Source organism: Carcharhinus amblyrhynchos, unplaced genomic scaffold, assembly GCF_965287045.1.
Source record: "Carcharhinus amblyrhynchos unplaced genomic scaffold, sCarAmb.v2.hapA scaffold_38, whole genome shotgun sequence".
Classification (NCBI taxonomy): Eukaryota; Metazoa; Chordata; class Chondrichthyes; order Carcharhiniformes; family Carcharhinidae; genus Carcharhinus; species Carcharhinus amblyrhynchos.
The window spans coordinates 7,778,807-7,850,895 of NW_027649779.1; the positions used below are offsets into that span (position 1 = coordinate 7,778,807).

At 41.9% G+C, this 72,089-nt stretch overlaps 15 non-coding genes and 1 pseudogene across 15 annotated transcripts; 7 read left to right on the top strand and 9 right to left on the bottom strand.

The window, feature by feature from the left end:
- Window positions 1–1,891: 1,891 nt before the first annotated feature.
- trnae-cuc (transfer RNA glutamic acid (anticodon CUC)) lies at window positions 1,892–1,963 on the bottom strand. The gene has a single exon. It is a non-coding gene; the product is annotated as a tRNA-Glu (tRNA).
- A 970-nt stretch (window positions 1,964–2,933) lies between these two features.
- Window positions 2,934–3,006, bottom strand: trnak-cuu (transfer RNA lysine (anticodon CUU)). Its single transcript has one exon. It is a non-coding gene; the product is annotated as a tRNA-Lys (tRNA).
- A 7,645-nt stretch (window positions 3,007–10,651) lies between these two features.
- On the top strand, window positions 10,652–10,722 carry trnag-acc (transfer RNA glycine (anticodon ACC)). Its single transcript has one exon. It is a non-coding gene; the product is annotated as a tRNA-Gly (tRNA).
- Window positions 10,723–11,153: 431 nt separating this feature from the next.
- trnan-guu (transfer RNA asparagine (anticodon GUU)) lies at window positions 11,154–11,227 on the top strand. Its single transcript has one exon. It is a non-coding gene; the product is annotated as a tRNA-Asn (tRNA).
- A 3,322-nt stretch (window positions 11,228–14,549) lies between these two features.
- On the bottom strand, window positions 14,550–14,622 carry trnak-uuu (transfer RNA lysine (anticodon UUU)). Its single transcript has one exon. It is a non-coding gene; the product is annotated as a tRNA-Lys (tRNA).
- An 8,099-nt stretch (window positions 14,623–22,721) lies between these two features.
- On the top strand, window positions 22,722–22,792 carry trnag-gcc (transfer RNA glycine (anticodon GCC)). The gene has a single exon. It is a non-coding gene; the product is annotated as a tRNA-Gly (tRNA).
- Window positions 22,793–23,222: 430 nt separating this feature from the next.
- On the top strand, window positions 23,223–23,296 carry trnan-guu (transfer RNA asparagine (anticodon GUU)). Its single transcript has one exon. It is a non-coding gene; the product is annotated as a tRNA-Asn (tRNA).
- Window positions 23,297–23,947: 651 nt separating this feature from the next.
- Window positions 23,948–24,021, top strand: trnan-guu (transfer RNA asparagine (anticodon GUU)). The gene has a single exon. It is a non-coding gene; the product is annotated as a tRNA-Asn (tRNA).
- A 2,211-nt stretch (window positions 24,022–26,232) lies between these two features.
- trnae-cuc (transfer RNA glutamic acid (anticodon CUC)) lies at window positions 26,233–26,304 on the bottom strand. The gene has a single exon. It is a non-coding gene; the product is annotated as a tRNA-Glu (tRNA).
- A 1,413-nt stretch (window positions 26,305–27,717) lies between these two features.
- Window positions 27,718–27,790, bottom strand: trnak-cuu (transfer RNA lysine (anticodon CUU)). Its single transcript has one exon. It is a non-coding gene; the product is annotated as a tRNA-Lys (tRNA).
- Window positions 27,791–32,068: 4,278 nt separating this feature from the next.
- Window positions 32,069–32,141, bottom strand: trnav-cac (transfer RNA valine (anticodon CAC)). Its single transcript has one exon. It is a non-coding gene; the product is annotated as a tRNA-Val (tRNA).
- Window positions 32,142–32,561: 420 nt separating this feature from the next.
- On the bottom strand, window positions 32,562–32,633 carry trnae-uuc (transfer RNA glutamic acid (anticodon UUC)). The gene has a single exon. It is a non-coding gene; the product is annotated as a tRNA-Glu (tRNA).
- Window positions 32,634–33,199: 566 nt separating this feature from the next.
- Window positions 33,200–33,273, bottom strand: trnan-auu (transfer RNA asparagine (anticodon AUU)). Its single transcript has one exon. It is a non-coding gene; the product is annotated as a tRNA-Asn (tRNA).
- Window positions 33,274–35,596: 2,323 nt separating this feature from the next.
- trnag-ccc (transfer RNA glycine (anticodon CCC)) lies at window positions 35,597–35,667 on the bottom strand. Its single transcript has one exon. It is a non-coding gene; the product is annotated as a tRNA-Gly (tRNA).
- A 3,783-nt stretch (window positions 35,668–39,450) lies between these two features.
- Window positions 39,451–39,523, top strand: trnav-aac (transfer RNA valine (anticodon AAC)). The gene has a single exon. It is a non-coding gene; the product is annotated as a tRNA-Val (tRNA).
- Window positions 39,524–54,068: 14,545 nt separating this feature from the next.
- LOC145362448 (Ig heavy chain V region pseudogene) lies at window positions 54,069–54,623 on the top strand (annotated as a pseudogene).
- The last annotated feature ends 17,466 nt before the right edge of the window (window positions 54,624–72,089 follow it).

The following is a 72,089-nucleotide window of genomic DNA, read 5'->3' on the forward strand; positions in this document are numbered from 1 at the left end:
GACAAACGAATTGCAGAGGGCAGCAATGTTTACCCAGTAAGATTCTGAGTTTGATTAACGTCTGGTAACTGCATCGAATGTACAATTTGAAGTTTCAAATAATCCCAACTTCAATCTCCAGACATTATCTCCCAATGGGAAATAAAGAACACGATTTATCTGAGGTGCCTGGTTATAAAAAGGGCGAATTCGCCAGCCGAGATCCTTCTACAAACCCCAATCTCGGACAACATCGTTCAATATTCATATTTCAGTAACCGGTTCGCAGACTCAGAAGTCCGAGCTCCTGCAGTCGCTTTGGTCCGCCAGCAGAAGGTGGTGTTGTATCACTTTAATCGCAAGGTTAGTGCAGCAGGTTTGAGGAGATATTTGAAGAAAATTGATTTCACTGTTTCCATGGAAAGGGAACAATCAGTAAAGCAATGGCATTAATATCTCTGTCAGTAAGATTCACAGGGAAATTTGGCCGAAGGATAGTGAATTTAATACTTGCATTCATATTTACCTTCCGGCTAGTGAACATGTCGATTACCAGCTAATTATTGTATAACCTTACATTTTAGTGATTTAAAAATTTGTCTATTTTCTCATCCAGACATTATCAAATAATATTTCATTATAATTGGACACATATCTCTTTTTCGCTGGATTTTCCATTCCTCGGTGCTCATTTTTTCCCCTTAGTCCGTTTAGAAATCCAGCCGAACCCTGGCTCTATGTTATGTTCTGTGTCTATTTAAAATGTAGTTGCTTGTTATAATTTTTGACTTCAGCGCAATTCGAGCTCTAACTCACTCTGATCTATAATAAACACGGCAAATTGCATGAGCGCCTCAAAATGACTAACTGTGCACTGATTTGAGTTATTAGCTCATTGTACCAATCTCACTGTCGAATGCTGACGCGGGATTTTATTAAGTGCAATCGCAGACAATCCAATTTTCTGTTCCGAGCTGCAATCTGACTCTGAATGTAACTCAACGGGAGTTTGGGGCTAGTATTTCATGGACATTATCATCTCAGTATCCATCAGAATTTCCCATGCCCTCCGCACCCCACTCCCTCCACACCCCCAGCCCCTCCCTCCCCCCACCTCCATCCCCTCCCCCACAAACCACAACCCGTCGCCACCCCCCCCCCCAACCCCACACCCCCCACCCCCCTCGCCCCGGCCCCAGACCAACACCATTTATTAATCTCGATTCCACGTCTTCAATTCGCCATCATTAGTTTTAATATTTATCGATGAGTTGGAGCGATGGAGGCTGAGAGGGCGGGGCTAAATACGCGGGGGTTCAGTGAGGTTTCAGAACTGGTGGAGTCACCAACTCCCACCCACTTTGACACGGTGCTACTCCATTCTGGAACGGGATTGATGATAAACTGTCAGCTAAACAGAACATTATACTCACCATGTAATCAGTTTCTGGAGGTGAATGTATTTGAAAGCAAAGGAAGGGAATATCATTTGCTGCAGATGATAGAATGACTGTGTGACTATATCTGTAGTGACAGTGACCTGGGATGAAGCAATGGAGACAGTAATGATGATCAATGAGATACAAATCTCAGATATCACAGCAGAACTGTGAAAAGCTCATGTTGTTCAGCAGATTTCCCACAAGAAGCTATAGAAGAGGCAGAGGCTAGGAGTGATCTTTGAGTGTGGTGAACTGTAGTGAAATGTAGTGGAGTAGAATGTATTATTATTCATTTTGACAGGAGGAAGCAGCAAGGGGAATGTAAATATAAATTACCGGGATTGGGCCAATGGGTTTATTTTGTTTCTCCAGGTAGTTCAAATTGACACAATGATCGCTCCTGTTTTCCATCAGGAAGGAATTTCAGACGCTGCTAAATCTTGGGCTGATCGGCAGCAATAAAATCTACATTCCCTGACCGGGAATCGAACCCGGGCCGCGGCGGTGAGAGCGCCGAATCCTAACCACTAGACCACCAGCGAACATATAAGCAGCTGCCTTAATCCGACCGATACATTGCAACGTTTTTCAAATTCTCAAGAAAGGCTTGTCGAGGAAAAGGAAACTCATGTTCAGATAGAACAGGAATGACTCGTTCAGCCAACAGCAGATTACTGCAAATGCTGGAACTTAAAAAAAAACTTAAAATTCTGGAAAATCTCAACAGGCGGAACAGCATCTCTGGAGAAAGAATGTAAGACAATGTAATTGAGTCTAAACTGCCCTCTGAAATGGCCCAACAAAATAGTTAGTTCAGTGGGAAATAGGGATGGACAACAAATACTGACAATGAAATCTATACTGTGTTAGCAGCATTTTATGAAATAATTAATAATTTTCATTTTGTTTCATTTCATGTCAGACAGGGTGACATATTCGGGGCTCTTATTTAAAACCTCAGCCCTTTAACTATTGAGACAGTTATGGTTCAGTCAGAGAAAAGTGATCCACTGTGATCCAAAACAAGGAGTTGTAGTTGCTGCAAATTCCACCTCAAAACGGAAAATGTTGGAAAATTCATCAGTTTCAACAGTTTCTGTGGAGAGGGAAAGGGAGTGAATGATACAGGTTGCTGACCTTTGAAGCTAACCGGAAGAAATTAATGATTTAATGGTTTACAAACAATTACAGAGTCAAGGAAAATAGAGAGAGAGAGAGGAGGGAAGAACAAATAGTCTTCTTATCGGATGGAAGGCTGGAGTGATTGAATTACAATGGAGATGATTGTTGTTTCCACTGACACAATCTCGCAGATCTGGGTTTAAACCTCAAAATAAATGAGAACAAAATCTCTCGCTGAGTTCAGCGCTAAACTCACCGTTTTCTTTCATTCACAACTGTGAGATGAACAACGTAGAAAGGAGAGAGAGACTCAGTTTGAGCCGTGACACTTCTGGGGGAACGGAGAGCTGGAATTCACCCAGGAATGAGGCAAAGTCTAAAAAATATTAACACCCAACGTGGGGCTCGAAGCCACAACCCTGAGATTAAGAATCTCATGCTCTACCGACTGAGCTAGCCAGGCACACACCCTACAGTCCTTTTCTTAACCTGAAATGCTTGGAGAAAATATGACTTTTCCGTTTGGTGTCTCAGTTTGTTCAGATTTCAATGAATCATAAGAACATAAGAAATAGGAGCAGGAGTAGGCCATCTAGCCCCTTGAGCCTGCCCCGCAATTCAATAAGATCATGGCTGATCTGAAGTGGATCAGTTCCACTTTCCCGCTTTCTCCACATAACCCTTAATCCCCTTGCCTACCAAAAAACTATCTACCCGTGACTTAAATATATTTCGCGAGGTAGCCTCCACCACTTCAACGGGCAGAGAATTCCAGAGATTCACCACCCTTTGAGTGAAGAAGTTACTCCTCAACTCCGTTCTATACTGCACCCCCCCCCGCCACACTTATTTTGAGGCTGTGCCCTCTAGTCCTGCTGCCCTTTCTGAGACAGAATCCCCAAAGTTTCTATCCATCCCTCTCAATCATCAATTAAATCATTTGCATCTTTCAATTCTGAGCTTCACCTTTCCCAAACATTCCAACCTCCTCTGACATCATTCACCTTTTTTTTTGTTCGTAATAATTTAGCCAGGGGAGGGGCCGGGGGAAAAACCTTCTCAAGATTTTCATGTCACACTGTTTGCCAGTTTCAGATTTTTCAATAAGATCATCTCTGATTATTCTAACCTCCAGAGCGAACAGACTCATCCCACTGAATCTCTCCTCTCAGGAGAAACACAGAAATCAATCGCCTCACAGCGTCTGTGAAGGGAACAACATCTAAATCTTCTGGCTGGATGAACTGGCAGCGGAGCTGGAGAAGTCAGAGATGTAACACTAACGATAAACTCTGAAGAACATACATGTCAGATACACAACATACATGTCAGATACACACACAGCACACATGTCAAATCATGTCACTTTCAAGTTGCGTCTTTTAACTTCCTGCTCTCCACCTCAGACATTTCCCCATTCATCAAAAATCTCCGACCTCAAACCCCATCCTGCTCCTCAACCCACTGATAATGTTACTAGTACCGCAAACAGCTGGCAGCATTTGACTCCATAGCTCAATTGTGAGAGCACTGGTCTTGGAAACCAGGAGGCGTGATTTCAATTCTTCCTGGAACCTCCACGCAAAGTTTAGCTAATATAAGCTGCAGGAAAAAGCAGTGGACTTGTATGATAACTGAAATGAGGCAGTAATACTCCAGATTTTAAGAAAGTTCCCCGTTCGAAAAAGTGAGAGGAGGACAAACGGAAGATCTCTCTTAACGCCCCAACTGCGATGGACCTTCAGAAGGTTATAGGTTTCAAGGAGATCACCAAGGCACGAGGGCCAGCGCATCCTTTGAAACAATTCTCATGGAAATATAAACAACGTTGAGTTAGGTCCATTATGTGAAATTAAAAGTGATAATCTGTGACAGGTGAATGACAGAGTTCAGGAAATTTCAGCCACTCCCACTCAAAATTGGATTTGCGTTTCATAACGCCACCTAATGTACAAATACACGTGTTAAATATACATCTACAATCTCAAGTCACGACCTCCCATGGAAAAGAGAAATAGAGTTCCTGCACAGTGACTGCTGATAAAGTGGCAAACTGACCAGCCGAGCTCCTGTTGGAAACTTCAATCCCAGACAATTTTGTCCAATATCCACACTTGAGCAAATGGTTCCCAAGTGCAGGCATCCAGCGACTGAATGCGGACACATGAGACCAGCGCTGTGAGTCGCCAGCAGATGGTGAAACTGTATCACTATAATCATGTTTGCAGTGAAAAAGGTTTTCAGAGTTTTTTTTTAAGGGTAGGAAAAAGTGAATAAAAAGTCGTTTACATATTTTCCAGTAACTTACGGCGTGGAATGGTTATGAATAGAATACTTACTTTGTTATTCCTGCTAATAAAGATGTCTGTTTTCGGCTAATCAATCCATTACATTCTATTTTATTATTTTAAATACTTGTTCAAAATTCATTAAAAAAATCATAACTGAAGATAAATCTATTTTTGTCCGAATTTTTCAACAATTATCTACTTTTCAGACCCTTCACAAACAAAGACCAACCTTGCTTATATTCTGTTCTATGGGGAAGATTTGCAACCACCTTTGCCAAATAATCCATTCATCCATAAATCTCTACTCCAATCTGTTCAATTCACCATTGCTAAATCCGGTAATGAACACTGTGCAAAGGGGGTGGGACTGTTTGGGCTGAGGGTCGAGCTGAGCGGGAGGGTGGGGGTGTGGTGAGGTGGGGTGGAATTGAGAAGAGAGTTCACGGGGGTTGAGTTTTGAGATACATTTCATTGAGGGAGTTGTGTTGCAGCTGAAGTGAAATGCAAACATCCGCGCAAGCTAACAGAATGGTACAAAACTGGAGGTCAACATGATGTCCAGGCTGGTTCATTAGTATTAGCTGATTTGAATCTGGATTTTTTCTGGACTCAATTCATTTTTTTATTTGTTTTTACAATTTCAATACACGTTTTAATCAGAAATGGTGACACAAAATATGTCTACACTGTGTATGTTTCACTGAGATATTGTTTTGTGCAGAACACGAGATAATCACCCTGTTCTAACGAAAAATATGTTTATTCTGCAAGTAATTTCACAATTGCAGTAAATGGAGATCTGATCACATTCTTCAGATCCTCTCTGAATTGTGTCTGGGTCACTGCGTAAATGTATGTATTGGTGCAGCAACTCAGAAGTTGGAGCATAAATCCTAATTCCCGCACAAATGCAGGAATATAGAAATGAATTAAGTTTACATTATATAATCGTTTGCAAAAGGAGTGGATAAGTAACACTGACCATAGTAGGATAAAATTTCCTGATAGAGCAAACAGTAAGATAATGGATTTTCTTCTCTTCACTGTCTCTGGGTCCTTTGAACTATCCATACGCTTGTGGCTCTGAAGTCTCCTGCGGAATTTGGTCGACCCTAGAATGTGTTTAATGGTGAAAACATTCAGCAACAGAATCAACAAAAAAGGAATGCACGGTGTTAAAATATAATGCAGATTTTCAACGGCTCCCCATGCTGCAGAAGAGAGGGCATCAAAGTCTACATTACAAAAATGGGGAATATTCTGAAACACATACCTATCACCATACATGAAATACCAGAAAATGTTCTTTACACTGAATAGCACACTCACAGTTCCGAGAACTACTGTTGCAGTTTTCTCAGTGCAGTATTTTATTTTCAGCTTCTGACAAGTAATAGCCACAAATCGATCAAAGGTGAAAGAGACAGTGAACCAGACAGAGCAATCAGTGACTGCATAAAGCAGCACAGCATGGATATTACATATTTTAATGTGGTAAATGATTAAAAATTCAAACTTAATCGGAATTTGCCTCAGTATGAGATCGATGATAACGACCAGTAGATCCGCTGCTGACATGGAAATGAGGTAACGTATCACACTTTTGGAAAGACCACACTTCCCTCGCGACAGGATAAGAATCGTCAATACATTCACTGTAAGGAAGAGAAACACAATTTACTCGTATTTTAGACTGAGCACAAGAGAAGCAATCTCTCAGGATCCTCGGGAACAGCTGAAACATTTTTATTAAATCCACCTCAGAATAGACTGAGTTCACCTATTCTGCTCGAGACAAAGTTCACAGCAGAAAAGCCCCGCAATGATGTAGCAAGAAGCCACATTCATCAGTTAATAAAGTCTCCAATTTGCTGCCTTCTTCAGATTTGTATATGGGGGTCACAATGGTGCCAGTAGGTTTGGAGCAAATATTTCTGGTCTGGATGACTCTGCTTTGATTGTGCTGAAGGCTGTGTAGTTGAAGATGTTGAATCAGCTGATTTGGAATTGGCTGTGGATCATAATACTGGAAATCATGTTACATAACGACAACCGTAAAGTGGAAAGATTGAAAGTGAATGTCAGGCAGTGTGAGGATATCTGTGTGGCAACGAGAAATGTTTCCAGTGCATTCACAGCTACAAACCATGAAGGTTACACAGAATGATATCAATAACTGGGTAACATGGACAAGGACAATGAACACAGAGAAATATGACTTACCAGTGACACCAACTACGGCAAGGACCGGGTAGTAAATCCTTTGGATATCGTAAAATACCCAAAGAATACGATGCTCAAGTGGTATAATCCAGAACATGACTCTGAAATTCAATGATCGCTGACTGTACTAGAGACCACTCCCAGTTAAACAATATTGCACACACAGTGAAAATTCCTATTTATAAATGTTGTAATGTCCCCATTGAAACAATTAAACCGTGTGCTGAGGGACATGAATCACAGTCTCTGAACAAACAAGATGACTTCATCTTTTCTTGCAAATTACATGGTTATTGTCCTTTTTTACGCATGTTAAAAAATCCGAATGAAGGCAAACATTTTGGTTCATGCACCTTGGCAAAAAAAAAGGAACATTGATTAACAATGTGTTGCTGAACTGAAGAGAGTTGAAACCGTTGTGAATATTGTTGTCACACATTGTCAGCCTATCCGTTTTCCAACAGATCTCTAAAGACAGATAAGTCAACGCCAGGAACAAAATAGTGAGGCTGAAATCATTTTGTATGCAAGAACACACAACAGAATGGTTGTCAATAAATACTTACATATTAAATGTTCTTCAGTTGAAACACATGAACTGTTTGGTGTTTCCATGCATTCGTGGAAGGCAGAGATGGGCTGAAGGTTATCACTGGGAAAACTGAAGGGGAATTGCTAAAAGAGATCATTTCTCCAAAGAGGGTTATTAGAAAATGGATTATTTAAAATAAGTAAGCATGCAAATGTCTATGATATTTCTTAGGCATAGAACAATAGAATTTCTACAGTTCAGAAGAAAGGTTATCTTGGCCCACCGAGTCTGCATCCCACCCAGGTCCTCCGCTCTGCCCTATCCCCATTAGCCCCACACATTTACCATGGCTAATCCACATATTCAACGGGAAAATAACGGGCAATTTTGCATGGCGAATTCAACTAATATGATGTGTTGTAGTATAATGAGTGACGAGTTTTCGTGCAGTAATACAGAGACAGAGCCGAATGCACCAGATATCGATACAGCACCTGTACTAATATGAATGCAGACTGGGTCCAGTTCAGTCATTACTGAGAGAGTGTATACAGTATATTACTAACCAACGTGGTGTTTTCTCATCTAAATAGAGACATGACATACTCAGTTTTGACAAAGACAAGGTCTTTGTGAAGGATAAAATGTGAAGGATAAACTTGCATTTGGTGAATATAAAGTCTGAAATACAATAAAAAGCAGGTGATTCATGAATAAATGAACATTTTAAAGAGCTTCCCTGGTGGTCTAGTGGTTAGGATTCGGCGTTTTTACTGCCGCGGCCCGGGTTCGATTCCTGGTCAGAGAATGTAGATTTATTGCTGTATAACAATCCGGCGTTACTTCAGGTCAACAACTGTCAGAATCAGTATGAGGGAGATTTCCTTGTTTGCGTCTGAATTGGAAAAGTCACATGTGAAGAACCAAAAAGAAAATAAGAGAGCGATAGGCTAGAAAGTGCTGATGGTACAAAATGCTGATACGGGTTAAAATCTGGCTGTTAATGGGGGAAAATTTATTGTTTCTACTGACACAAATATCTCGCAGATCTGGGTCCAAATCTCTCCTTCAATGACAAAAAAAAATAATTGAATGAAATAGTAAACTTTCCCACCCCCAGTGAAGTGGAGGCAGTTTTCACTCAGAAACCAGTAACTGTGAGTTTAACAATGTGGGAAGGAGAAAGACTCAGTTTGAGCGGTGACATTGCGGGAGGAATGGAGAGCTGGAGTTCACCCAGAAAAGCAGCAAAGTTTCAAATCAATGGCGTCCAATGTTGGATGGTCCATTATCTGTGATAATTTAATGTTATTCAGCAGAATCACCACAGGATGGTGTATCACAGATTGATGCTAAAACTTTGAATGGAGTGAACTGCAGTAACATTGAATGCAGTAGAAAGGGCAGCACGGTAGCACAGTGATTAGCACTGATGCCTCACAGCGCCAGGGACTCAGGTCCTCAGGTCACCGTCTGTGCGGAGTTTGCATGTTCTCCCCGTGCCTCCGTGGGTTTCCTCCAGGTGTTCCCGTTTCCGATTCAAAGATGTGTGGGTTAGTTTGATTGGCCATGCTAAATTGATTCTAGTGTCAGAGGGATCAGAAGGGTGAATATGTGGGTTTACGGGGAATAGGCCGTGGGTGGGATTGTTGTGGGTGCGGACTCGATGGGCCGAATGGCCTCCTTCTGGAGGAATCGAAAGAGGTAATGCAAATATACATTGTTTTGGATGAAACAGCAGGTCAACTAAATGTATTTTCACTGCCATGTAAAAGCGGACCTGACATCTGCACTGAAATGTGATGAGGTTGGAAAAACTCAGGACGTTACATGGCACGTGTGCATAAGGAAACAAAGATAAACCTTCACCTCCACCACCTTTCATTAAAATTGGGAATGTTTAGAAATAGAGGAAGTTTTTTAAAAAGCGAAATCCAACAAGGTGGAAATATAACAACATCTGGCAGGGTGGAAACTGCGAGGGGTATTTGGTCTGTTGCAGTTTGTGTGAATTGATGTTTGAAGACAGTGCGAGACAAAATGCAGTGCAATTAGCAGAGAAAAACAGCAATGGGATCCTGCCGAAACCCGGGACCTTTAGATCTTCAGTCTAACGCTCTCCCAACTGAGCTATTTCGGCTGACTGGTAAAGTGGTAGCTTCCGTCTCCCAAATATCTAAGAGAGCAATGATTTCTGCCTATTCGTTTATGCATCATTTTCAGGTGTTGATCTGATTTGCTTTAAACGTCATGAATATTATTTTCTCGAACATGTTATTCCAAAACTTTAATGCAGTGGGAAACATCATTATTCATTTTGACAGGAGGAACCAGCAAAGACAATGTAATATCAATTGCTGTGGGCAAAAGATGGGCTTCTGGAGCCAGTCTAGTTGTTTCTCCAGTAAACCGGGTCTGCTTGCCCTGAGTCATCACCGTGTTTCTGTAGTGTGGTGGTTATCACAAGGTCCAGGTTAATTCTGTAAATACCTGGTTAGAACGAGGAATGATGGGAAGTGTACAGCTTTAGTTAGAAAATGCAAGCCCATCATCTTAATTCTCGATCGGTTAATACAGTCTCACAGTTTGCAATCCTGTTATTATATCATGATTTGGAGATGCCAGTGTTGGATTGAAGTGGGTACAGTCAGCATTCTCACAACACCAGGTTAAAGTAAAACAGAACAATTTGAATTACGAGCTTTTGGAGCGCTGCTCCTTCATCAGGGTGTTTAACTCGGCAGTCAGAAATTCACTGTGTGTGTGCTCTCGAAAGGGGCCACTTGCACACACTGCTTTACACCAGCAAATTGTTCAGTTGGTAATGTTTCTGTTCGTTGTTCTTCACGAAAACGACACAGGACACAAACCTGCATTCAATCTGAGCTGTGAGACCAAAACACAAATCCACTTTGACTGGAAGAGGCTTGCGCGATGTTGCGTGTGAGATTTGAGTGAAAGCATTTGTGAGCATTTGAGGAACGAAAGGACAAAGTGAGGAAATTACAATGCTGCTGAGTGTGAAGGAAGAGAGAGCATGTGGGGTCACTCTCCCAAGAGTAGCATTGGTGGTTCAGTGGTAGAATTCTCGCCTACCACGCAGGAGGCTGGGGTTCGATTCCCAGCCAATGCAAAGCTTCTTCTATCTCCGTTCACTCTGTGTATTGTAAGCGAATCTCCCGTCAAAATTGGGGGAAAACAAGGGAAATATTAAGTCTTGGAACTAAATCCTGAGGGAAATAGATCGCAATAGTCAGAAAGAGGTGCAGTTGTGAACGGTGTTATTGATGATAGAGTGGAAAGTATTGGATCTTTGGGCTACTGGTGGTCAGTTCCCTTCCCTCCCGTTGAATTCCTGCCTTTGATAAAAGATACGGATTCACTTTACCTGCCCGTTCATAGGAGAAACACACTGCAGCAGCGCTGCGGGATCAACGGAACTAAAGAGACTTGTATAGAATTGTAAACAGTGCCGTCATGCTGCAGTTCTGGAACAGGTTTTCAGAAATAGAATTGTGGTCATTGACGCGCTAGTTTAGAATATATTTAACAGCTGTTGTCTCAGTCTCTGTGGCGCAATTGGTCAGCGCGTTCGGCTGTTAACCGAAAGGTTGGTGGTTTGAGACCACCCAGGGACGGAATTTTACTATTTTCTCACCATCAGCATTCACGGGTAAACAGTTGCGTGCTTCAACTCATTGAAAATTCTGGAACTACGAGAGAGAGTTTGGCAGTGTACAAGCCGAGACATTGTATGTACCTCTGATTCTGTGCGTGCCCTTGTTTCTTTCGAGTTACCAGGATCTCTATATGTCTGCGCCTGAATCTAGTGTGCCCCTGCTTCTATATGTGTCTCTGAATCTGTGTATGCCCCCCTGTATCTCTGTAGGCTCCAATACCTGTGTGTGTGTGTGTGTGTGTGTGTGTGTGTGTGTGTGTGTGTGTGTGTGTGTGTGTGTGTGTGTGTGTGCATCCCTGTAAATGTCTGATTCTTTGTGCTTTTTTTATGACTAAACCGTGAAAATGTCTGACAAACGAATTGCAGAGGGCAGAAATGTTTACCCACTAAGATTCTGAATTTGATTAACGTCTGATAACTGCATCGAATGTACAATTTGAAGTTTCAAATAATCCCAATTTCAGTCTCCAGACATTATCTCCCAATGGGAAATGAAGAACACGATTTATCTGCGGTGCCTGGTTATAAAAAGGGCGAATACGCCAGCCGAGATCCTTCTACAAACTCCAATCTCGGACAGTATCGTTCAATATTCATATTTCAGTAACCGGTTCGCAGACTCACAAGCACCAGCGCCTGCAGTCTCTGTGGTCCGCCAGCAGATGGCGGTGATGTATCATTTTAATCACAAGACCGTGCAGGAGGTTTGAGGAAAAATTTGAGGAAATTTTATTTCCCTGTTTCCATGGAAAGGGAACAATTAGTAAAGCAATGGCATTAATATCTCTGTCAGTAAGATTCACAGGGAAATCTGGCCAAGGAGAGCGAATTTAATACTTGTGTTCATATTTACCTTCCGGCTTGAACATGTCGATTAACAGCTAATTATTGTATAACCTTACATTTTAGTGATTTAAAGATGTGTCTATTTTCTCATCCAGACATTATCAAATAATATTTCATTATAATTGGACACATATCTCTTTTCCGCGGGATTTTCCATTCCTCGGCGCTCATTTTTTTCCCTTAGTCCGTTTAGAAATCCAGCCGAACCCTGCCTCTATGTTATGTTCTGTGTATATTTAAAATGTAGTTGCTTGTTATAATTTTTGACTTCAGCACAATTCGAGCCCTAACTCACTCTGATCTATAATACACACTGTAAATTGCATGAGGGCCTCAAAATGACTAACTGTGCACTGATTTGAGTTATTAGCTCATTATACCAATCTCACTGTCGAATGCTGACACAGGATTTTATTAAGTGTAATCGCAGACAATCCAATTTTCTGTTCCGAGCTGCAATCTGACTCTGAATGTAACTCAATGGGAGTTTGGGGCTAGGATTTCCTGGACATTATCATCTCAGTATCCATCACAATTTCCCATGCCCTCCGCACCGCACCACCCCCTCACTCCACGCCCCCAACGCCTCCCTCCCCCCCTCCACCTCCACCCTCCACCTCCACCCTGCACAAACTCCACACCCCCACCCCCGGCCGCTTCCCAACACCATTTATTAATCTCGATTCCACGTCTTCAGTTCACCATCATTAGTTTTAATAGTGACATTTATCAATCAGTTGGAGCGATGGAGGCTGAGAGGGCGGGGCTAAATACGCGGGGGTTCAGTGAGATTTCAGAACTGGTGGAGTCACCAACTCCCACCCACTTTGACACGGTGCTACTCCATTCTGGAACGGGATTGATGATAAACTGTCAGCTAAACAGAACATTATACTCAGCATGTAATCAGTTTCTGGAGGTGAAGGTACCTGAAAGCAAAGGAAGGGAATATCATTTACTGCAGATGATAGAATGACTGTGTGACTATATCTGTAGTGACAGTGACCTGGGATGAAGCAATGGAGACAGTAATGATGATCAATGAGATACAAATCTCAGATATCACAGCAGAACTGTGAAAAGCTCATGTTGTTCAGCAGATTTCCCACAAGAAGCTATAGAAGAGTCAGAGGCTACGAATGATCTTTGAATGTGGTGAGCTACAGTGAAATGTAGTGGAGTAGAATGTATTATTATTCATTTTGACAGGAGGAAGCAGCAAGGGGAATGTAAATATAAATTACCGGGATTGGGCCAATGGGTTTATTTTGTTTCTCCAGGCAGTTCAAACTGACACAATGATCGCTCCTGTTTTCCATCAGGAAGGAATTTCAGCCCCTCCTAAATCTTGTGCTGGTCGGCAGCAATAAAACCCACAATCCCTGACCGGGAATCGAACCTGGGCCGGGGCGGTGAGAGCGCTGAATCCTAACCACTAGACCACCAGGGAAGGTACGAGCTGCAGCCTTAATCTGACCGTTACATTGCAGCGTTTTTCAAATTCTCCAGAACGGCTTGTCGAGGGAAAAAAAAATTGTTTGATAGAACAGGAATGACTCCTTCAGCCAACAGCAAATTACTGCAGATGCTGGAACTTAAAAAAAAAACTGAAAATGCTGGAAAATCTCACCAGGCATGACGGCATCTCTGGAGAGAGAATGTAAGACAATGTAATTGAGTCTAAACTGCCCTCTGAAATGGCCCAACAACATAGTTAGTTCACTGGGAAATAGGGATTGACAACAAATGCTGACAATGAAATCTATATTGTGTTAGCAGCATTTTATGCAATAATTAATACTTTTCATTTTGTTTCATTTCATGTCAGACAGGGTGACATATTCGGGGCACTTATTATTTAAAACCTGAGCCCTTTAACTATTGAGACAGTTATGGTTCAGTCACAGAAAAGTGATCCACTGTGATCCAAAACAAGGAATTGTAGTTGCTGGAAATCCCACCTCAAAACGGAAAATGTTGGAAGATTCATCAGTTTCAACAGCTTCTGTGGAGGGAAAGAGAGGGAATGATACAGGCTGCTGATCTTTGACCCTAACTGGAAGAAATTGATGCTTTAATGGTTTACAAACAAGTACAGCGTCAAGGAAAATAGAGAGAGAGAGGAGGAAAGAACAAATAGTCTTTAGATAGGATGGAAGGCTGGAGTGATTGAATTACAATGGAGATGATTGTTGTTTCCACTGACACAATCTCGCAGATCTGGGTTTAAAACTCATAATAAATGAGAACAAAATCTCTCGCTGAGTTCAGCGCTAAACTCACCGCCTTCCAGTGATCTGGAGGCAGTTTTTATTCACAGCTGTGAGATGAACAAGGTAGAAAGGAGAGAGGGACTCAGTTTGAGCCGTGACACTTCTGGGGGAACAGAGATCTGGAATTCACCAAGGAATGAGGCAGACTCTAAAATACGTTAACGCCCAACGTGGGGCTCGAACCCACGACCCTGAGATTAAAAGTCTCATGCTCTACCGACTGAGCTAGCCGGGCACATATCCTACAGTCCTTTCCTTAACCTGAAATGCATGGAGAAAATATGGCTTTTCCATTTGGTGTCTCAGTTTGTTCAGATTTCAGTTTACAATGAATCATAAGAACATAAGAAATAGGAGCAGGAGTAGGCCATCTAGCCCCTTGAGCCTGCCCCGCCATTCAATAAGATCATGGCTGATCTGAAGTGGATCAGTTCCACTTTTCCGCTTTCTCCCCATAACCCTTAATCCCCTTGCCTACCAAAAACCTATCGATCCGTGTTTAAATATATTCAGCGAGGCAGCCTCCACCACTTCAACGGGTAGAGAATTCCAGAGATTCACCACCCTTTGAGTGAAGAAGTTGCTCCTCAACTCCGTTCTAAACTGCCCCCCCCCCCTTATTTTGAGGCTATGCCCTCCAGTCCTGCTGTCCTTTCTGAGACAGAATCCCCAAAGTTTCTATCCATCCCTCTCAATCATCAAGTACATCATTCACATCTTTCAATTCTGAGCTTCACCTTTCCCAAACATTCCAAAATCCTCTCACATCATTCACCTTCTTTTCTTGTTCATAATAATTTAGCCAGGGGAGGGGCCGGCGGAAAAACCTTCTCAAGATTTTCATGTCACACTGTTTCCCAGTTTCAGATGTTTCAATAAGATCATCTCTGATTATTCTAAACTCCAGAGCGAACACACTCATCCCACTGAATCTCTCCTCTCAGGAGAAACACAGAAATCAATCGCCCCACAGCGTCTGTGAAGGGAACAACATCTAAATCTTCCGGCTGGATGAACTGGCATCGGAGCTGGAGAAGTCAGAGATGTAACACTAATGATAAACTCTGAGGAACATGCATGTCAGATACACAACATACATGTCAGATACACACACAGCACACATGTTAAATCATATCACTTTCAAGTTGCGTCTTTTAACTTCCTGCTCTCCACCTCAGACATTTCCCCATTCATCAAAAATCTCCTACGTCAAACCCCATCCTGCTCCTCAACCCACTGATAATGTTACTAGTACCGCAATCAGCTAGCAACATTTGGCTCCATAGCTCAATTGTGAGAGCACTGGTCTTGGAAACCAGGAGGCGCGATTTCAATTCTTCCTGGAACCTCCACGCAAAGTTTAGCTAATATAAGTTGCAGGAAAAAGCAGTGGAGTTGTATGATAACTGAAATGAGGCAGTAATACTCCAGATTTTAAGAAAGTTCACCGTTCGAAAAAGTGAGAGGAGGACAAACGGAAGATCTCTCTTAACGCCCCAACTGCGATGGACCTTCAGAAGGTTATAGGTTTCAAGGAGATCACCAAGTTACGAGGGCCAGCGCATCCTTTGAAACAATTCTCATGGAAATATAAACAACGTTGAGTTAGGTCCATTATGTGAGATTAAAAGTGATAATCTGTGACAGGTGAATGACAGAGTTCAGGAAATTTCAGCCACTCCCACTCAAAATTGGATTTGCGTTTCATAACGCCACCTAATGTACAAATACACGTGTTAAATATACATCTCCAATCTCGAGTCACTATCTCCCACGGGAAAGAGAAATAGAGTTCCTGCACAGTGACTGCTGATAAAGTGGCAAACTGACCTGCCGAGCTCCTGTTGGAAACTTCAATCCCAGACAATTTTGCCCAATATTCACACTTGAGCAAATGGTTCCCAAGTGCAGGCATCCAGCGACTGAATGCTGACACATGAGACCAGCGCTGTGAGTCGCCAGCAGATGGTGAAACTGTATCACTATAATCATGTTTACAGTGAAAAAGGTTTTCAGAGTTTTTTTTAAGGGTAGGAAAAAGTGAATAAAAAGGCGTTTACATCTTTTCCAGAAACTTACGGTGTGGAATGGTTGTGAATAAAATACTTACTTTGTTATTCCTGCTAATAAAGATGTCTGTTTTCGGCTAATCAATCCATTACATTCTATTTTATTATTTTAAATACTTGTTCAGAACTCATTAAAAAAAATTCAGAACTGAAGATAAATCTATCTTTGTCCGAATTTTTCAACAATTATTTACTTTTCAGACCCTTCACAAACAAAGACCAACCTTGCTTATATTCTGTTCTATGCATCTTTAATATATGTATTTGCTTATTTCACTTTAACACTCCAGTGCATTTGGGGCACAAACTAACTTTGATGTCTCACACATGCTGCAAAATCCACCAGGGTCGTGGAATTTAATACGCATTCGGCTGAGGTTTTTTAAATGAATTGTACCAAGTGCACTGTCAAATGCTGCCACTGAGTTTTACTAAATGCAATCACTGCCACTCCAACATTCTGTCTCAAGCTGCTGTCTAGCACCGACCGTAAATCCTTGGAAGTTTATTGCTAACATTTTGACCAAAGAACAAAGAACAACACAGCATGGGAAACAGGCCCTTTGACCCAACGAGCTCACGCTGTATTTCAACATTATGAGTGCCCTCCTCTACCCATGACCTTTGTCTACAACTACTGGGGAAGATTTTCAACCACCTTTGCCAAATAATCCATTCATCCATGAATCTCGACTCCAATCTGTTCAATTCACCATTGCTAAATCCAATAATGAATACTGTGCAAAGGGCGTGGGACTGTTTGGGCTGAGGGTCGCGCTGAGCAGGAGGGTGGAGGTGTGGTGAGCTGGGGTGGAATTGTGAAGAGAGTTCACGGGTGTTGAGTTTTGATATTCATTTCATTGAGGGAGTTGTGTTGCAGCTGAAGTGAAATGCAAACATCCGCGCAAGTTAACAGAACGGTAGAAAACTGGAGGTCAACATGATGTCCAGACTGGTTCATTAGTATTAGCTGATTTGAATCCGGATTTTTTCTGGACTCAGTTCATTTTTTTTTAATTTGTTTTTACAATTACAATACACTTTTTAATCAGAAATGGTGACACAAAATATGTCTACACTGTGTATGTTTCACTGAGATATTGTTTTGTGCAGAACATGAGATAATCACCCTGTTCTAACGAAAAATATGCTTATTCTCTCAGTAATTTCACAATTGCAGTAAATGGAGATCTGATCACATTCTTCAGATCCTCTCTGAATTGTGTTTGGGTCACTGCGTAAATGTATGTATTGGTGCAGCAACTCAGAAGTTGGAGCATAAATCCTAATTCCTGCACAAATGCAGGAGTATAGAAATGAATTAAGTTTAAATTATATATTCGTTGACAAAAGGAGTGGATAAGTAACACTGACCATAGTAGGATAAAATTTACTGATAAAGCGAACAGTAAGATAATGGATTTTCTTCTCTTCACTGTCTCTGGGTCTTTTGAACTATCCATACGCTTGTGACTCTGAAGTCTCCTGCGTAATTTGGTCGACCCTAGAATGTGTGTAATGGTGAAAACATTCAGCAACAGAATCAACAAAAAAGGAATGAACGGTGTTAAAATATAATGCAGATTTTCAACTGCTCCCCATGCTGCAGAAGAGAGGGCATCAAAGTCTACATCACAAAAATGGGGAGTATTCCACATCGCATATCTATCACCATACATGAAATACCAGAAAATGTTCTTTACACTGAATAGCACACTCACAGTTCCGAGAACTACTGTTGCAGTTTTCTCAGTGCAGTATTTTATTTTCAGCTTCTGACAAGTAATGGCCACAAATCGATCAAAGGTGAAAAAGACAGTGAACCAGACAGAGCAATCAGTGACTGCATAAAGCAGCACAGCATGGATATTACATATTTTAAATTGGTAAATGATTAAAAATTCAAACTTAATCGGAATTTGCCTCAATATGAGATCGATGATAATGACCGATAGATCCGCTGCTGACATGGAAATGAGGTAACGTATCACACTTTTGGAAAGACCACACTTCCCTCGCGATAGGATAAGAATCGTCAATACATTCACTGTAAGGAAGAGAAACACAATTTACTCGTATTTTAGACTGAGCACAAGAGAAACAATCTCTCAGGATCCTCGGGAACAGGTGAAACATTTTTATTAAATCCACCTCAGAATAGAATGAGTTCACCTATTCTGCTCGAGACAAAGTTCACAGCAGAAAAGCCCCGCAATGATGTAGCAAGAAGCCACATTCACCAGTTAATAAAGTCTCCAATTTGCTGCCTTCTTCAGATTTGTATGTGGGGACACAATGGTGCCAATCGGTTTGGAGCAAATATTTCTGGTCTGGATGACTCTGCTTTGATTGTGCTGAAGACTGTGCAGTTGAAGATGTTGAATCAGCTGATTTGGAATTGGCTGTGAATCATAATACTGGAAATCATGTTACATAACGACAACCATAAAGTGGAAAGATTGAAAGTGAATGTCAGGTAGTGTGAGGATATCTGTGTGGCAACGAGAAATGTTTCCAGTGCATTCACAGCAACAAAGCATGAAAGTTACACAGAATGATATCAATAACTGGGTAACATCGACAAGGACAATGAACACAGAGAAATATGACGTACCAGTGACACCAACTACGGCAAGGACCGGGTAGTAAACCTTTTGGATATCGTAAAATACCCAAACGATACGAAGCTCAAGTGGTATAATCCAGAACATGACTCTGAAATTCAATGATCGCTGGCTGTACTAGAGACCACTCCCAGTTAAACAATATTGCACACACTGTGAAAACTCCTATTTATAAATCTTCTAATGTCCCCATTGAAACAATTAAACCGTGTGCTGAGGGACATGAATCCCAGTCTCTGAACAAACAAGATGACTTCATCTTTTCTTGTAAATTACATGGTTATTGTCCTTTTCACTCATGCTAAAAAATCCGAATGAAGGCAAACATTTTGGTTCATGCACTTTGGCAAAAAAAAAGAACATTGATTAACAATGTGTTGCTGAACTGAAGAGAGTTGAAACCGTTGTGAATATTGCTGTCACACATTGTCAGCCTATCCGTTTTCCAACAGATCTCTAAAGACAGATAAGTCAACACCGGGAACAAAATAGTGAGGCTGAAATCATTTTGTTTGCAAGAACATAAAACAGAATGGTTGTCAATAAATACTTACATATTAAACGTTCTTCAGTTGAAACACATGAACTGTTTGGTGTTTCCATGCATTCGTGGAAGGGATGGGCTGAAAGTTATCACTGGGAAAACTGAAGGGGAATTGCTAAAAGATTTCATTTCTCCAAAGGGGGTTTTTAGAAAATAGAATATTTAAAATAAATAAACACGCAAACGTCTATGATATTTCCTAGACATAGAACCATAGAATTCCTACAGTTCAGAAGAAAGGTTATCTTGGCCCACCGAGTCTGCATCCCACCCAGGTCCTCCCCTCTGCCCTATCCCCGTTAGTCCCACACATTTACCATGGATAATCCACATACTCTAAGGGAAAATAACGGGCAATTTTGCATGGTTAATCCAACTAATATGATCTGTTGTAATATAAATGAGGGACGGGTTTTGTGCAGTAATACAGAGACAGAGCCGAATGCACGAGATATCGATACAGCACCTGTACTAACATGAATGCAGACTGGGTCCAGTTCAGTCATTACTGAGAGAGTGTATACAGTATACTACTAGACAGCGTGATGTTTTCTCATCTAAATAGAGACATGACATACTCAGTTTTGACAAAGACAAGGTCTTTGTGAAGGATACAATGTGAAGGATAAACTTGCGTTGGGTGAATAAAAAATCCCAAATACAATAAAAAGCAGGTGATTCATGAATAAATGAGCATTTTAAACAGCTTGTATCAGCTTCGCTGGTGGTGTAGTGGTTAGGATTTGGCGCTGGCGCTGCCGTGACCCAGGTTCGATTCCCGGTCAGGGAATGTGGATTTATTGCTGTACAACAATCCTGCGTTCCTTCCAGGTCTGCAACTGTCAGAATCAATATTAGGGATATTTCCTTGTTTGTGTTTGAATTGGAAAAGTCGCATGTAAAGAATCAAGAAGAAAATAAGAGAACAATAGGCTAGAAAGTGCTGATGATACAAAATGTTGATAGGGGTTAAAATCTAGCTGTTAATGGAGGATAGTTTATTGTTTCCACAGACACAAATATCTCACGGATCTGTGTCCAAATCTCTGCTTCAATGACAAGACGACTTTTAATTGAATGAAATAGGAAACTCTCCCACCCCCAGTGAAATGGAAGCAGATTTCACTCAGAAACCAGTAACTGTGAGTTTAACAATGTGGGAAGGAGAAAGACTCAGTTTGAGCGGTGACATTGCGGGAGGAATGGAGAGCTGGAGTTCACCCAGAAAAGCCGCAAAGTTTCAAATCAATGGCGCCCAATGTTGGATGGTCCATTAACGGTGATAATTTAATGTTATTCAGCAGAATCACCACAGGATGGTGTATCACAGATTGATGCTAAAACTTTGAATGGAGTGAACTGCAATAACATTGAATGCAGCAGAAAGGGCAGCACGGTAGCACAGTGATTAGCACTGCTGCCTCACAGCGCCAGGGACTCAGGTCCTCGGGTCACCGCCTGTGCAGACTTTGCACGTTCTTCCCGTGCATCCGTGGGTTTCCTCCGGGTATTCCGGTTTCCGATTCAAAGATGCTTGTTTTAGTTTGATTGGCCATGCCAAATTGATTCTACTGTCAGAGGGATTAGAAGGGTAAATATGTGGGTTTACGGGGAATAGGGCGTGGGTGGGATTGATGTGGGTGCGGACTCGATGGGTCCAATGGCCTCCTTCTGGAGGAATCGAAAGAGGTAATGCAAATATACATTGTTTTTGTTGAAACAGCATGTCAACTAAATGTATTTTCACTGCCATGTAAAAGCGGACCTGACATCTGCACTGAAATGTGATGAGGTTGGAAAAACTCAGGACGTTACATGGCATGTGTGCATAAGGAAACAAAGATAAACCTTCACCTCCACCACCTTTCATTAACATTGGGAATGTTTAGAAATAGAGGAAGTTTTTTAAAAAGCGAAATCCAACAAGGAGGAAATGTAACAACACCTGGCAGGGTGAAAATGGCGATGGGTATTTGGTCTGTTGCAGCTTGTGTGAACTGATGTTTGAAGACAGTGCGAGACAAAATGCGGTGCAATTAGCAGATAGCACAGAAAACCAGCAAGAGGATCCTGCCGAAAACCCGGGATTGAACCAGAGATCTTCAGTCTAACGATCTCCCAACTGAGCTATTTCGACAGGCTGGTAGAGTAGAAGCTTCCGTCTCCCAAATATCTAAGAGAGCAATGATTTCTGCCTATTCGTTTATGCATCATTTTCAGGTGTTGATCTGATTTGCTTTAAACGTCATGAATATTTTTTTTCTCGAACATGTTATTCCAAAACTTTAATGCTTTGGGAAACATCATTATTCATTTTGACAGAAGGAACCAGCAAAGACAATGTAATATCAATTGCTGTGGGCAAAAGATGGGCTTCTGGAGCCAGTCTAGTTGTTTCTCCAGGAAAACCGGGTCTGCTTGCCCTGAGTCATCACCGTGTTTCTGGAGTGTGGTGGTTATCACAAGGTCCGGGTTAATTCTGTAAATATCTGGTTAGAACGAGGAATGATGGGAAGTGTACAGCTTTAGTTAGAAAATGCAATTCCATCATCTTAATTCTTGATCAGTTAATACAGACTCAGTTTGCAATCCTGTTATTATATCATGATGTGGAGATGCCAGTGTTGGATTGAAGTGGGTACAGAAAGCATTCTCACAACACCAGGTTAAAGTAAAACAGAACAATTTGAATTACGAGCTTTTGGAGCGCTGCTCCTTCATCAGAATGTTTAACTCGGCACTCAGAAATTCACTGTGTGTGTGTGCTCTCGGAAGGGGCCAATTGTACACACTGCTTTACTCCAGCAAATTGTTCAGTTGGTAATGTTTCTGTTCGTTGTTCTTGACGAAAACGACACAGGACACAAACCTGCATCCAATCTGAGCTGTGAGACCAAAACGCAAATCCACTTTGACAGCGGTGGGATTCGAACCCACGCCTACAAAGAGACTGGAAGAGGCTTGCGCGATGTTGCGTGTGAGATTTGAGTGAGAGCATTTGTGAGCATTTGAGGAACGAAAGGACAAAGTGAGGAAATGACAATGCTGCTGAGTGTGAAGGAAGAGAGAGCATGTGGGGGTCGGACTAATAAGAGCAGCATTGGTGGTTCAGTGGTAGAATTCTCGCCTGCCACGCGGGAGGCCCGGGTTCGATTCCCGGCCAATGCAACGCTTCTTCTTTCTCCATTCACTCTGTATATTGAAGCGAATCTCCGACCAAAATTGGGGGGAAACCAGGGAAATATTAAGTCTTGGAACTAAATCCTGAGGGAAATGGATCACAATATTCAGAAGGAGGTGCAGTTGTGAATGGTGTCATTGATGATTGAGTGGAAAGTATTGGATCGTTGGGCGACTGGTGGTCAGTTCCCTTCCCTCCCGTTGAATTCCTGCCTGTGAAAAGAGACGTAGATTCATTTTACCTGCCCGTTCATAGGAGAAACACTCTACAGCAGTGCTGCAGGATCAACGGAACTAAAGAGACTTGTATAGAATTGTAAACAGTGCGGTCATGCTGCAGTTCTGGAACAGGTTTTCAGAAATAGAATTGTGGTCATTGACACACTAGTTTAGAATATATGTAATCCCTACTGTCTCAGTCTCTGTGGCGCAATTGGTCAGTGCGTTCGGCTGTTAACCGAAAGGTTGGTGGTTCGAGACCACCCAGGGACGGAATTTTTGCTATTTTCTCACTATCAGCATTCACGGGTAACCAGTTGCCTGCTTGAAAAGTCTGGAACTACGAGGGAGAGTTTGGCAGTGTACAAGCTGAGACATTGTATCTGCCTCCGATTCTGTGTGTGCCCTTGTATCTTTCGAGTTACCAGGATCTCTATATGTCTGCGTCTGAATCTAGTGTGCCCCGACATCTATATGTGTCCCTGAATCTGTGTATGCCCCCCTGTATCTCTGTGGACTCCAATACGTGTGTGTGTGTGTGTGTGTGTGTGTGTCCCTGTAAATGTCTGATTCTTTGTGCCGTTTTTAAGACTAAACCGTGAAAATGTCTAACAAACGAATTGCAGAGGGAAGAAATGTTTACCCACTAAGATTCTGAATTTGATTAACGTCTGATAACTGCATCGAATGTACAATTTGAAGTCTCACATAATCCCAACTTCAATCTCCAGACATTATCACCCAATGGGAAATGAAGAACACGATTTATCTGCGGTGCCTGGTTATAAAAAGAGTGAATACGCCAGCCGAGATCCCTCCACAAACTCCAATCTCGGACAATATCGTTCAATATTCAGGTTTTCAGAAATAGAATTGTGGTCACTGACACACTAGTTTAGAATATATGTAACTTCTGCTGTCTCAGTCTCTGTGGCGCAATTGGTCAGCGCGTTCGGCTGTTAATCGAAAGGTTGGTGGTTCGAGACCACCCAGGGACGGAATTTTACTATTTTCTCACCATCAGCATTCACGGGTAAACAGTTGCCTGCTTCAACTCATTGAAAAGTCTGGAATTACGAGAGAGAGTTTGGTAGTGCACAAGCTGAGACATTGTGTGTACCTCTGATTCTGTGTGTGCCCTTGTATCTTTCGAGTTACGAGGATCTCTATATGTCTGCGCCTGAATCTTGGTGTATCTGAATCTAGTGTGCCCCTACATCTATATGTGTCCCTGAATCTGTGTATGCCCCCCTGTTTCTCTGTAGGCTCCAGTGTGTGTGTGTGTGTGTCCCTGTAAATGTCTGATTCTTTGTGCCTTTTTTAAGACTAAACCGTGAAAATGTCTGACAAACGAATTGCAGAGGGCAGAAATGTTTACCCACTAAGGTTCTGAATTTGATTAACGTCTGATAACTGCATCGAATGTACAATTTGAAGTTTCAAATAATCCCAACTTCAATCTCCAGACATTATCACCCAATGGGAAATGAAGAACACGATTTATCTGCGGTGCCTGGTTATAAAAAGGGCGAATACGCCAGCCGAGATCCTTCTATAAACTGCAATCTCGGACAATATCGTTCAATATTCATATTTCAGTATCCGGTTCGCAGACTCACACGCACCAGCGCCTGCAGTCTCTGTGGTTCGCCAACAGATGGCGGTGATGTATCACTTTAATCACAAGACCGTGCAGCAGGTTTGAGGAAAAAATTGAGGAAATTTCATTTCCCTGTTTCCATAGAAAGGGAACAATCAGTAAAGCACTGGCAGTAATATCTCTGTCAGTAAGATTCACAGGGAAATCTGGCGGAGGATAGCGAATTTAATACTTGCATTCATATTTACCTTCCCGCGAGTGAACATGTCGATTACCAGCTAATTATTGTATAACCTTACCTTTCAGTGATTTAAAGATTTGTCTATTCTCTCATCCAGACATTATCAAATAATATTTCATTATAATTAGACACATATCTCTTTTTCGCTGGATTTTCCGTTCCTCGGCCCTCATTTTTTTTTCCTTAGTCCATTTAGAAATCCAGCCGATCCCTGCCTGTATGTTATGTTCTGTGTATATTTAAATATAGTAACTTGTTATAACTTTTGACTTCAGCACAATTCGAGCCCTAACTCACTCTGATCTATAACAAACACTGCAAATTGCATGAGCGCCTCAAAATGACTAACTGTGCCCTGATTTGAGTTATTAGCTCATTATACCAATCTCACTGTCGAATGCTGACACGGGATTTTATTAAGTGTAATCGCAGACAATCCAATTTTCTGTTCCGAGCATTAATCTGAATCTGAATGTAACTCAATGGGAGTTTGGGGCTAGGATTTCATGGACATTATCATCTCAGTATCCATCGTAATTTCCCATGCCCTCCGCACCGCCCCCCCCCCTTCACTCCACGCCCCCAACGCCTCCCCCCCACCCTCCACCTCCACCCTCCACAAACTCCACACCCCCACCCCCGGCCGCTTCCCAACACCATTTATTAATCTCGATTCCACGTCTTCAGTTCACCATCATTAGTTTTAATGGTGACATTTATCAATCAGTTGGAACGAAGGAGGGTGAGAGGGCGGGGCTAAATACGCGGGGGTCCAGTAAGGTTTCAGAACTGGTGGAGTCACCAACTCCCACCCACTTTGACACGGTGCTACTCCATTCTGGAACGGGATTGATGATAAACTGTCAGCTAAACAGAACATTATACTCACCATGTAATCAGTTTCTGGAGGTGAATGTATTTGAAAGCAAAGGAAGGGAATATCATTTACTGCAGATGATAGAATGACTGTGTGACTATATCTGTAGTCACAGTGACCTGGGATGAATCAATGGAGACGGTAATGATGATCAATGAGATACAAATCTCAGATATCACAGCAGAACTGTGAAAAGCTCATGTTGTTCAGCAGATTTCCCACAAGAAGCTATAGAAGAGGCAGAGGCTACGAATGATCTTTGAGTGTGGTGAACTGTAGTGAAATGTAGTGGAGTAGAGTGTATTATTATTCATTTTGACAGGAGGAAGCAGCAAGGGGAATGTAAATGTAAATTGCCGGGATTGGGCCAATGGGTTTATTTTGTTTCTCCAGGTAGTTCAAACTGACACAATGATCGCTCCTGTTTTCCATCAGGAAGGAATTTCAGCCCCTCCTAAATCTTGTGCTGGTCGGCAGCAACAAAATCTACATTCCCTGACCGGGAATCGCACCCGGTCCGCGGCGGTGAGAGCGCCGAATCCTAACCACTAGACCACCAGGGAAAATGCACGCAGCCGCCTTAATCTGACCGATACATTGCAGCGTTTTTCAAATTCTCCAGAACGGCTTGTCGAGGGAAAAAAAATTGTTTCGATAGAACAGGAATGACTCCTTCAGCCAACAGCAAATTACTGCAGATGCCGGAACTTAAAAAAAAACTTAAGATGCTGGAAAATCTCACCAGGCATGACGGCATCCCTGGAGAGAGAATGTAAGACAATGTAATTGAGTCTAAACTGCCCTCTGAAATGGCCCAACAACATAGTTAGTTCAGTGGGAAATAGGGATGGACAACAAATATTGACAATGAAATCTATATTGTGTTAGCAGCATTTTATGAAATAATTAATAATTTTCATTTTGTTTCATTTCATGTCAGACAGGGTGACATATTCGGGGCACTTATTATTTAAAACCTGAGCCCTTTAACTATTGAGACAGTTATGGTTCAGTCACAGAAAAGTGATCCACCGTGATCCAAAGGAAGGAATTGTAGTTGCTGGAAATCCCACCTCAAAACGGAAAATGTTGGAAGATTACATAAGAACATAAGAACATAAGAAATAGGAGCAGGAGTAGGCCATCTAGCCCTTCGAGCCTGCCCCGCCATTCAATAAGATCATGGCTGATCTGTTGTGGCTCAGTTCCACTTTCCCGCCCTCTCCCCATAACCCTTAATCCCCTCTCTTATCAAGAACCCATCAACCCGCTTCTTAAAAATATTTAGCGAGGCAGCCTCCACCACTTCAACGGGCAGAGAATTCCAGAGATTCACCACCCTTTGAGTGAAGAAGTTCCTCCTCAACTCCGTTCTAAACCGCCTCCCCTTTATCTTGAGGCTGTGCCCCCTAGTCCTACTGTCTTTTTTGAGCGGGAAGAGTCTCTCCACCTCTATCCTATCCATCCCATTCATCATCTTATACGTCTCAATGAGATCTCCCCTCATTCTTCTAAACTCTAACGAGTACATCAGTTTCAACAGCTTCTGTGGAGGGAAAGAGAGGGAATGATACAGGTTGCTGATCTTTGACCCTAACTGGAAGAAATTGATGCTTTAATGGTTTACAAACAAGTACAGCGTCAAGGAAAATAGAGAGAGAGAGGAGGAAAGAACAAATAGTCTTTCGATAGGATGGAAGGCTGGAGTGATTGAATTACAATGGAGATGATTGTTGTTTCCACTGACACAATCTCGCAGATCTGGGTTTAAACCTCATAATAAATGAGAACAAAATCTCTCGCTGAGTTCAGCGCTAACCTCACCGCCTTCCAGTGATCTGGAGGCAGTTTTCATTCACAGCTGTGAGATGAACAAGGTAGAAAGGAGAGAGGGACTCAGTTTGAGCCGTGACACTTCTGGGGGAACGGAGATCTGGAATTCACCCAGGAATGAGGCAAAGTCTAAAAAATATTAACGCCCAACGTGGGGCTCGAACCCACGACCCTGAGATTAAGAGTCTCACGCTCTACCGACTGAGCTAGCCGGGCACATACCCTACAGTCCTTTCCTTAACCTGAAATGCATGGAGAAAATATGGCTTTTCCATTTGGTGTCTCAGTTTGTTCAGATTTCAGTTTACAATGAATCATAAGAACATAAGAAGTAGGAGCAGGAATAGGCCATCTAGCCCTTCGAGCCTGCCCCGCCATTCAATAAGATCATGGCTGATCTGAAGTGGCTCAGTTCCACTTTCCCGCTTTCTCCCCATAACCCTTAATCCCCTTGCCTACCAAAAACCTATCTACCCGTGTCTTAAATATATTTAGCGAGGCAGCCTCCACCACTTCAACGGGCAGAGAATTCCAGAGATTCACCACCCTTTGAGTGAAGAAGTTCCTCCTCAACTCCGTTCTAAACTGACCGCCCCCCCCCCTTATTTTGAGGCTGTGCCCTCTAGTCCTGCTGTCCTTTCTGAGACAGAATCCCCAAAGTTTCTATCCATCCCTCTCAATCATCAATTACATCATTCACATCTTTCAATTCTTCGCTTCACCTTTCCCAAACATTCCAAACTCCTCTTACATCATTCACCTTCTTTTTTTTTGTTCGTAATAATTTAGCCAGGGGAGGGGCCGGCGGAAAAACCTTCTCAAGATTTTCATGTCACACTGTTTCCCAGTTTCAGATGTTTCAATAAGATCATCTCTGATTATTCTAAACTCCAGAGCGAACAGACTCATCCCACTGAATCTCTCCTCTCAGGAGAAACACAGAAATCAATCGCCCCACAGCGTCTGTGAAGGGAACAACATCTAAATCTTCCGGCTGGATGAACTGGCATCGGAGCTGGAGAAGTCAGAGATGTAACACTAACGATAAACTCTGAAGAACATACATGTCAGATACACAACATACATGTCAGATACACACACAGCACACATGTCAAATCATGTCGCTTTCAAGTTGCGTCTTTTAACTTTCTGTTCTCCACCTCAGACATTTCCACATTCATCAAAAATCCCCCACCTCAAACCCCATCCTGCTCCTCAATCCACCGATAATGCTACTTTAGTCGCAAGGGGCTAGCAGCATTTGGTTAGAACACTGGCCTTATACACCAGGTGTCGAGGGTTCAATTCTCACTGGAACTTCCACCCAAAGTTTAGCTAATATGAACTGTAGTAAAAAGCCAGACCGTAATAGGAGGTGAAACAGAGTGTTCTTACGACTGGAGGGGCAGATCAGGTGCAATTTTGGAAAGCAAAACGATGTTCTTTTTCGTGAAAACAAATAGAAAAACCAGAACATATTTGACGAGCTGAAACATATAAATGTTTATACTAAGAATAGAATAGATGCGCGTTTGTACAAGGAATGCATAAAGTTAGCATGTAGGTGCAGCAGATAATTGGAAGGGGAATTATATTTTGTTCTCATTGCCGGCAGACTGGAATTTAAAAAAAATAATGAGGTGTTTCTGCTGTTACACCAGGTTTTCTTGAAACCAGGTTGAATATTCTGCGCAGATGTGACAGTCACATTTAAAAATGTTTACGCTTTGCATTACTAACGGTAAAGAAAAGGTTCACCAGATTGTTCCCTGGGGTCAGTGAGTTGTCCTGTGATGAAATTCTCTGGAGTTTAGAAGAATAAGCGGTGATCTCTTTAAACTTACACTGTTTTGATTCGGTTTGATAGGATGGAGGCTGAGAGATTTTCTTTTTCTCTGCTGGTCGGGAATCTAACCCCCTGCGGCACAGATGAGGGGCTGGTCATTTAGGGCTAAGATAAGGAGAAATTACTTCACTTAAAGGGCAAGAGTCTTTGACATTCTCTGTACCTGACAGTGATGTATGTCCCATCATCGAGCACATTTAAAGTTGGGATAAGCAGGTTTCTGATCTCTTGGAGAATTCAGGGATCTGGGGAGCTGTTGGAGAAACTAAGTTGTCTCCCAAGATCAGCCATGATGGTATTGAATGGTGGAAATCTCGATGGACCGAGTGGTCTGCTCCTCCTCCAATGATTCCTGTTAGAATAAAAACAGGAAGGACTGGAATTTCTCAGCAGGGCTTGCAATAAATGTGGAGCAAGACACAGAGTTAAGTTTCCGAGTTCATTATGACTCTTTTCAAACCAGTAACTGAGTGTGAATTATCACAAGTAGCACAACATCGAGACTGCAAACACTTCCAGTATCACTTGCATTTGTCTGTTTGAGCACACAATACTATCAGATATTTCAGATGGTGATTAACCATATTAGTCTGCACTATAAACCCATTAAATTCTGTTGGGGACTGAACGAAATGCGAATAAATGCTCGGTGTGAAAATCGAACTTTCCCCTCAGTGCACTTTATTTCATAGGAAACATTTGAGGGCGAAATCAGAACAATGATAATACGTCTTTAACACCGAGGTTCAGATAATGTTGAGCAACAAACTGAAATCAAACAATTTCCCTTACCCGACATGAGAAGGCTTAATCAAAGTTCCTGCCCAGATTCGAACCGGGGACCTTGCGCGTGTGAGGCGAGTGTGATAACCACTACACTACAGAAAGAACTGGAAGCAGGGTAGAGCAAACCTGCCTGTCTGCAATGTTCAACGACGCTGTGTCGCTGCAGGTTCCGACGGTCAGACTGAGAGCCCATGTCACTGAATTCAGGAAGATAACCGTTACTTTCAATCTGATTGTACAACTTATCCCCAACATCAACTTTTAAAAGCGTTCGTCTGGCAAATATCTAAGGGAGCAATGATTTCTGCCCATTCATTAATGCATCATTTTCATCTTTCTTCCAATAATCATCCGCATTTTGTATCCTGTCGCTCCCTTATTTCTTTGTTCTTAAAATCTGACATTTCCAATTCAGGTGCTGAAGAGGAAATCTCCCTGATACTGATTCCGCCAGAACTGGTGCAGACCGGGAAGTAACACAGGATTGTTGCACAGCAATAAATTTACATTCCCTGACCGGGAATCGAACGCGGGCCGCGGCGGTGAGAACGCCGAATCCTAACCACGAGACCACCAGGGAAGCTGGTAAACGCTTTATAAAATATTAATTTATCCATGAACCACCTGCCTTTTGTTTTGTTTCTGTCTTTTTATTCACCAAATACAAGTTTCTCCTTCACATTGTCATGTTTATATCACACACAAGTGATATAAACTTGTGACCACAGTGCAGAATCCAAACCACTGATCCAACAGGGAAGCTGACAGTGACTTTCCCAATCAGCGGATCATCGTCATTTTAGCCTTTCTCTTCGTTCTCTTCCGTCACACAATAGGCAGGTTTCTCATTAAAAAAACATACTCTGCTTATTTCCACACTTGACACCTGTCATCGAGCCCATGGTGGTGAAAACGATGGCGTTGCACCATTGGAACACCCGGGTTCCGCCATCACCAGCTCAGTGTTACCTTGTTACTCCGGGACCCGGCAGTCAGAGTGTTCTCCCACCCCCAGTAAGTCCCCAGAGTTCAGAAGCTGTGACATCTTCTTCAGAGCCTTCAGTGTTTACTCGATGGAGACGAATATCACGCGAAGGCCACCTCCACGCCCCCACTACTTCCCTTCAAAAAAACAGAGCAACAGGAAATTAAGAAACGACGAGCTTAAGGACAGTTTAAACGATGGTGTCCCTTCAGTGCAGCTCATTGTGTTTCTAAAGTGAGATGATTTCTGTTTGTTACACAGTTCAGGCTGACCCAATTCAGAGAAGGATCAGGCTCAATCCTCCCGATGGCCTTTCCCAACTCCATTCCTTTAAACGAATTTCAGTAACATTTCCATTAAATAATATGATTGTGACATACGCCAATGTGGTTGTGTGGCCGATCGGTCTAAGGCTCCAATCTCCGCGGAGGTGTGGGTCCAAATCCCAACGCGAAAGAAATGGATTTAAATTTTGATCCTTACTGCTTTTGTAAGATTGAATGCAGGAGTGTGTGCAGTGTCGTTTTCGTCATGTGATTCTTCTGTGAAATGTGCGCCTTTTCCTCTAGTTCACTTACAGTATTACTTGTATCTGACTGTTTGAGCACACACGACTATCAGAAATTTCTGATGGTGAATAACCATATTCGCCTGCGCCTATAAACCCATTAAATTCTGTTGGAGACTGAACGAGATGCGAATAAATGCTCGGTGTCAAAATCGAACTTCCCCGTCAGTGCACCTTATTTCACAGAAAGTATTTGAGGGTGAAATCACAGAAATGATAACATGTCTTTAACACTGAGTTTCGGATAATGTGCAGCAACAAACTGGAACCAAATAATTTCCCTTCCCCGACATAAGCAAGCTTAATGATTGTTTCTGCCCGGTTTCGAACCGGGGACCTTTCGCGTGTGAAGCGAACGTGATAACCACTACACTACAGAAACAACTGGAAAACTAATGGAGCAAATCAGCCTGTCTGCAATGTTCAACTACGCTGTGTTGCTGCAGGTCCCGATGGTCAGACTGAGAGCTCATGTCACTGAATTCAGGAAGATAACCGTTACTTTCAATCTGATTCTATATCTTATCCCCAACATCAAAATTTAAAAGCGTTCGTCTCGCAAATATCTAAGGGATCAATGATTTCTACTCATTCATTAATGCATCATTTTCATCTTTCTTCGAATAATCTCAGCATTTGTGTCATCAGCGCTTTGTAAGCTGTCGCTCCCTTTTTTCTTTGTTCTTTAAATGTGACATTTCCAAATCAGATACTAAAGAGGAAATCTCTCTGATACTGAATCCGACAGAACTGGCGCAGACCGGGAAGTAACTCAGGATTGTTGTACGGCAATAAATCTACATTCCCTGACCGGGAATCGAACCCGGGCCGCGGCGGTGAAAGCGCCGAATCCTAACCACTACACCACCAGGGAAGCTGGCTAACATTAAAATATTAATTTATCCATGCGCCACCTGCCTTTTGTTTTATTTCTACACGGGGACACAATCTCAGGATAAGGTGCTGATGATTCAGGGCTGAGATGAGGAGAAATTCCTTCACTCAAAGGCTCGTGAATCTTCGGAATTCTCTCTACTCCAGAGGTTTCTGATGTTCCATCATTGAATACATTTCAGTTTGGGTTAGACAGATTTATGATCTATCCAGGAATGAATGGAAGCAGGAATATGGAATTGGAACAAATGCTTAGCCACAAGTTCATGTTTCAATTGTATTTTTTTTATGTTTAAAGGTATAATGGAAGTATATAAATAAATATATATGATATATGTATGTAATGGTGTACAGATATATATGTATGTATATATAATGTTATATGTAATATGTTTGAAGTCAATCGTCATTAAATAATGTTGGTAATACCAGATAACAGTACAGCCGGGAACAATTCACAGCTATTTTTTATTGGCACCCACGGACCCATTGCCAACAGGCAGCTGTTTACCCGTGAATGCTGATGGTGAGGAAATTGTAAAATTCCGTCCCTGGGTGGTCTCGAACCACCAACCTTTCAGTTAATAGCGGAACGCGCTGACCAATTGCGCCACAGAGACTGAGACAGCCACTAAATATATTCTAAACCAGTTCGGGACCAATGATCACGCAATCTGAAGTTTAATTTTATTATTCATGCACTGGGCTTTGCTTCTATCAGGGCTACAATTAACCTTGTCTCATTTATGACTGTTCATGGCAGTGTTCACAACAATCACACATTTGGTGCAGTCTTGTACAGTAATGCACTAGGCCATGTCTCTTTATATACTGCGTTTGACTCATTTGAATCATTATTGCAATGGACTTTGCAACTGTGTACACTACATTACATGCCGCTTCATTTATTAATACATGTGGACATGCCATGATAAATGCTACAAGTCATCGTCTCTGAACTATTATTACTTAGTCAAGAGTCCACTTACGTTACATTAGGCTCCATCTCAGATATTATTGTGCTCGGCTCTATGTCATGCACTACTGAACACACCCGTGTATCACTAATAAAGCAGACACTTTCTCACTAATTGTTTTTAAGAACATAATAAGAACATAAGAAATAGGAGCAGGAGTAGGCCATCTGTAAAATTTTCTGTAAACTGTGTCTAATAGATGGAATCGAACAAAGAGCGAGTGAGAAGAATAGATGGATATTAACTAAAAAGTGCAATATAATTGTGTGGATGAAATTGTGTTATAGATCAGAGTGAGTTAGGGCTCGAATTGTGCTGAAGTCAAAAATTATAACAAGGAACTATATTTACATATACACAGAACATATTATAGAGGCAGGGTTCGGCTGGATTTCTGAACGGACTAAGGAAAAAAATGAGCGCCGAGGAATGGAAATTCCAGCGAAAAAGAGGCATGTATCCAATTATAATGAAATATTATTTGATAATGTCTGGATGATAAAATAGACAAATTTTTAAATCACTAAAACGTAAGGTTATTCAATAATTTGCTGGTAATCGACACGTTCACTAGCGGGAAGGTAAATAGGAATGCAAGTATTAAATTCACTATCCTTCGGCCAGATTTCCCTGTGAATCCTACTGACAGAGACATTAATGCCTTTGCTTTACTGATTGTTCTCTTTCCATGGAAACAGGGAAATACGTTTTCCTCAAATATCTCCTCAAACCTGCTCCACTAACCTTGTGATTAAAATGATACAACACCACCATCTGCTGGCGGACCACAGCGACTGCAGGCGCTAGTGCTTGTGAGTCTGCGAAGCGGTGACTGAAATATGAATATTGAACGATATTGTCCGAGATTGTAGTTTATAGAAGGATCTCGGCTGGCGTATTCGCCCTTTTTATAACCAGACACCGCAGATAAACCGTGTTCTTCATTTCCCATTGGGAGATAATGTCTGGAGATTGAATTTGGGATTATTTGAAACTTCAACTTGTACATTCGATGCAGTTATCAGAGTTAATCAAATTCAGAATCTTAGTGGGTAAACATTTCTGCCCTCTGCAATTCGTTTGTCAGACATTTTCACGGTTTAGTCTTAAAAAAGGCACAAAGAACCAGACATTTACAAGGACACACACGCACGCACACACACACACACACACACACACACACACACACACACACACACACACACACACACACAGGTATTGGAGCCTACAGAGATACAGGGGGGCATACACAGATTCAGGGACACATGTAGATGCAGGGGCACACTAGATTCAGACGCAGACATATAGAGATCCTGGTAACTCGAAAGATACAAGGACACACACAGAATCAGAGGCATGTACAATGTCTCAGCTTGTACACTGCCAAACTCTCTCTCGTAGTTCCAGACTTTTCATTGAGTTGATGCAGGCAACTATTTACCCGTGAATGCTGATAGTGAGAAAAATAGCAAAATTCCGTCCCGGCGTGGTCTCGAACCACCAATCTTTCAGTTAACAGCCGAACGCGCAGTCCAATTGCGCCACAGAAACTGAGGCAACAGCAGTTAAATATAGTCTAAACTAGTGTGTCAATGACCACAATTCTATTTCGGAAAACCTGTTCCAGAACTGCAGCATGACGGCACTGTTTGCAATTCTATACAAGTCTCTTTACTTCCGTTGATCCTGCAGCACTGCTGTAGTGTGTTTCTCCTATGAACGGGCAGGTAAAACAAATCCATGTCTCTTATCACAGGCAGGAAAGGGAACTAACCACCAGTAGCCCAAAGATCCAGTACTTTCCACTCAATCATCAATAACACCATTCACAACTGCACCACCTTCCGAATACTGTGATCCATTTCCCGCAGGATTTAGTTCTAAGACTTAATATTTCCTTGTTTTCCCCCAATTATGGGAGGAAATTCGCTTCAATATACAGAGTGAACGGAGAAAGAAGAAGCGTTGCATTGGCCGGGAATCGAACCCGGGTCTTCCGCGTGGGAAGCGAGAATTCTACCACTGAACCACCAATGCTGCTCTTCCTGGTACGACCCCCAACTGCTCTCTCTTCCTTCACACTCAGCAGCATTGTAATTCCTTACTTTGTACTTTCATTCCCCAATGCCCACAAAAACTCTCACTCAAATCTCACACGCAACATCGCACAAGCCTCTCATGCTGTTCAACACCTTCCTTTCATTCACAACCGCATCTCAAACTTTCAACCTTCCTCCAAAGCACAAACACTCTGCAACAGTCCCCCTCTCACACAGCCTCATTCTCCCAAATATCCCTCTGCTTTCACCACATCAGTCTAAACACGCTTAAAACGTATTCAAATTATTTGCACACTGTCTCTTATACTCAACTCATATCACTACAATAAGCATCATGCCATTCTGCAAAAGTTTTAAGTTGCTACATTTCTTCAAAGCTGGTATCCAGTGCGACACCAGGACAAACTTCCACTGTCAACAGTTGATAACACCTATATAGGGTTACAAGTTAGCTCGGAATGAGTTAAAAAATAGGGCTTAGGAGAGCTAGTAGGGGGCATGAGAAGTCCTTGGCAAGTCGGATAAAGGAAAACCCCAAAGCTTTTTACTCTTACGTTCAAAAATGCATTCAATCTTCATGTATCGAGGCTAGTCTGCGACATCTGAAAGCGCTGAATCCTAACCTCGAGACCACCAGGATCCCCTCTGCCTGATTCTCCCAGATACTGGTTACAGCAATGTGCACAGCGCCAATTGTCCGCACTCACACACTCCTTCCTGTCTGTTAAGATTTGAAATTGTTCATATTTTCACATTGGCTTCCAGTGTGATGAAAGCAGAGCTGTGAAAAGCTGATGTTGTTCAGTGGACTTACTGCAGTAAGATTTATGTCAGTTCGATGCAAACATTGGTGTTTGAATGTGGTCAGTTACAGTGAAATTTAATGCAGTGGAAAGTAGCCTACTCATTTTTACAGGAGGAACCAGCAAGGGAAATATAAATATGAATTGTGCAACGGGACTGATATTTCTCCCTGCTGTTCAAATTGGCACAAGTATTGATCCACGATTTTCAGATTGTCACCTTGGGTTCTGTGGTGTAATAGTGAGCCCTCTGGACTCTGAATCCAGCGATCCGAGTTCAAATTTCGGTGGACCCTTGTTTTAATTTGCAAATACAGATGATGGATTGGCTGAAGGGCGTTTCATTTAAATTTATCACCAAGTCCTCATCGAGAGGAGAATTTGCCAGCCCGTTCAGCTGCTGTTACTCAATTCAAGGGCAATTAGGGATGATAGGAAATGAATCAAGACAATCTCAATAATGGACCTTTTCCTCACAAGTAAACGCAAACTTTTTGACAATGTTTCTGCCTGAAACTTTCGAAACGTCGAACTAATATGTAACAACAATCACAGTTGTACGTGTGGGCCAGTGGCGCAATGAATAACGCGTCTGAATACAGATTGGAAAATTCTAGGCTCGACTCCCGGTTAGCTTAGTGCAAAGTTTTAAAAGGTGTTCACAAATCCCTTGTTCCTTTCGACAAAAAAGGTATTCGATAGCTTTATACTTATTCAGGCAAATGTTGGCAAGCATATTTTCAACCTCTCTGAAGAAAGTAATGTTAGGAGATTGCTAAAGAAGAGCAACCGACTATTTTAAATTATTTTTTTCGAAAAAAAAAATCATTTAATAAGATTAGGATGTTAAATAAATGCTAACCTCAAATACATTTTGGACAAAATTCAACATGTCTTACAGAATTTACACTATTTTGTGAAATTTTTCATAAAATTCATCATTTCTGATTTTGGAGAAAGCATTTCAAGCTGAGGTCAGTGCAAAGATAATATGACTGTAACAGCGAGATTCTGATAATATTCAGCACCAAACTGAAATCATACAGACTTCCCTCACCCTAGCATGTTTCAGATTTTGATTAACTATGTTAGTCTGCACCTAAACCTATTAAATTGTCTTGAAGACTGGATGATTGCTGATATGTGCAGGTATCAAAATAGGGTAGTTTCTTTCCTGGTATTGCATCAAACAATTTATCATTTCTGATTTGACACAAAGCATTTGAGGCCGAGGCCACAGCGAAGATACGATTGGTTTCACATCGAGATTCAGATACTGTTCAGCAACAAAATGCTCCGGCCGATGAAGGCATGCTTTAAGATGCAAGGGGGCAAGGTTTAAAGGAGATGGACGTGGCAGATTTTTTGCACAGAAAATAGTGGGTTTCAGGAACTCGCTGCCGGGGAGAGATAGTTGAAGTGGATGCAGTCGTGAGTTTTAAGTCACTTGACAAGTACATGAATAGGATGGGAATAGAGAGATATGGTCCCGGAAGGATAGGGGGTTTTAGTTAAGTCGGGCAGCATGGTCAGTGTAGGTTTGAAGGGCCGAAGGGCATGTTCCTGTGCTGTAATTTTCTTTGTTCTTTTTACTGCCGTTTTTCTTTACCCAAAACTGAGCTTCAGACCCTGTAGCTCTATATTTAACCACTCCATCTCTGACACCTTCTCCAGTCACACAACTCTGTGAGATGTCTGTACTGATCTTATTGTGGCATCATGAGCGTTCAACATGCAACATGACTTGTATCTATAAATTCTCATCTTGAACATTTCAATTGAAATTTCAAGGCGAGCAGAGCCTTTTGAGCAGAATGGTCCAGATTCCCATCCCCTTTAATGTGAACAAGTTGTTTCTGATTTCACAACAGAGCTTGTCTATTAAACAATGACTGAACACAGGGGGATGAATGTGAGAAGCTGAAGTTTCCAGTTGAAGAGGTTCTCAGTGTCTCTGAGCAGCTGAACAGGGGAAGCCTTTGGGCAGAGACTGTGCTGCTGCTATTTCCCTTCCTGGCCACCGGGGGTCGGTGTAACTCGACAGGGCGCTGCTCGGCCCAGGGTCACCTCTTGCCCACTCCTGCCCGGCCGCTGCTCATTGGCGGAACATCCGGGTCATGTAGAGAGGCGGGGCCAGCCGCCATGTTGCCGTGACGTCACCGTCACCCCCGCCCCCTGTCGAGGAAAAAGCGACGGTTCAGAAATGTAGAAAGTGAGAGAAATTCCCACCCGGAAATCCCGCCAGGAGCGGAATTAAAATTAAATAAAATACATATTTTTATAAAGAGGCAGGTGGCGGAACCGCGCATGTGCTGTAGTATTTTCCCAGAGCGCACCGCGCGGGTGTGATTGAAAAACAGACGCAATAAGAAGAATGTTCCCGAATGGAGAAGGAACCGAAAGTCTGACGGGTGAGGATGTGAATAATAATCATCAAGATTCAACATATTAAAAGATTAAAATGTAACTGTCTGGGCTCATGTGCAGGAGGGGAATTCCCCCAGAGTGCCCTGAAACTAAATATTGAAACATATACAGAGCACAATTGTACAATGAGCGTTGACAAGGTGTCATCTGGACTCGAAATGTCAGCCCCTTTCACTCCTTATAGTTGCTGCCAGACCTTGTGAGACTTGCCAGAATTTTCCCTTTTCTTTTCCGATTCCAGTATCCGAGTGATTTGCTTTTATCGCTGAGTATAATGGATTGAGATTATTCGAAGGAAGATGGAAATGACGCATTAATGAATGAGCAGAAATCATTGCTCCTTTCGATATTTTCGAGATTGACACTTTTAAATGTTGATGTTGGGGATAAGTTGTACAATCAGATTGAAAGTAACGGTTATCTTCCTGAATTCAGTGACATGGACTCTCAGTCTCACCATCGGAACCTGCAGCAACACAGCGCAGTTGAACATTGCAGACAGGCAGATTTGCTGTAACATATTTCCAACTGTTTTTGTAGTGTAGTGGTTATCACGTTCGCCTAACACGCGAAAGATCCCTGGTTCAAAACCAGGCAGAAACATTTAGTCAAATTTTAGCTTTCTGATGTCTGCTATGGAGCATTCCTTGATTTCAGTTTTTTGTTCAACATTATCCGAACCTCGATGTTAAAGGCATGTTTTCACATGAAGGTGCAATGTCATTCGATGGGATTTTTATTCTCCGCCCATTTTCATATCGGCAAATTGTCACTTTGTGCAAAAGGAGGCCATGATGTTCGGTTAGTGATCAGAGAGCGCCCTCCCGTGGACAGTACAGCATTGGAAACAGACGCAGAGCCGAGACCCGAGATATCTGCACTCAGAGACACATCCAATACAGGCACAACACTGGACAAGAGGAAACTTCCTCTCAACATCCACACTGTTAGCACCTCTTAGAGTTTTGAAGGTTTCAGTCAATTTGCCTCTTACTCTTCTGAATTCTCGTGGGCACAAACCTGACATCACCATCCTTTCCTCATAAGATAACCCGCTCATATCTGGCAATAGTTCAATGAAACTCCTCTGAACTTTCTCTAACGCATTAACATCTTTCTTAAGAAAAGGAGACAAGTAGTGTGCACAATATTCGAGATATGTCCAATGCCCTCGCTAATGCTAACATTTCCGATCTACCTTTGTGCGTCAGCATATTTAGCATTTATATCTTCACTCTCTTCATCACTGCAGGAGTCATCCCACTTATATGTTTCTTGACCAATTCAGCCCGAGTGTATTTGTTCAGGTCAAATCCAGTTTAAATAACTTGTTTGAGTTTTATGCTGTGTGACAGAGATTGTTTGTGAGGATATTATCTAAATGGACGTTCAAAAGTCATGTGATACTGTGCTGCACCACAGTCTTGTTCAATGGCAGAAGGATCCTGACACAGAGGGCGCGGGTTGAAGTAAATTCGTGGAAGAAACATGGAGACATCACGAAAAACATTGTCAGACAGTGAGTGATCCAGATCTGGAATCTGCTGTTTCAGAGTGTGGTGCAGGCAGCGCCAATTAATGGTTTCAAAATGGAATTGCATATGGTCTGAAAATGAACAAAATGCTCGACTGTGGAGTACAGAGTGTTATTGGATGAATTGCCTCTTTAAAGGGCCAACACATACATGAAGCTTCAAAATGCCTTCTTCTCTGCTGTAAGTACTTTGTCAATGTTGAAAGGGAGACAGTGTCATAGTGGTAATATTTCTGAGAGAGTAATTCCGAGGCTAGGCAAATTTCTCTATATATATATATATTCAAATCCACTTACAAAAGGCTTTAAAATGCAATTACAATTTTGGATTTAAAGTTCGTTTCTGTAATTGCGGCCATGACAAGAAATATATCAGATTATCTAATGCCCTGCAGAAAAGGAAACCTTCCATCATTCACCAGTTTGGCCCAGAATTGACTCCAGGCGCACACGTGTTTGGCGATTATGTACCTTCTATGATGGTCTAGAAAACCAGTAAATTCAGTGTATTAGCGATTGCCAATATATGCTGGCCTTACCAGCTGGGTATACAGCCCATCAAAGAATAAGAAACAGCAACTGAAATCAGCATTTCACAACACCTGCAATAGCAAAGATAGTCCAGGAGATGGCAGTGAAACTGTGCTTTTTGGCACGACACGATACAGATGATCACCTGAGTTATTTCTGTAATAGACTCAGTCTTTGTCCATCCTAAACGTGACCCAGTTTCTCTGACACGAAATCATTTTTCTGATTATATGACAATAATTCTGAGCTGATTTTGTACTCAACAAAATCCCAGTTGTTGCTATACTGCACCAAACCTCATTTGACATTACACCGTTCGTTCTGGCAGTTATGACATCACGGAATTAATCCTCGTCTAATGGCATGAAACTCTATATCTCCGTTGTTACTTCACTGGATCCTCTCTCTCATGATAATGCACCAGGATATGTTACTGTTTGCATTACACGAGGCTCCGTCTCAGTTATTACATTGCTGAAACCTGCCACATGTCAAGAAACATTGACAATATCTCAATCACTGCTGCACTAGTCCACCTCCCTGTTTATACCGAATAATATTCTGTCTATAATTATTATTCTGTTTCATGATTTATTTATTTCTGCAATTGCCCCTGTCAAAGTTTATATCAATCTAAAGGTTTGGTTTGAAATTACTGCATCGGCTTTGTGTCAGTTTATATTATACAATGTCCAGAATCAGACAAAATTACACTGGGAGACAGTTCTATTGCGCCAGCTGCTCTCTCCTTTATCAGTGAGCCAAACCATCCCTCTGCTCATTTTACGCATTATCCTTTCTCAATTATTGCTTTATTCTGCATTGCCTCACTTTTTATTCCACTGGGTCACATCTCTGTTTATATCACACTAGATCATGTCCCTATTTTCTGTTAGCGCTGATACGCTGGAACCAGTCTCAGTTTAAATTACAGCGCACATCGACCCTGCTTATATTAGAATAGACCTTGTCTTCGTCAAAACTAAGTATGTCATGTCTCTATTTAGATGAGAAAACACCACGCTGGTTAGTAATATACTGTGTACACTCTCTCAGTAATGACTGAACTGGGCCCAGTCTGTATTCTTACTAGTACAGTTGCTGTATCGATACCTGGTGCATTCGGCTCTATCTCTGTATTATTGCACAAAACCCATCCCTCGTTTATATTACAACAGATAGCATTAGTTGGATTGGCCACGCAAAATTGCCCGTTATTTTCCCTTAGAGTATGTGGATTAGCCATGGTAAATGTGTGGGGCTAACGGGGATAGGACAGCGGGGAGGACCTGGGTGGGATGCAGACTCGGTGGGTCAGATGGCCTTTCTCCTGAACTGTAGGAATTCTAAGAAATATCATAGACATTTGTGTGCTTGTGTATTTTATATGTTGTATTTTCTAATAACCCCCTTTGGAGAAATGATCTCTTTTAGCAATTCCCCTTCAGTTTTCCCAGTGATAACCTTCAGCCCATCACTGCCTTCCATGAATGCATGAAAACACCAAACAGTTCATCTGTTTCAACTGAAGGTCATTTAAGTTGTAAGTATTTATTGACATCCATTCGGTTGTGTGCTCTTGCATACAAAATGATTTCAGCCTCACTATTTTGTTCCCGGCGTTGGCTTATCTGTCTTTAGGGATCTGTTGGAAAATGAATAAATCGCATCTTGAATGACGAGGAGATTATGCAAATTGATCTTCTCAATGCCTCACTGAAGTTCCTGATATAGGACTCAATTGCGTGCTGATTTGTGAAAATGATGGTGAAAATGACCCTGGATATATAGCCGACAGGACATAATTATACCTCTAATTCTCAGACTTCTTATTCCTATTAATGCTAAGGATTGAAACATCTGCTGCTCTCCTGAGAAGGTTCAATATTTTTATTTAACCGTTATCTTCATCAATTCCATGGTAACTATATGCCAAATATTTTCTACTGTGTATGGGTTATACAATCTCGGAAATACGATGAATCAGGATCAGGTGTATCATAAGGGTGGCCAGACCTTATGTGATATAAATAGTGATGTTGCCTGGTGAACATGGACTGCAGCGATTCAAGATAGCAGCTCATCACAACTTTGTCAGGGGCAGTTAGAGAAGGGGAACAGATGCCAGTGCTCCCCACATCCTATAAATGATTAAAAATTCTGGAGTCACAACAGAGACAGAATCGAATCTAATATAGACAGATATTCTTGCACAATTATGACATAAACTAACCAGGAGAGTCATGTAAAGCAATGTATTGGATCTCTAGAGGAAGAGAGACAGAGCATGATATCATATTTAAATAAACATTTCTTGTGCGTTTGATAATTCTGGAAAGAAGTAATTTGTCCAATAATAATCGACAGGTGTCCAATGAAGGAAATCAGATTCAGGTTCTAATTCACAACTGATTGGGTAACGCTTTCCAAAAAATAATCATAGGGAATTAGAAGATTATAATTTGAATGACTAGCTTCAGTGTAGCACTAACAGAGACAGCTGGGCCCGGAGGCAAACAGGGACCTGATATAAAAAAACAATTATTTCTTGGGCCTTAGCCCGGGTGTCGTTGTCATGACGAGTGACGCAGGGATTTGTGTGGCGAACACGGATTGGAAACCCTAAGGCAACCGCAGGAGTGACTGACTCCACCTGACTAAGAGCTGTTATTTCCAAGGGGGGGGGGGGGCAGTCAGTCGAGGGAGACTCCATGTTTTCCTGCTATCTGAAGCAATAATGGTGAATAATTGTGAATAATCTGGTCCCTCGCATTCTTACAAATAGTCGTGCAGTTACAGTCAAAATTAGGACACGTGAAGACTGAAAAAACTAAATATAAAAACATCATCGGAGGCAAAAAGAACAGTGCAATAAATGTTAAGGATTGTTGTGCTTTTCCTAAACAAGTTCGATCCAATGCTAATTTGTTCAAAGTGACGGCTTGTATGTAGAATTGAATAATTGAATTTCGGAACAGTCCACCTCCCCGCCCCCACCCTCCCCACCCCCCAGCACTCCTCCCCCACGCACACACACAAACGCACACAAACACAAGTTCTGTCGCAAGATAAGAGTAGCACAAGATGAAAGCCGGATGAATGTTGCATTTTATTCAGGCTCAATGAAGGTCGGGGGTGGGGGGGGGGGGGGGTGGGGAGGGGAGGAGGGGTACAGAATCGATGCGAGGACAATGATACTTAAAGACCATTAAAATGGACCTATTCTCGAAAATCCTTCAAATTTTAACTCCATAGAGTTAAAGGATATATCTCATCAATTTTCCAAAGTTACTGTGAAATCTGATTCTATCAGCCTTTCAAGCTCTTTATTCCATTTCATGACAACTGTTGTGTCAAGGTGAACAATTAAAATTCTGTCGCCCTGTTCAATAAAATACGTCTTTTCCCATTGGTTACCGACCGTCCTTCGAGTAGAAATATACTCTCTTTAATTACCCCACTCACAACTTCACGATTTTGAACTCGAATTAAAGTGTTCAAATGATTGACAAGGAGAGAGACAACGGGAGATTTGGGAGAAAGAAGAACAGAGTGCTGACAGATAAAAGCTGAGGAACGAAAATAAATAACAGATGGACACAAAATGATCAAACAAGGAAAGATAACAGCTATCATTCCCTCCCTTCACGGAATCCGGGGGAGTTCAGTGACTGATCCACTGACCATTCCGATAATGTCCGGGAATGGAAACTCTGAACAGATCACATCAGGCTCATTTGTAAATGTCACCGCAATGTGATCTGTCTGACTCTGCCCTGACTCTGTGGGTAGATATAAGCCGCACTGACAGATGTTCTCATCAGATTGTGGTCTCTGGATTTATTTTCTGCTCAGAAGTGAGATGTGCGGTTTGGAACCGGCAGCATGAAACAGGAAGTTGTGTTACCTGAGAATGGAACAACCGGGGCCAGTTTGATGTTATCACCGTGAACAGTCTTCCTGCCTGTGAGGGTGAACTCACTTTGAAAGCATCAAGAACAACCATACAGATTGCTGCTGGTCTCAGCATTACATTCACCCCCATTCCCATTTTAATGAATCCAGAAAATTATCATATTAGGAGGTTTAAACAGATTAATTGAAGGGAAATGGACTAAAGATTATCACTGAGAGGAAACATTAAAGCAACCTTTCTTTCCCGCCGAGGCGTTTTAAAGTAGGAAGTTTAAGTGTGTTCAGTGCTGTGTAACAGAGTTGAGGAGAGGGGTTTAAGCAAATGAACTGGTTTGTTTCCGACACTGAATTTTCCCCTGTTGAGACATTTGTGCTTCACCTTTTTAGTCAAAAGACGTCGTAACCAAAAAAGTAAATAAACTTTTTTTTTCAACGAGTAGCCAGATCCGTTTCCTGGGTACCCGTGTAAGTGAGTTAATGGAGACTGAGGGAGAGAATAATATTTATCTGATTTAGGTGCAGTCTGAGGCAGAGAAAGATTGGCGAGAAGTTCAGTGAGTCATTTGAAAGATGCATTGCACTGGCAGCGGAATGGTCAGCTGTACATCACATTCAAGGGCGCCCCGGGCAAATCATTACATTTAGGTTTTGACTGAGACACAGAATGTGCAAGTAAATACTGAATATGTTACTCATATCGTTTTTCAAGTCAGTAAGAATTATTTACACAGTGATTAGCACTGGAACCACACACTGTTACGGACACAGGTTCCATTTCGGCCTTGTGTAACTGTATGGTGTTTGAAAAATCACCCCGTGTGTGCGTGGGTTTCCTCCAGGTTTACCACTTTCCCTCTACATTCCAAAAAAATACAGGGTGGTTGGAATGGCCATGCTCAGTTGCCCTTTAGTGTCCATTTACAGTGCAACGTGATATACATTTATTATGTTCTTCAATCTCTTTTGAACAAGAGACCGCTACAAGTTTCATCCCAAGATTTCAAGAAAAGCTTGGCCTGGGTCCCACAGGTCGCTGGGCAATATTTGTAGTGTCTTCTTCCGTACAAGTCTTGGATCACCCTACAATTCCTTCGTCCCAGGGATTCAGTATCAATTCACTCCGTCCAAAGACACGTAAAAAATAATCAAGAGAAAACGCTGGAAAATCTCAGCAAGTCTGGCAGCATCTGTAAGGAGAGAGAAGAGCTGACTTTTCGAGTGCAATGTCCCTTCATCAACGCTTTGTCAAAAGGTCATCTGGACTCGAAACGCCAGCTCTTTTCTCTCCTTACAGATATTATCAGGCCTGCTGAGATTTCCCAGCATTTTTTTTCTTTTGGTTTCAATTCCAGAAATACAAAGTAATTTACTTTTATACTTCAAACAACACCGTCCTTTGGAAATAACACGAGAACCAAAGATTCCTATCTTTCCCTTGTCTGTCCTAGATAGATTCCAGTCCCACTGTGAGGAAAATGACCCTTCACCACCACTGAAATTGCCGAGCAAGCCACCCAGTTGTATCAAAGATTTTATCGACAGTCAAACAATAAAATCATCCCGAGGGCAACTTTCACCAAGGTGGTTCACAACCGCCTTTTCAGCAGGGATAACTAATTTGGCTTTGTCGGTGATACTCACATCCAGAGGATCAATGATAACAGCGCAAAGTGCTGCAGATTACAGAAATCTAAACAATAAAAACGCTACTCAGCAGCTCAATGGGCATCAGCAGAGAGAGAAGCAGATTCACATTTAAGGTCGATGCCAGGATGCAAAATCTCTTGATATAACTACAAACAGCAAGGCTGTTATGCCCAATATCCGACACAAATCCTCATTTTTCAAATAAAATCGCATTGTGATGGTCATTTATCATATCTTGGTTTGTTAGAGCAAGTTACACATACATTACCTGCTGTATTTCCAACATTATAGCTGTGAATAAATTCAGCAAAGGTACATTAGTGAGCTGTAAGAACGTTGGGACGACATGAGTTCGGGTAAAATGTTCTATAAATGCAAGTTCCACCAAAATGAAAGTTGTAATTTTCTGGAAGTGCTGAGATTGTTGCAGATATATTCATTCTTCTGCCTGATCATAGCAGCATGAACTCATAGAATCCCTACAGTTCAACTGGAGGCCATTCTGTCCAAAAAGTCTGCAGTGGCTCTCCAGCAGAGCACCCTACCTGGACCCAGCCTATCCCGACAACGTCACATATTCACAGGCTAATCCCCCGAACCAACACATCGCTGGACACTAACAGAAAATTTAACATAGACATTCCACCTTGTGAGACATGCTCTGATAGATAGCTGGTGCAGACTTGATGAACAGAATGGTCACCTTCTGCACTGTCGGGATTCCATGATTCTACGTTGCACATCATTAGACGCTAAGGGGCAACTTATCACAGCCAATCCACCTAATCTGCATATGTTGGGTCTGTGGAAGGAAACTGGAGCACTCGGAGGGAATTCACATGGATATGGGTAGAAGGTGAAAACCAGTCACATTCACCCAGGGTTGGAATCGAACCCGTTTCCCTGTCGCCTGTGAGGCAGCAAAAATAATTGTATCTCTTAGTGATAACCATATTGGATTTTTTTTTCTATTCTTCTGTCGTGTGAGTGTGATCACTATTCGTGACAGGAACATTGAGACAACAGATTTTTTAAAATTGCATTTGTCTAGTTTAAACAGATTAAATCCTCAATCAAATTAACATTCAGTGGAATATCAGCCTGTTCACAGATGTTTTCTTAATTGTGACTTCAGAACTTTGAGAACTAATTCTGCAATGGTATGTATCATTTTCTTTTAATTAAATGCAACTGGTGTAATGAATGTTCAAAAAGTTTCTATTCATTTTCAACCAACGGTTAATATCCTTAAAATAAATCGCTATTTTGAATTCAAACTGATCAATAAGTGACGGTTTATCTGGTTTTGCTGTCATGAACATTTCATTGTAAACAGTGAGGTATTTATGTAAATAAATACAAAAATAGAAACTCCAAATTAGATTGTTGACAGACAAAAACACAACAAATATTTCCCCACCAACACAGCACAGAAATAGAGAGAACAATGCTAATCAATCAACGGATTCCAGTAATGATTGTTTTTCAACATTATTTATTCATCAGTTATGTGAGGAAAAATAAACATCATGATGAAATCTATGTTCTGAATTAGGAAATAATCCCTCTGATCCCGAAATGTAATGACACAGAAGACACAGATCATCTCCTGTGTTTTATCTCTTTCTCTGTTTTTCTCCTGTCTGGTTCTGCGTCTTGTTTCTCCATGATGGTTCATCGTCTTCACTCCACAGCATAAAGACAATGTCTGCCCAATGTGTTCTCTCAGCCACAGTTACAGGTTTCTAAAATAATATAACTCAATAAATTGGAATCCGTGAGTGAGATGTACTCTAAAAGATCTCTTGAGAAATCAATGATCTTGAAATGCTTGATACATTTTCTTCTGCACCTAACCTCGGATAAGGATTCAATGTGGAATCTTTCCCTATATTTAGCCGGTGTTGTCCCTGTCCATGGAGTATTTGACTGGACAGTGTAGAGGAACATTTACTCTGCGTCTAATCTCATTGTTTCTGACTTATGAATGGTTGATATATGTTTGTCAGGGAAGATGTGATCCGTATTTAATCTCTGCTGTACCTGGCCTGGGTGTGTTTTGTGGAACTGTATAGACGGCTCTTTCCCCGATACCTTACACTAATTTAAACCTGCCTCCTGGATCTCTGAAGGAAGAGTGCAGGAGAGTTTTACATAGAAGAGTGTCCATGCTCTTTCTGCCTCAATTTTGTTTGTACAGATTTGTAGACGGAGTTTCACTCTGTTTATAGGCAGTATACTGTTGTGACAATGTTTGAATTGGATAGTTTAGAGGGAGATTCACTTTGCATCTAAGTCATGCTATTCCTGCTTTGGGAGTTATTAATTTGCCGGTACAGAGGGGGCTTTGCATTCTGCAGCTAACCCCATGTTACTCCTGTCCTGTAAGATTTTGATGGGACACTCGGCCGTCTCTACAAATTTCATGGGGATTGAACCAGTCTCTTTATATTACAGTAAATTTACCCTGTGTCAGCTTGTAGTATGAGCCATGCCTTCGTTTATTTTCCACTAGACCCTAACTCTTTTTATCTTGCATGTAGAATGTTATGTTGTCTGTCTCTACACATAGTAAATTGGATATATTATCTGTCAGTACCAAATAAGACGCTGTCCCTGCTTATATTATATGTCACCATGTTTCTGTTTATATTAAACTCGACATTGTCTCTGTTTATATTAATTTAGATCTCTCTCTGTTTGCATCAAAGTAGATGCAATCTTATTTCTGCAATTGTCCATATCCACGTTTATATTGTATTAGACATGGTCTCAGTTTTTACTGCACTGGCCAATGCCAGTAATGATTAAAGTGGCTGGGAGAACACAATTCTCTGCATCCTTCTGCAAGGGCAAACCGTGTGAGGTTTTGGACACTGGAAAAGAAATCTGAAATCTACTTCTGCTGGCTGCAGTGAAAGTGGATATCAAGTCCTGTGTAGCATGCACGGTCAATGAAGAACAAAAAATCAAAGAAAATTACAGCACAATAAAATACTGGTGATCCAATACTGCCCGTTTCTGGATCTTGCCTGATAGCAATCTTTTTTATCCCAACATATTATCTCTTCTTCTCACAAAACCGTGGAGTAAAACAAACATAATTCAAAGAGAAGCATAGTTAAGTGCTGGAACAAAATTGCCACGGTGAAATATATATACAGGGTGAGTATCAAATATTACATAACCAGAGAGAATGCCGTGTGCAATGTAAACTGAGCTCTGGTCTAGCAGAGTATTAACAGAGCCAGACTGTATTTTAATATAAACAGGGGCCTGGTTCAAGTGCCGAGTGCCATGTGGGGATGGTCAAATGCCAAATTCCAATGAGACCCATATCCCGCGAAATAAACATTTTTAAAAATAACATTGTCAAGTAAAGTAAAACTGAGGCAGTGTCTCGCACAGTTTGAATGATGTAGGAATTTCTTAGGCATGAACTGAGACAGCACCGAGTAATTAATTATACTGTACCGAATAAGGGGAATATAAAAAAAAATCAGAAATATAGTAATTATTTTCACCAATTACCGTCTATTTGCAGTTTAATAATTTCATTCACCAGATCTCATTCATATATAATGAGGAGTATATTTAAAATTAGTCTATGATAGGAAGGCGACATTGTCTAGGCCCCCATTTATTCCCCATTGCTGATTGCATTCGGTAAGCTGGTGGTGAGCCGCCTTATTCGATTGCTGCAGAACCTGCAGTGTAGGTACACCTACAGTGCTCTTAGGGAGGCTGCTCCTGGATTCCGACGCAGTGTAAGTGAAGGAGTGGTCCAAGTCAGGTTTGTGAGTGTCTTGGAGAGGAATTTCCAGGCGGGGTTGTTCCAATTCCCCAGTTATCATCAATTCATACAGATAGACAATTAGTTCACCAATTATGTTCATCAGTTTGATAAAAGCAAAATACTGCAGATTCTGGAAACTGAAACAAAAATAATGAATGCTGGAAAATCTCAACGGCTCTGATAGCATGTGTGGAGAGAGAATAGAGCCAACGTTTCGAGTCAGTGTGATCTTTTCTTTGGAGGAAATTGAAGAGAGTGATGACATTGAGAAATGATGTGGGTGGATAGGGATTAGGATTTTTTTTTAGGATATAGTTCGTGATTGAGATGTTGATTAGTTTAAAATGAAGAAGTTTGTTATGATATTTGGGATCACTATGTGAATTGATGCAACTTGTGTGTGTCTTGAAATAGTATCTATGATTTCTGTTATTCCCATCTGACAGGAAATTTATGCAGCTTTTCTGGCACGTTGTAGGAAACAATGATGATCTCTCCAAAGCAGCAGGAATACTCTGCCGGAGGGTCATCCAGATGTGAAACAAAGGCTGTATTCTGTCTCCACAGATGTTACTGAGATTCTCCAGTATTTTCTGTTTATTTTCAGCATTTCATTCTATTTAATATATAACTATACTTTGCTTCGTATAATTTATTGATAGTAAAATTTATTGACAATATATTGGCTTTTTTGACACCAAGGAATGAAATCTGTCCCAGAATTCAGTGGGGAGTGGAATTAATTCAGACCGAGGAGAATGAACAGCTACCCAGCAGCCTCTGCGCTTCATTGACAAGTCATCACCTCATCATCACACAGAAAGTCCTGGTACATAGCTGGGGTGTGTGATGGTTTTCAAAGTGATGATATAAATGGAATTACCTGTACTTCATGTGAAGTTACTGAATCTTTAATTTCCGATTCATTATTACACTGTTTTGGGAAATAATGTGACACTTGTAGTTTTCCAGTGAGTTTCAAAAATATTTCTGTTGCTATCTTATTTACTTTTCACCCTGTTGCCTTCACTAATTTGGGTGAGGGTATATTGATTGATTTGTTGTATATGAAAGAGCAAGTATTTTATATAGTACAGTCATTCCTCCTCAAGCATATCACGCTCTCTCTTTCTGTCCTGGATATGAAGATACAGCATCAGCAGAGAAATGAACCGTCCGAGCTGCAGGAAAATCTCCCCCTACTCTTCAAGAGGATCAGCTTGCAAACTCCCGAGAAACTCGGAATGTATTTCGTCCAGACACTCTGGAAGGAGTGAAGGTATTAGATGGACACACATTGAATAAGGGAGTTGTTTCAATTTATGAAGTAGTCAAACACAAATATGGAAATGTAGAACAGCATCATTCAGGGCCATTTATCAATGAATCCACCAATCCATTCACTAAGTCCTCAATGAAAATATTCAGGCATCCAACAGTCATTCATCCATCAGTCATTCAAATGTCATTCATTCCAGTGTCAACAGAGTCATACATTTATTGTTTGTGTAGATGGTGACATCAATTATTTTACTTGATCCTGTGATCCAGAGGCCCAGGGCAATGGTGTGAGGACAGGGATTTAAGTCGGGCCGTTCCCGCAGGTAGATTTTGAATTCTATTGATAAATCTGGAATGGATACTAATTGCGATCGTTGGAACCGCTCTGATTCCCCAATGGTGGAAATCTGCCATCGCTATCTTGTCGCACAAGGATATAACTGCAGACTGAAAGCAAAATAGCTGACTCTTTAATATCTACAGACGTGTCCTAGAAAACCAATCAATTTAAGGGAATTTGGTGCAGGCAAAGAGTGTTGGTCTTTCCAAACAAACATCCCATGGAAAGATAAAAGGAAATAAAATATAAATGTGCCTGCTCAAATATGACAACATGTATCGTCTCTCTGAGCCATTTCTCAGTCTGCCTGAGATTATTTCTGTCCGTCCATCACAATATCCTGATGTGTTGGAAAAATCATCATTGTTGTTAATTGGGTGCCAGAGAAGGTGGAAAATAATCCTTTCTTTAGAGATGGGAAAACATCATCTGGATTTATAACTTCTAAAAATTCAAGTGCCTCCAGTACTGTTGCTGGGTAGATTTGTTTATAAATAGACCTTACTGACAACATGCAGTGTTTTAAGTTGGCTTGTTGCCAAGCGGTCAGTACTGATGAAACCGATCTTTGATCTACTGCACAAACACCCCCAGATGTTTCCTGTCAATAACTTTGAGCATTTGACACCAGCCTGGGTTGCTGCCAAATACTGTGTGGGACAGATTCGCGTGAAGCTGAATGGACAACAAGGGATTCAGACATTTAAACAGTAAATGTTTCATTCCCACAATTTAAATCGTAATCATTCTAATCAAATATTTTCATTCAGTGTCCTGTTCATTACCTGAGTAAATACTATGTCAAAACAATAATGTGACCGGATGATTTTTTTCATTTGTATAGTTTCCGAGTAAATTTCATTCCAATAATTAAAGTCTGTTTATTAATCACTTCATGAAATGAGAGAGAGAGAGAGATGTTGATGTGCCCAGTTCCCCAATGAAGTGAAATCGGTGCAATGACATGAAATAATATTAAAACAACATCATAAAACTGACATGAACACCGGGGATTCCTGGAATATTCTGAAATTTCTGTATGTCATTGAAACAGCAGCGTCTCTTGTACCTGATTTGCACCGTGTTCTATTGTACAGTATAATCTGATTTCTGTTATTGAAGAGTTCCTCTCATAGCTGCCAATGAGTCAAGAAATGATCAGTTTATAACCTGATTCAATGGAAGATAAAACATTTATTCTTGTGATACTGTGCAATGTGCCGCAAAGCTCTGATATCCTGTATTCCCAAGAACAGTGTGTGTTCGACAGCCGGTGGCCAATAGAGTGAGCTGCAATGATTTGGATGCTGAAGAAGAACTTTAATGATCTCCATGTCCGTTCCGATTCATTAACTTCTCCATCAAAAATCAATCTAATTTTATGTTTCTCTGTCAACTCCCTATTTAATTATCAGGAGGTTGGGATTCTCATTATTTTCAAAGGCCTGTCTTCGAGATTGGGGCAGTTTGACAAATATAAGGAGAAATATTGTATTGTGTGAGAGTTTCTTCTCATCTCCAAACCCAATTTGTACAGTGAAAGCCAACCACACTGTAAATAGAATCACTTTGTATATTCTACACATTTAATTACAGAAATCGATGGTATTTCTTCTGATAAATTGTGCTTTATTATTGTAATGTGGCAGAGACACGGAGTTGTTGCAAAATTCTCTAATGTTCCAAAATGTTATTTCATCATTTTCAGATTTATTTTCTTGTTGGTGGTGTGGTAATAAAATCACCATATTTACAATGGAATTACTTATTTAAATAAATAAATAATGAATTGTAATATCACCATCAGAAATAATGGGGACAATACAATTAACATTTCAGTCAAACAAATATTCTGATACAGATAAAATGTCCATTTTAATATTAATCTATTGTAAATCTCCGAGTCCATTCTGTTGGGGGTGTGGAAGGTGGGACGTGGATCCAGGCGCCGCCTCCAGCAGGGAATCAACAGGCGGCGCCTGGAAAGCCGCCCCCTTCTGCCGGGTATTTAAATACCGCTCACTGGGACCGGAATCCAACAGCCCGGGAGCTGGTTTGTTCACTGAGTTCCTGACACAACCATTTCCCCCAAATCACCAGAAAGATGAGGTCGGCCATTTCTCTCAGTTTGTTGCTGACTTTCTTATCCGGTGAGTATTTTTTTATTATTGTTCAAGTCTCTCACTGTTACTGTCTCAGTGTTAGTCTCTCTCTGGAATGTTCCAGACTCAGCAATCATTTCACTAAGATTAATCCCTGGTGTTTTTGATCTATTTTTACAGGTGTCCAGTCGGATGTTGTGTTGACCCAGCCAGAGGCAGAGACCGGGCGTCCCGGAGGCTCCCTGAGACTGACGTGTAAAGCCAGCGGTTTCAGTCTTAGCGGCTACTGGATGTACTGGATCCGGCAGGTTCCCGGGCAGGACCTGGAGTGGCTGGTTAGCTATGCTAGTTCATCGAGCAGCTACTACGCGCCATCAATTCAGGGTCGATTTACTGCGTCCACAGACACTTCAATCAACATCTTCTCTTTGGACATGAGGAGCCTAAAGATTGAAGACACGGCCATCTATTACTGTGCAAGACAACACAGCGAGAAGATCCAGGGCTGCACCCGGACAAGAACAGCCCGGGAGGGATATCAGCGTCTTCCATCATAACCTGAAGGTCAGTGTCTGTTGTAAATGCAATATGATCGAGGCTGGTCAGAACCAAACTATAATCGTGTTAAAAAAAGTAACACAGAAAGCATTTAACAGTAAAACTTCCCAAACTCACCGATATAACTGGTGAGCTTTTCACTGACTTTATATTCATTGTAGTTTCGGCAAGTACCACACACGATATATTACTCTTTTTAATATTTCTGATAGATTGTGTTATATAAACAGTTGCCTACATTTTACATTAGAGCAAAACTAATGGTCCATTTGAAGTGAATATTGAACAGCAGTACTGAACAGAGTGAGTGCAGTTTTTGTATGGGTGTGTGTCACTGTGATATACTACGGGGGTCACAATGCTGAGAAAAGCGCCATCCTCATACAAAAACCTCAGAAAAGGACGTTGCTTAAATTTGTGACCAATGCCATTGCCGAATGCCAAAGTAAATGAGGGTTCAACAAAATAATACTTACAAACAGCATTGTTTTTTTTAAGATGTAAAATGCTTCAATTTTATTGTTATTGATTTACACGCTGAATGTGCACAGAGAGTGTAAAAGTTTCTAACCCCCTTTATCAATATCATGACCAGTAAAAATTGAAGTATCTCACTGACTCACCCTGAACGAGCTGGGAACAGGCTTTTGAAATAGCTGTGAAATTAACTGTCTGTATTTTACAGTTAACAGTCCGTCTCAGTATTTGTCATGCTGTGTCTCACTGTGATAACTGGATGGCACAGCAGTTACTGTCAATACAAAAACCCCTCAGCACTGATTGACTGAAACTGGATCAGTGTCACTTTTAAATCCCAACTGTAATCACAGTACAGTATTATTTATGTCCAGCACTGACCACATGACAAGAATAAACATGGAAAATCTTGATTATTACTCAATTATCGATGTGTGTTTTCAACAACATGTTCACGTGTAACTCTGTGAAATATAAAATATTAGGGTCATTTATGAATGCCAAATAGTATCCAGAAATCCAATTATAATCGAATAAACATTAATTGTCTTTGCTTTTCCTTGGGTTTGTGGATATTTAAAATAATACTGATTTTGTGTCTAATTTGTGCAGGGACGGTTATTGTGTGACACAACCTACGGAATGTGACACTGTGACTACTTCGGCTACTGGGGACAAGGGACCATGGTGACGGTGACTACAGGTAAGAACCATCCACTTATTGAATAACTTGTTTACGTGTGTCTTTGTTTTATATTTTTATCTATACGAATAATCCATGTGGTAACATAAATGTGAGTTTGGTGGATTCTCGGTCGAGAATTGTTACAATGTTTCCTGTGATTTTGCTGCAAAGGGGTTTTAGAATTCCGCTTTTTCTTGACAATAGGTGCTGCTGAGGGATTCAATCCCAAATTGTTGGGATTTTGTGTTTATCTGTTGACGTTACTGTGTGGTTGGGTTACTTTAAAAGCCTAATGTCTGTTAAACAATTCAGCGTTTCTGCAGCGCTTACTCTCGGCGACATCTAGTGGCTGCGGGTTGTACCATCACCTGCACAAGTGTTTGAAATTTAAACCAAAAATAGTAAAAAATCTAAAATTTCTATATTTATCCAGTGAAAATGTTCCACTCACTCACAATGTTGGTGCTGCTGTGCAATATTTTCTGCTTATTCTAAACATTAATTAGTTTGGTGATGGGCGAATTGGCTGGAATTTATATTAAACATTTCTGTAAATGTTATATTTGATTCTGTTGAAAGTGTTTGTAGAATTGTACTGCTTCTGCATGAAGCGGGGTTCAGTCTCTCAGTGATTCTTTTTTTTCGGGTGAGGAGATTATGTATCTGGGTGACTCTAAATACGTAAAATTTGTGAATTAATTTGGTGTCTCTGCATTGTTTGAACTCAGTGACACTGAGCTGTTACACGTTTTGTGATTGAATATGAACATTCTGCAGGTCGCAACTGCTTGATGCATGACTGCAGGCAGAAATAAAGCAGGCTTTATTGTGTTTGTATGTTTAAAATCTTTAGTGATAACGGCTGACGCAGCTCGCTCAGAACATAGTTTGTCACTGCTTTCAGAATTTGGGGTACCTGCAATGTTTAATCTCGGTGGCATTTGATGGCTGGAACTTTTACCATCCAAATGTTTAAATATGTTTGAAATATGACCCAATATGAATAAGATGTGATAAAGTTTCAATACTAATTTGTTGGACATATTCCACCTCCTCGCAATGCTATTCCCATTACTCCAGATTTCTGTTTAGTTTAACAATTGGTTAAGAGCTGGTTTGCTAGATTCGATATTGAGTTTTTTTTTGCAATGTTACATTTGATTCTGTTGATTGGATAATTGAGCTGTTTTTTCTGTGAAGCGGATTCATTCCCTCATTGATGTGTTTTGTTGTGTTTCTGCTGAGGAGATTCTGTGGTGCAGTCACTGTGAATGTTTAAAATTTGTGCAATGGTTTGGCTTTGTGGCATTATTTCTGTGTTGTTTAAATAGTGTTTTAACGGTGCCGTTGAGAGCTTAGATGTTTTCTGGTTGAATGCAAACAATCTTTGAGTTTGAAAATCCTTGTAGGGAGGAAACAAGCAGGTTTGGGAAAAAAAATCTAAAAGATTTCACAGCATTTTTATAAATTTTAACTAACGCTCACAAATTCAAGTAAGTCATGACTTACAACGCTCGTTCCGACACTTAGTCTTTGCTGCAATCACAAACTTCTCATGAACAAGTTTAATAGTAAAATTAATGTAAATCAAAGGATTATTAATCAGTAATTTAACTCCATATTCACCACAGATTATTTTATATTAATAATTTAGCAATAATCCCCTTTAATAGTTTTGTTGTGTTTTTCACACAAATAACATGACCAGAACATTTTCCAGACTGGAAATATTTTGTGTCAATTCCAGAAACTATTTCAATGATAACCTGCTGTTTTCACAGCAGCACTCAGTTGAACAAGATATTTTGCATTAATCGGTATGTTTCAGATTAAGTTCGCATTCACTGGAATACGAGTTTTGCAGAATAATTTCCTTTTTGGAAATTGTTGTTTCCGATTATTAATTTTTTTTTCTGTGCAATTGCAGCCAGATTATTCGTTCTAAGTATTCTTTTTAAATTAGATGCCGAGATAATTAATTACTTATCTCATCTCAAAATTTGTGAAATTGTTTGGTGTTCCTCAATTGTTTTTACATTGTTTCAGCTCAGTGAAACTGAGCAGTTCTGGCTAAATGAAAATAAACTTGCTTTTGAATATTCTTGGAGGGATAAAGCAGAAAAATATATGTTCGGCCATTTTATTCATGTTAACTAGTGGTTACATATTAACATAAAACGTGAATTACAATTCACTGTATCTCTATTAGGGACATTACACTGCCCTGAATCTGTTATATTCGAAGTTCTCATTTTCAGAAAAAATAATTGCCCAGTTTTAGGGATTTGAGACAGTCAGGGAGAGATAGTTAAAAGGCAAAGGGAGTTTTAAAATAAACATCAGGTTAATTTAAAATGTTTATTGATTTTTTTTCGCTGTTGTAATTTGACCTTGGATCAATTAGAATCAAACAGTTTATAAAAATTTGACAGACTGAACACAGTTTTCTGACAGATGGAATTCGCTGACACTCAAGCAAAATTGCTCAACTGATTGTGTGTGAATTGTAGTAAAGTGTCAACGGAAACTGGCTACCGATTGACAATTAAATGCTTGAAATTCAAAAAGATTACTTTGAATAAAAATAGTATGATGTTATAAATATTATAAAAATAATATTAGCTCTGCACTTAATAACATCATGTTTCCCATTAATGTTAAACACAGAATAGAATTATAGGAAGAATAAATGACAGAATGGAAGAATTCATACTAACTGAAGCTTATGTTTAATTCATATTAAATATTATAATGAAGAAAAGGTCGAGGCTTAAATTCTGCATCGTGTTTTTAGCGTTACAGAGGATTTGAATCAATTATCGTCTCTGTGTTTGCACTGTTTAATTCAGATCTTCCTTCATTAAACAATGTGTTCAGTAATGAAGTTGTTATATGGGTGGTCTAAATTATTAAATCTCGGAAGCAGTATTATTGATTTCAAACGGCCAGGCCGTTACAGTCTGTACAAACTCAGAAATCTGCATTTTTAACACGATTGTTGGTTATAAGAAGACATTTGTAGTAAAAGTGAAAAAGTAAAATATTACGATGTAATTAGATTTAAGTAAATGAATGACTGATGTTTGAATGTTTCCATTCAGTAATTTGTAATTATAGTTTAACATTGAGATTTAATTGTAACCTAATTATTTAACAATGTTGGGGGCAGAAGCACGTTTTGAATGATTGAAAACTCACTTTATTACAGAGAACAAATCAGCTAGCAGGAGAACTAACTGACAATTAACAATAACTTAAAATGTAATATTGACGCTGATTAATTCAAAACAAAAGACCTTGAATATTGCACTAGCGTGCAAAATATTATCAGTTTTAGAGAATATTTAATTGTATCAAAATGAATTCAAAAACAAAACATTTCTTTACTCAGCTGTGCTCGGCTCGATAAAGTGTTTTGCCTTGATTATTTTGTTGATTACATTTAATTAAGAAATTATATCCAATCAGGTAACGATTTTCAATGTAATTTTTTCTGGTTTGTTTAATTCTTACAGTGTCACTGCATCTCTGTTGGGGAAAATTGAACTGTCACTGTGTCACTGTATCTCTGTTAGGGACATTGAACTGTTATTGTGTCACTGCATCTCTGTTAGGGACATTGAACTGTTACTGTGTCACTGTATCTCTGTTAGGGACATTGAACTGCTACTGTGTCGCTGTATCACTGTTAGGGACATTGAACTGCCCTGAATCTGTTATTTTTGCTCATTTTCAGCGAAATTACATTTTTACACAGTTTTCGAGAAGTGAGACAGGCAGAGAGAAATAATTAAAAGTCGAGAGGAGTTCTGAAATGAATATCAGTTTAATTTAAAATAGGTTATTGATTTTCTGTTGTAACTTGACTATTGATCAATGAGAATCCAACAGTTTGAAATTGACAGATTGAACAGATCTTTCTGCTGGTAAATCGACTGTTGAACTATTTGTGTCTGTTCTGTTTCTGGGCGGGTGGTCACTGTGTTGGGACCAGGAATCTCCCTGACTGGTTATAAATCTTCTGGTTCCTTCTCCTGTACTGCAGGAAGTGAAATTTGATTTATTTCTTCAATGCATTTGTACTTGTGAGAAATGTGACTGTTTGACTCGGCATCTCATAAATTAAACCCCTGAAGCATATTGTGTCCATCAGAGAAGCAGAAAATCAGGCTTTAGAGGGAGAATTGGGTGAATTTTAAGCAGTGATGTCCCGGCCTTGGGAATGTTCGATGAACAAATACAAAGTGAGATTTACTATATTGTGCTCCGTACTACAGGAGCCCCTGAACTGTTTAGTTTGACAGTTGAAGGGTCAAATTCACTTGCATATTATTTTTAATCTTCTAAAGGCATTTTAGAGACATTTGCTCGGCCAGAATTTTTAATCTAATTGTTCCTTCACAAAGTATGAAGCATCCTTGAACAATTGCAGTCCATATGCTGCAGGCATCCGCCCTGCTGTTAGGCAGGAAGTTCCAGGATTTTGACCCAGCGATTATGAATGAATTGAGATATTGTTTCAGGTCGGGATGGTGTGTGTTTTGGTGGGGAGCTTACAGGTTATACTGTTTCAGATGTAGCTGCTGCCCTTGTCCTGTTAGGATGTAAAGGCAGCGGGTTTGGACAGTGTATTCTATGGAGCCTTGGTGAGTTGCTGCAGTGCATGTTGTATATAATACACACAGTGCTGACACTGCTTGTTAGTGATGGAGAGAGTGAATAGGGTGAATGAGGGGGCGGATAATCTTGTGGGTGGCTTTGCCCTGGATTGCATAAGAACATAAGAACATAAGAACATAAGAAATAGGAGCAGGAGTAGGCCATCTAGCCCTTCGAGCCTGCCCCGCCATTCAATAAGATCATGGCTGATCTGTTGTGGCTCAGTTCCACTTTCCCGCCCTCTCCCCATAACCCTTAATCCCCTCTCTTATCAAAAACCCATCAACCCGCTTCTTAAAAATATTTAGCGAGGCAGCCTCCACCACTTCAACAGGCAGAGAATTCCAGAGATTCACCACCCTTTGAGTGAAGAAGTTCCTCCTCAACTCCGTTCTAAACCGCCCCCCCCTTTATCTTGAGGCTGTGCCCCCTAGTCCTACTGTCTTTTTTGAGTGGGAAGAGTCTCTCCACCTCTATCCTATCCATCCCATTCATCATCTTATACGTCTCAATGAGATCTCCCCTCATTCTTCTAAACTCTAGCGAGTACAAGCCTAGTTTATTCAGCCTCTCCTCATAGCTCAACCGCCTCAACTCCGGTATCAGCCTAGTAAACCTCCTCTGCACTCCCTCCAGGGCCAAAATATCCTTGCACAGGTGCGGCGCCCAAAACTGCACACAGTACTCCAGCTGCGGCCTCACCAATGCCCTATACAGCTGCAGCAAGACCTCCCTACTTTTATATTCAATCCCCCTCGCTATGAAGGCCAGCATCCCATTCGCCTTCCTGACCACCTGCTGCACCTGCAAGCTGGGTTTTTGCGACTCATGCACAAGGACCCCGAGGTCCCTCTGCACCGTCGCCTGCTGCAGTTTTTCGCCACGTAAGTAATAGTCCTTCCTACCATTCTTCCTACCAAAGTGGACCACCTCACACTTGCCAACATTAAATTCCATTTGCCATTTCCTGGCCCATTCGCCCAGCCTATCTAGATCCTTCTGCAGACTCTCCACATTGCGTCAGATTGCGTGAGATTTTACACGTTTCTCTCATTGAGGAAAGAGGAAATTATTTAATTGTGACTGACATGTGAATGATTTAAATGTTTTTCCAACACTTGACCCACAGTCCGTATTGTGCTCGCTTGTCACTCCCACTTACTGTGTGAGTGGGTGAGTGTGTGTGGAGTGAGGGTGCTTTTCCAGACTGAATCAGCCAGATAGAGACTTACACACATCACACACTCTCACACACATAAATACACACATACAGACCCTCATATTCTCTCACACATACATACAAACACTTACTTTCTCTCTCATACGATATCTCACACACATCCTCTTTCTCTCACGGCCGACAGACTCTGTCTCAAATACAAATACAGACATACTCTCGCTCTCTCAATCAGTCTCTCATCTCTCATACACAAAAACACTCACACGCACACACCTCCACACACATTCTCTCTTACACTCAGACACACACACATAAGCATAGTCTCATGCTCTCGCACACGCACTCTCTCTCCCAAACTCTGTCACACACGCTCAAGTTGTCTCACATTTATTCACACACACTCTCTCACAATTCCTCTTGCACACGCATCGCTCTCTCTCACACACACACATATTTCTATCCCTTTTGCACACACTATCTCACACCTGCACATTCTTGCCCTCTCACACGAGCTCTCTCACAAACACTTTCTCACAAATATAGACCTATGCACACACTCTAACTTATACACAGACACAGTCTCTCACATAAGCACAGTCTCGCGCAAACATTCTCTGACACACACACACACACACACACACACACACACACACACACACACACACACACACACACACACTTTGCTTCTATCACCCACGCACATTGCACACATCTTTCTCTCTCACACACAATCCCATGCACACTTCCACACACTCATGAACAGATTATTTTGCATTCCAGTAGGCACACTGCCCCCTCTTGCAAACGCAGCCCACTGTCACACACATGTGCAAACACAGTCTATCACACACAGGCACCTTCACACACACACATTCACCCCTCTCTCTCTATCAAACACACACCCAAACACACCTCACACACTTTCCATCTCACATACGTCAGAGAGACAGTCATTTGCATCATAGAATAGAATCACAAGACCCTACAGTACAGAAGGAGGCCATTCAGCCCATCGAGTCTGCATCAACAGGAATCCCACCAAAGCCCTATCCCCATAACCACATGTGTTTACTCTAACTAGACCTCCTGAAACTAAGGGGCAATTTAGCACGGCCAGTCCCCTGAACCCAAACTTCTTTGGACTGTGGGAGGAAACAAGAGCAACCGAAGGAAACCCAAGCAGACACGGGGTGAACTTACTAACTCCATACACAATGTCTCATATCGGGAATTGAACTGTGAGGCAGCAGCGTTAATCACTGTGCCACCTCGGCCACCCCCTCCCCCTCCCGCACTAACATTTGAATGAGGGTGGGATCGAGGAGCCCGAGTAAAACTCATGTGAATAAGTTTCAGCGGGAAATTCTTCTCTGTTTGGAGTCATATTTAGCACAAAGCAAGATGGTGATGGTTGTTGGAAGTCAAACATCTAAGTTGAGAAATCACTGCAGGAGTTCGGCAGGGGACTGTTCTGGGACCAACAATCTTCTATTGCTTCATCAATGACACATTCCATCCAACATGAGGTCAGAAGTAGGGATTTCCATGTGTTACACCGGACACAAAGACACGATCAATAAGAAGGGATCTGGCTGAGACTAAGTCCGCCTGGCTCCCCAATACTGGTGTAAACTTGGTGTTTGATTCCTGTGTGACCCTAGTTTTGCTGGAAGCTTCCCTTCCAGCTCCCTCAGTCTGTCTATTTGTTCACTGATCCGTGTTTCTGAAAGAAAGGCCCCGACATTAAAGCAGCTGCCCGGTGATCTACACTGATTCCTGACTTTACACAGCCCTGTTACTGAAAGCTGATCAATGGAGAGAATCGGGAAAAGATCGATGGAGAGGGAGAGGAGGAGGTGGCTCACTGACTCTCTCACCCTCACCCACACTGACTCACTCACCCTCAATCTCTCATCCTCACTCAAATAACTTCACTCACTCACCCTCACTTACCAACCTTCCCTCACTGACACAATCTTACTCACTCACCCTCATTCACTCACCCTCACTCACTCAACCACAATCACTCACCCACAGTCACTCATTCTCATTTACGCTTACTCAATCGCCCTCATTCACTAACCCTTGCTCACTCATCCACCCTCACGCACTCGCCCTCACACACACTCGCTCTCATGCACTCGCCCTCACGCACTCATCCCCATGCACTCAACCTCACGCACTCGCCCTCACGCACTCATCCTCATGCACTCAACCTCATGCACTCAACCTCATGCACTCAACCTCATGCACTCAACCTCAAGCACTCAAACTCATGCACTCAAACTCAGAAACTCACTGATCCTGATTCACCCTGAGTCACTCACCCTCACACACTCACTGACTCATAATCACTCACTCATATTCACTCACTCACTCTCATCCATCGCCACTCACACACACAAGCACTCACACACCCTCATTCAACCTCACTCGTTCACTCAAACACACGCCCTGACTCACTCATCCTCACACCCTCACACACTCACTCACTCACAGTCACTCACTCATATTCGCTCACTCACTCTCATCCATCCTCACTCACCCACAAACACTCATTCAACCTCACTCGTTCAACCTCAATCACACACCCTGCCTCACTCACTCTCACACCCTGACTGATTCACTCACATTTACTCACTCTCACACCCTCATCACGCACCCACATTCACTCACTCACTCACACGCACTCACCCTCACGCACTCACCCTCATGCGCCGTCATTAACTCACTGTCACTCAGCCACCCACACTCATACACCATCACTCACTCAACCTCACTCACTAAACCACACTCACTGACTTAGACCCTCAGTCAGTCACCAACATTCATACTCACCGTCATTCACTCATCCTACTAATCCACCTTCACTCACCCAGTCTCACTCACTCTCACTCACTCACCCCATTCTCTCACAGTCACTCACTTACCGGACTTACCCACCCTCACTCAGCCGGTCTCACTCACTCTCACTCACACTCACTCACTTACTCACCTACCCACCCTCAATCACCCAGACTCACCCCCACAGACTCAAGCTCAATGACCCTCTCTCTGTGTCTTTCTCACTTGCGCCACCTCACCCATTCAGACTCACTCAGACTCACGCACTTACATTCACTCACACACCCTCACATCCTCATCATCACTCAACATCACGCACCCTAACTCACAGATCCTCAATCACTCATCCTCACTCAAACACCTTCACTCACTCACCCTCACTCTCCCACCCATCCACATTCATTCTCCCTCACACACCACCCTCAATAACACACCCTGATTCATTCACTCTCACCCCTCACAAACACAGTTACATTCACTCCCTCACCCTCATTCACTCAATCTCACTCACTTCCACTCACCCATCTCAACTAACCTTCACACATCCTCACTCACTCTCCCACACTTTTTCACTCTTGCTTACCTACACTCATCCAGCCACCTTCACTCACATTCAGCCTCCTTCACTCACCTACCCTCTCTCACACACCCTCATTTACTCACACTCTCTCACCCTCACCCACACTTACTCACCCTCAATCACTCATCCTCACTCAAAGAACTTGACTCACTCACCCTCACTTACGCACCTTCCTTCACACATCACTCATCCACTCTCACTCAATTAATCACTCACCCTTACACACTCACATTCTCCCACTCACACTCACTGAATCTGTGTGGGGAGGGCCTGCAACGAGAGAGAAGAAAGATCTCAAGCGGCAGTTTGGTGTTCAAATGTGAGCGCTGCCCTGGGAGTGCAGAGACCTGGAGGGAATCGCTGGGGGCTCGGGGCCAGGGACAATGGCAAAGAGTCAGGGGAGAACAGGAGGCGGGGGAAAGGGCAGAGAGCCGGGGTGGGGGGAGGGCAGAGAGCCAGGGGAAACAGCAGAGAGCTGGGGGAAGGGCAGAGAGGCGGGGAATAGGGCACATAGCCGGGGAACAGGGCGGAAAGCCAGGGGAAAGGGTAGAGAGAGGGGGGAAAGGGCAGGGAGCAGGGGGAAAGGGGAGAGAGACCAGTGAAAGGGGAGAGAGCCGAAAGAAAGGGCAGAGGGATGGGGGAAAGGGTAGAAAGACCAGGAAAAGGGGAAAGTACCAGGAGAAAGGGCAGGGAGGCACGTAAAAGGGCAGGGAGGCAGGAGAAAGGCCAGAGAGCCGAGGGAAAGGGCAGAGAGCCCAGGGGAAAGGGCAGGAGAGTCAGGGGGAAAGGTCAGAGAGCTGGGGGAAAGGAGAAAGAGGGGAGGGAGCAGGGACAGAGGGCAGAGAGCTGAGGGAAAGCGTAGGGAGCTGAGGGGAAGAGCAGAGAGCCGGGAGAGAGGGCACAGAGCTGGAGGGAAGTGTAGAGAACCAGGTGGAAATACAGAGAGCCGGATGAAAGGGGAAAAGAGCCACCGTGAAAGCCAGAGAGCCAGGGGAAAGGGCAAAGAGCTGGGGAAATGGGCAGAGGGCGGGTGATGGACGGGCGGCGTGAGGAGGTTCAGAATAGAGCTAGCACCACAGTCAGCTCATCTGTAATCTCAGTGAATGATGGAGGAGACTTCAGGGCCCGAATGGCCAACTCCTGCTATTAATGTATGATCCTTCAATGAGTCAGTGTTGGATTTATTTGAATTTATAATCACATTTAGAGTTTCCTGATCATTCAGTAAGTATTCATTCCGGAGGTATGTTTGAAGCAAAGTCACTAATCTCCGTTTTGTGCAGTGAGAGACAGTGAGTTGGAGAGAGGAAGGGGCACCAATCAGTTTGAACCCAGGCAATTTCCAAAACTAGTGTGGAGATGCCAGAGTGAGGTTGGTGTGGGCACAGTAAGGATTCTCACAACACCAGGTTAAAGTCCAACAGGTTTATTTGGAATCACAAGCTGTTGGAGCTCCCTCATCAGGTGAGTGGATAGTCTGAATGAAGGGAGAACTTCTTCATTACAAAGTGTTGTTGTTTGAGAAATAAACAGCGGTTCATCACACACTGCTGTTGTTGAGAAATAAATAGTTGCTGCAATAATGGAGAAAATTTTTGCTGTTCTCTGTTAATCCAATGAATGACATGTCATTGTGAGACTAACAGAATGTGTTTTTTTTTCCTAATTTGATAGAAGTGGAGACAGGGATATGAGTTTCTACAGAGATGACAATTCCCAAATGATAGAAGTAACATCATCTCAAAGGCGGATGAAAGATATAATCGGGAAATATTAGGGATAAGTTCATAATTCTAATGAATGTTCGAGATAGAAAAATAGAAAATAGAAGCTGGAGTAGGCCATTCGGCCCTTGGAGCCTACTCCGCCATTCACTTTGGTCAGAGCTCATCACTGTCCTGATCACACCTACTACCCATATCCCTTCATCCCTTTAACACCAAGAGCTATATCTCATATAGAAACCTATTTGTAACAATATGTTTGTTGACTTAATAAACGCACGAGTCTAACTTGTTCAATTGGCTATTCTTTCCCAGCGACACCATCTGCGCCCAATCTCTACGGCCTGGTCTCCTCCTGTCAGCAACAGAACTCCGACGGCTCCATCACCTTCGGATGTTTGGCGATGGATTACTCTCCAGATGTTTCCAAACTGACCTGGAAGAAAAATGGGCAAACGGTCCCCAGTGGGTTTAAGACTTACCCATCAGTGAGAAACACGAAGGGAACCTACACCCTGAGCAGCCAGTTAACCATCAGCGACTCAGCGGGAGAATGTCCCAGAATTGACTGTGAGGTTCGACACATCAGCACAGTCAAGAGCGTTAAAATACCATGTAAGTGTTGTGGAACTTGTGTGAAACAGAAACACTGTGGTTAACATGTCGGGCCTTGGTGAGAACTCATTGAAATAGATGTGCATAATCCGGCCCTCTGGATTGGTCCAGATCGTGTCTATTGACTGCAAATGAGTTAGAACATAGAACATTGCAGAGCAGTACAGGCCCTTCGGCCCTCGATGTTGCGCCGACCAGTGGAACCAATCTAATGACCCTCTGACCTAAACTATTCCAATGTTATCCATATGCCTATCCACTGACCATTTGAACGCCCGTAAAGTTGGTGAGTCCGCAACTGCTGCAGGCAGGGCATTCCACGCCCTTATTACCCTCTGTTGACAAATGTTTAATTGGTATGTTTTTATTTCCTGAAGGTGATCCTAAGCCTAAGATCCATCCAACTGTTATCCTCACCGTGAGTTCCAGTGAAGAAATCTCACGCAGGAAATTCGCAATCATCGTCTGTTCAATCATCGATTTCCAGCCAGGGTCAATGGAAGTGAGGTGGCTGAAGAATGGGGAACCCACGCATTCAGGAATTGTCACCTCTTCCCCCTGTGAAGTGAACGGGAACTTTTCGGCCAGCAGTCGGCTGACAGTCTCCGCTGGGGAATGGTTCAGCAAAGCAGTCTATACCTGCCAGGTCACTCACCAAGGACACACTCAGAGTCTGGACATCAGCGCATCTCAGGGTAAGAGACTCAAACAGAGGACAACATATATCATTCTGATGTTAATCAGAATTAGGGATCTATTAAAGTTGGTAATAAGCATAGAACAACTTGTAAGTTATTGTCATGTAGTTTGCTGCATTAGGACAATATTTCATTCAGAATTTCATCAGAAAAACAATTTTTTTGTTATCCTTTCCTGAGATGTGTGTTTATTTCCCAAACCTGAGGGCACTGAAGTGTCACTCACGTTGCTGTGAATCTGGAGTCACATGCATGCCAGGCCAGATAAAGACAGCAGGTTGATTTTGCTAAGGAGCATTTGTGAACTAGGAGGGGTTTTACAGCAATAGCTTCATGAGAACCATTTCAACTTTTAATTATAGATTTTTACAAAATTCAAATTTCATATTTGCAATGATGGGATTCGAATCTGTGTCCCCAGAGTCTTGCCCGAGGTTATAAGTCCATTGACAACACCATATGCCACTGCCTCCCCTTAAAAGAGTGCCCCCTTTCAGTTTGAAGCAATATAGTGAGTGAGGTGGCCTTGATGTCAGCTTGTCCCTGAGACAGCTGGTAAAATTTGGAGAGACAGTAGGTGTGAGACTGTTTCACAGGTCACAGCACAGGGGTAAAATATTAGAAAGTGCATCCACCCTATTTATAAACCAACGGTCAGTACTTTTTCCCTGAGTTCAGGATGGTGTATTTGTTTGGGAATTCTCCAATTCTGATTCATGGAACTGTTACCGCTGCTCCAATATTTAATACAGGGAATAATTCCATAGAGCAAGCTGGTTTCCCATTCGCCATGGAAGGTGAAAGGCGATAGTTAGAGATTGATATATTGAAGGCGACTTTGTCTCCTTCAGGCTGAAGACTGCTGACCTGCTTCTGAAGGGGAACTAGGGTTCATTTCCATTTCTCATTCACAGATCCTCCCCAGTGCCTTGATACCACAGTGAAGATACAGCCACCACCAATAGAACAGGTCTTACTGGAGGCGACCGCGACCTTAACCTGCATCATTTCTCATGCTCCTGATGGAGTTAACGTGTCCTGGATCCGAGACAGGAAGTATTTGAAATCAGAGATTGCCGAAAAGCCCGGAGCGGATCGTGACAGCGTGATCAGCAAATTAAGCATCTCCACACAAGCCTGGCTGAGTGCGGCTGTGTTTGAGTGCGTGGTGAGCCATCAGGATCTGCCGACTCCTCTAAGAACATCTATCCACAAGGAAACAGGTGAGCTGAGAGATTGAAGCAATAAATGTAGCGTCAACGGCAGGGTTCTGAGCAATGTGGAGGAACAGGGAGATCTTGGGGTTCATATCCACAGATCTCTGAAGGTTGCCACTCAAGTGGATAGAGCCGTGAAGAAGGCTTATAGTGTGTTAGTGTTTATTAACAGGGGGTTTGAGTTTAAGAGCCGTGGGGTTATGCTGCAACTATACAGGACCTTGGTGAGACCACATTTGGAATATTGTGTGCAGTTCTGGTCACCTCACTATAAGAAGGATGTGGAAGCATTGGAGAGAATGCAGAGGAGATTTACCAGGATGCTGCCTGGTTTGGAGGGTAGGTCTTATGAAGAAAGGTTGAGGGAGCTGGGGCTTTTCTCTTTAGAGCAGAGGAGCATGAGAGACGACTAAATAGAGGTTTATAAGATGATGAGGGGGCATTGATAGAGTGGATGTTCAGTGACTATTTCCTCGGGTGGATGTAACTGTCACTAGGGGGGCATTGCCATAAGGTTCACGGTGGGAGATATAGGAGGGATGTCCGAGGCTGGTTCTTCACTCAGAGAGTGGTTGGGGTGTGGAATGCACTGCCTGCTGTGATAGTGGAGTCGGAAACATTTGGAACTTTCAAGCGGTTATTGGATAGGCACATGGAGCACACCAGAATGATAGGGAGTGGGATAGCTTGATCTTGGGTTCGGACATAGCTCGGCACAACATTGAGTGCCGAAGGGCCTGTACTGTGCTGTAATGTTCTATGTTTCTATGTAAATGCATCACTGTGTCTATCTCCAGTGAAAGTGTACTACTCAATATTTAGTATTCAGTGCATTAATGTTCTCCCCTGAACGAAACGACTCTGAGCCGAGTGATATTTTTCTGGGGAGTTTGATGTGTTGATGAGTGAAAAGTGAACTGAAGGCGATGTTATTGGGTTTAGATCGAAGAAGAAGGGAGGAGTCTGATGTGGAGCATCAAAAACCGGAAAACCAAAAAGAAAAAGTAGATCAGTTGGGCCGAATGGCCTGATTCTGTGCTGTAAACTTTCTGAATCTTTCCACTCCACCCCCGCCCCCCCCCCCCCCCCCGAGTTATTTGAGAAAACAATTGTGTTCACCTCTCTTCCAAGCTGCAAATCAAAAATGGGAACAGTTAAAATCAGAAGCGAAGCACATTTTCCTGAGGTCTAACCAGTGGGTTCATTGTCTCCAGAACTCTCCAGTTTATTGACATTTATTGTACATTTTCTGCAGATCCAAATCCGCGGGAACCGGTCGTCTCTGTCCTCCTGCCCTCGGCAGAAGAAGTCTCCACTCAGAGTTCCGTCTCCCTCAGCTGCTTAGTGAGAGGTTTCTCCCCCCGAGAGATCTTCGTCAAGTGGACCATCAACGACAAGCCGGTGAATCCCGGGAACTACAGGAACACCGAGGTGGTGGCGGAGAACGGCGATAGCTCCTTCTTCATGTACAGCCTGTTATCCATTGCAGCAGAGGAATGGTCCAGCGGCGCTTCTTACTCCTGTGTGGTGGGACATGAAGCCATCCCCTTGAAGATCATCAACAGAACAGTTGACAAATCCAGCGGTAAACCCAGTTTTGTGAACATTTCCCTTGCACTGATGGACACGGTTAATTCATGTCACTGAGAGTCTCTCACTTCCATTAAAAACTACAATAAAAAGAATAAAAACATTTTCCTCTAACGATCAATGAAATACCCAATTGTTTAATTGGTTGTTTTTCAGTTTTACTTCCATATCTTTGATTTTGAGTCAGATATTTTCATGTCTCGGACCCAACATTGTTGAACCAGTGCTCCCAGCGGAGATAGACACTGGGTCAGGGATAGAATAGAGCACATTCATTACAGGATTCTGCAAAATATCTTCACTGACTTTCCTCCCGCTGAGGGGAAAAAATCCGACATTTTTAACATGTCTGACACACAAACACAACATTTAGATCTCTGTGTCCCTGCTTCTCTCATTGACCACCTCTTTAAGCTGTTGCACCGCACCCACTGGGAACTGAAGTGAGGGTCACACAAAAAGACATGGAAAAATATTCCCCCCATCGGATTGAGGGAGAGTGAAATTGTTAACATCCTGGATTCCCACTAACCCAGCAAAGAGAGGGAAGGAGCAGGAGCTAATCCATGTCCCAAAACTTCCTCAATGAAAAGAGGAGGAATGTCATTCTTTAATCCACTCACCTCCACCTCCTCAGTGGTTAGAACCATCAGGGACATTGTACCACCGGGTAGAGAGAGGGAAACTCTGAGCTCACTCTCCTCCCTCTCCCTTGTTTGGAAGGGAACAGTTCTCTACTATAAGGACCAGTTTCTAACAGTACAAATTAGTTTCCGGTTTATTTGCTACAGATTTTGAAGTATCATTATCTTAATCATTGAAATATATCTATACGAATGCAACATAATTTTAAAATGTCTCAACACTCTTGTTCCTGTTAACCATGTGCTGGCATTGATTTCCCAGAATACAAATTTAAACAAGTCATTGATTCCTCCCCGGGTTTTAACTGTTCTGTCCTGAGGTTTCTGCGATACATCAATGAATTATTTCATTCTCTCTCCTGGTATCACCGTGCCCCTCACATAAAATACATTTCTACAACAAAACATTGAAAATATGTTCCATTATTCGGGTTGTCTGGATCATATTCAGTTCACTGTTGTCGGTGAAACTTGGAGCAATAGTTAAAAAAAACACACACTGATAATACTGCACACAACTGTCACAATTATACATACATACATAGGCGTACA